Here is a 70,776-nt window from a genome sequence, read left to right as displayed (position 1 = left end):
AGAAATGCCACCGTTGGGAGGGGGAGGGAAGTCAGTTACAGGAGGTTACCAGACAAGCACAATAAAAGGCAGATTTAAGTCCTTGCCTTTGGCATTGATTAATAGTTTCTAGAGAGAAGATCATCTCGTTTCTTCTTCCTGGTACAGAGAGGGAGGCACCTTTACAGATAGAGATTTACCTTACAAATGTAAATGTGTCCTAACAAAGGGCAAGTTCCATTCCTCCTTCCCTGTCCCAGTTTATCAAAAGCAATCAGCCTCAAATAATCCTGATGCCAAAGAGATATATCTTGGGGTGGCCAATTCCAGGTCCCCACAGCTCCAAATTCTACAATGACCCCCTTCAAACCTTGACTGCTCCCAGGCTGGGTAGACAGTACAGCTGTGTGACTTAAAGCAACTTACTTGGCGTCTCTGGTCTTCTCCATGAGAGTGAGGAAGACAGCATCTCTCCAGTACTCATTGACATACTTCCCAACTGGCCTAGCATTGTCTGGACATCCACCATTGGAGTTTCCCTCAGACTCTACATCTCCGAAGGGCTTTGTGCTAATGAAAGTACCCCTTGAACGTTGAGAGGTGTTAATAAGCACCTGCATTATACATTCCGGGAAATTGCTAAGGATATCGCTATTCTAGAGAGATGAAAAGACCCGGCTTGTGGGCCTCACCAAGCTTGATGGCGCGGCTGGTGGAGGTGGAAAGGCAGGTAAGTTTCTTCAGGCTGCGAGGGGGCTGCCGGTGGACGGTGCCCGGGAGGACATGTTCCGAGAGGCACGGAGCACAGGGAGATGTTCTGGTCTAGGTGTTCCCTGACTCCGTCAGGACACGATGAGACTCCCCACCTCGGCTCCTGGAGAAGCTCAGCCTCTCGACCTTTCGGTTCTGCAGAGGCGTCGCCCCCGCCCCGGGTGGGCAAGAGGGACCAGGGAAGACCCTGGCCACTTCTGCCTCTGCCCGAAGGTCGGCAGTTCTAATACACAGTGTTTGTTAGCTCGTTCATAATGCCATATTTGCATATTCAACATTTAGGGAGGTGTCTTCACTTCCAGAAATGGAAAACGGAAGCTGAAGTTTGTGCCTGCTGCTCCTGGTGCCGGGGTCACCTCACTGCGGGGACCCTACAGACAGTGTGTGTTCACCTGCGTTTACGAGGGAACCCATGTTGGTACCCGCGACTTATTTATCAGTGGATGGCTCACTGAGGAAATGTTGCAAAGCTACAATCAATCCGTCACAGCCTGTCCTTAGAGATGATGCTTCAGAGCCACTTTGAAAGGAAACAAAATTCAAAGGCTAATAGAAGGTGGCGTTTTTCAAACTGGGTTCCTTAGAGCACTGGGGTTCTCCGCGTTGCCCCAGAGGTGGCCGTGGAGGTCAGAGAGGAAGAAGAGTGGGGGAGCTCCAGGCCCCTTATCCTCGGGCAAAACCGGAACAACTGCCCATCTTATTTTATACAGCAGGGCTCCCTCACCATTTTAGTAGAAAAAGAAACTGTGTGGTTCTAACAAAGGTTGAAAGCCACTAGTCTAAGGTGTCATTTTTCCTTATGAGCTTCTTCCAAATTTAATCTTTCAAGTAGAATACACTTTTTTTTTTGAGGAAGATTAGCCCTGAGCTAACATCTGCCACCAATCCTCCTCTTTCTGCTGAGGAAGACTGGCCCTGAGCTAACATCCGTGCCCATCTTCCTCTACTTTATATGTGGGACGCCTACCACACCATGGCGTGCCAAGCGGTGTCATGTCCGCGCCTGGGATCCGAACCAGTGATCCCTGGGCCGCCGAAGCAGAACATGCGCACTTAACCGCTGTGCCACTGGGCCAGCCCCTAGAATATACTTTTTTGATGCTCTTAAATGATAGCTTGAAGGAACAGAAAAGACGATTAGTAACAATCTCAAATAAAATTTAGGATAATGACCATGTTTTAAATAAACTCTAATCTGAGCGGTTTAGCCAAACCGTTTCTATTTTTTAAACTCATTCTCTCTATTTTCCTATCTTGATTCAGACATTAGTTAGTTAGTGTTTTACCATTTTTAGAAGTTAGTTTTTCCCTAGCTTTACTGAGATATAATTGGCAGACAACATTGTGTAAATTTGGGTACAACGTGTTGATTGATACGTGTATATACTGCAAAATGATACCGTCACAGCATTAACTAACTCCTGCATTCCATCACATAATTACTGGGTTTTTTTTCGTGGTGAGAACATTTAAGATCTACTGTTAGCAGCTTTCGAGGATATCATACGGTATTATTAGCTGTAATCACCATGCTGTACGCCAGGTCCCCAGAACTTGTTAATCTAATAAGTGGAAGTTTGTGCCCTCTGACCAGTATCCCCTCATCTCCCCCTCCCTTCAGCCCCCGGCCCCCCAGCCCCTGGTAGCTGCCATCTACTCGGTTTTTCTGAGTGTGGCTTTTTTCGGTTCCATATATGAGTGATTCCATACGGTATTTGTCTTTCTCTGTCTGACTTATTTCACTTAGCATAATGCCCTCAAGTCTCATCCAAGTTGTTGAAAATGGTGGGATTCCCTTCTTTCTCATGGCTGTTCCGTTGTGTGTACACCACATCTAGGAGCTCGCTTTAAGCTCCTTCTCTTTGCTCTTGAATTCCTATGAGGAGCCACACTTTTGGGGCTCGCACCAACCCTGGGGATGCTTCCCGCCGGCCGCGGCACCCGTCCTTCCACGGGCTCAGCTCTGCCCTGCCCCCCGCTTCGACACTTTCTCCCTCAGAACGCTCCCCAAGCCCTTCTCTCCTCCCCGCGACCCCAGGAGGGAAGGCAACCCTTGGAGCCAAGGGGTCAGAACAAACGTGGCCTTTACTTTGTCCATCCTTTTCTCTCCTGACAGGCAGGGGGATGGGCAGTAGCTTCATTCGCTCCTCCTGGCATCGCCGGTGGTTTTGCTCCCAGCGCCAATAGCTTTCACGTTGCACACTCTTGTGTGGGGTGCCTCCATCCACAGGAAACAGGGCAGAGTTTCGAAGGAAACAGGAATCCCTGCCCGTTAGGCTAAGGGAAGGGTCTTCAATCCTCCTATGCCAAGAATGGGATTGAAATCCTTACCTCGGGGTCATTCTGAGGGTTTAATCAGATACGGGATTGCAAGGGGGCGTTGAGGACACAACTGAAACACCTTCCCAGCGGCACCTGTCCACACTGGTGGCTTTTGTTCGCTGCTTGCTCCCGAGGTACCGCAGGCTTCCTGATCACCATTCCCGGGTCCTTTCCCAGGACTGCCTGAAGGCCCCCATTCGCTTCCTGAAGGCCCTGAAAACCGAGGGGGCGGATCCTCCGGGTTGTAATCTGGGGAGACAACGTTGGGAAAGGTTTCTGACCTCTGTCACCCAGACCTTGGTGGCAGATCAGGTGTCCCCGGGTCGGGGCCCAGCCTGATTTACGCAGTTGTCCTTCCAGCAGAACCAAAACCTCCCGTTCCTCTCCCGGAAGTTCGTGACGACTTGTGTGTTGAAACATCTCATCGTCCACTCCTACTGGTGGGGTGCCGTCGAGAACAGTGCTTTCACACCCTGGATGTCTGGAGGAAGGACAGGAGGTGCCTCAGCCCTGACATCATACCTGAGAGATTCAAGAAGACGGGCTGCCAACCCCTGTTTCTGGGCGCTTTTAAAGATTTTTTAAATTTTTAAACTTTTCCCTTTTTTTCTCCCCAAAGCCCCCCAGTACATAGTTCTGTATTTTAGTTGTGGGTCCTCTGGTTGTGGCATGTGGGACGCTGCCTCAACGTGGCCTGATGAGCGGTGCCATGTCCGCGCCCAGGATCCGAACCTGTGAAACGCTGGGCCGCCGAAGCAGAGGGCGCTAACTTAACCACTCGGCCACAGGGCCGGCCTCCCTGGCCGCCTTTAGGGAGGCTGCCTACCTAGAAAACAAATTTTGGGTGCAGAAAATTCACCCCTCACAAGAGACGCTGAGACTCTCGCTCGCTCAGCTTCCTGAGGCCATCCTGGGGAGCGGTGAGAATGACATCCTCCACGATGACACTTGCTCTCTGAGAAGCACTTGGAGGACCAGGGAGTCCTCATGACGTGGTTCTATGTGGAGTATGGCTTTCCTGGGCCTATAACGTTATTTGATAAGAAGCTTTCTCTTTCCCATGCTCCCTGAAAATGGTGAATGCTGTGGTCCGTTATATAAAGAGCGTATGGTGACCCTGGGGCCCTGAGTAGGGCATGGAAAATGCGGACTACCAGCTGAGCCCTTTGTGAACCCTATTTCATTGATTAGGGAGATGCTAAGCCAAGGCCTGGCCTACGTGGGGAGGACGAGAAGTCAGCTAGGAACAGTCTTGCTCAGTATTTAAGAGAATCCAAACTGTGCCTCTTTCCTTCCAGCGCCAACAACGTTCAATTCTGGATCTAGCAACATTCTCTAACATTCTCATTCAGGAGAAATAAATATCAAAGGGAGAAAAAAGTGCCTTTAAACATTTCTCAAGGCCCTAACACACAAGGTCTGTGGGGGTGAAGGCCAACAGCTGGTCGTACTGTCCATGGTGAGTCTATACCGTGATGCCAAAGCATTGCTTGGGGCCGTGGTTCCTGTTGGAGGAGGGGGCACCTAATTGTCCCTGGGGTCAAAGGTCACCAGCCAATTCCAACAGACTGGTTCCAGGTTGGTTCCAGCTGGCCTGAGAAATGCTGTTGCAATGGAACTCTCCTGTTGATATAGCCACCCTTGGGCTGGACTAGGGGGAGGTTTCAGAGGAGATTAAGGGAAAGGGAGACGGGAGAAGAGGCAAGAGGGAGGTGATGAGGAAAATGGTGGGCTCTGGGGGGCTGTGAGCTTTGTTGAACTCAAGTCTACAATCCGAATTTCGAAGTCAGATCACTGGCTACCCAGAGGCAGGCAGGTTCTCAGAGGCAGGGCTGTCTTGGGAACCTCCGGATGCCATCTGGGTTGTGGAAACAGCGTTCCCTAGGGGAGTTTATATATTGTTCCCACGTTTACAAAGAACTCGCCCTGCCTTAGACGGCACCGCTTTCCCTGCTCCCAGGGAAAGGGGAGGGAGTCTTTGCACTGCACGCTGGGGGCAGTCCGCATCAGATTTAGCATTGGGCCCCTGTTTGCTTGATGCATCTGTAATAGCCCTGGGCCTTACTGCTGTCTAGCCCCACCAAGTGCTAAAGTTTGAGCCTCTCCCTTCTCTGCAGCCATAAGCTCTCTTGGTACCAAGGACCTCACCTATGATGGATGGAGGAAGGGTCTTACAGGCGTCTTGGATCCTTGAAAGGGGAGCAGGTTTCTATACGAGCAGACTGGACGGGGCTCCTGGGGGCGTGGGCATGGGCAGGCATCATGATCCATGAGTTTTATGCAAGCAGCTTTGATGGGAGAGTGTGTCAATTGCTGTGTAACAATAATACTGTGAATTTAGTGGCTTAAAACAACACACATTTATTACTTCATAGTTTCTGTGGGTCAGGAGTTGGAACAGCTTAGCTGCAGTCAAGGTGTTGGGGCTGTGGTCTCACCTGAGCCTTTACTGGGGCAGGGTCTACTTCCAGGCTCAGTCCAGTGGTTGGCAGAATTCAATTCCTTGAGGTTGTAGACTGAAGGCTTCAGTTTCTTGCTAGCTGTTGGCCAGAAGCCACCCTTAGCTTCTAGAGGCCACTCACAGTTTCTTGCCACATGAGGTTTCCCAAATGACTGCTTGCTCCCGTAAAGCAAGTAAGGGAGAGACGGAGTCCAGCAAGATGGCCACCAGAGTCTAAAGTAATGTGATCACAAACATGTAATCATGTATATGCTGTCACTTTTGCCACAATTCATTAATTAGAAGCAAATCACAGGTCTTCCCCACACAAAGGAATCATACAAGCATGTGAACACCAGGGTATGGAGATCATGGGGGCCGCTGTGGAATCTGTCCACCACAAAAGGTCTCACCAGCGGGTGATGGGAAGAACAGTCAATGCAATTTCTCTGCCTAAGAAATACGGTATGGTCTACAGCCATTGGCTTGACCTTCTGGAGCAAGTGACAGATGGTTCCAGGCTGTATCTTGAGATTCTTCCCCATGGGGTCCCTCAGCAGAGGTCCTCTCATTTCTCTCCAGTCCTAACTCTTCCTGCTCCCACCACATCACCATCATCTGGTCTTCCCAGGAGGGAGTAATCTGGACCTGCTTCTAATCCCTTCCCACTCTATTTATGTGATAAACTCTATGCCCTTGTATTAGACAGGGTCCAATGTAGAGAAAGAAATCACACCAGTAGTCTTCTTTTTTCTCGTGCAAGTCTTTATTAGCCTCAAGTACAATAAAATCTTCTTAGGATGTTTTCTGCCTTCAAGGACCTACCTAAAACTTACATCCCAGAACATTTAAAGGAAATTGTGGATACACGCAAAAGATCCAGACAGCTATAAGTATCGCAATGGAAGAGTTGATAAGTAAAAAGTCAGGATCACTGACTTTTTTAAGGGCTGGGCAAAGACATAGGACCCTTCTAGTCTAACCCCATCATTTTGCAATTGGGGAACAGATGCTCCAAGAGTGAGATGATTCACCCAAGGTCACACGGGGATGTGCAAGGTGTGAACGGGGGCGCGACAAGAGTGTCTGAAAAATCGGGCAAAGGACAGCTCACTCAAGACTTTGTGGGCCATATCAAGGAATTTAGAGTTCAACTTAAAGCCTTTGGGAAACTATTTAATGTTTTTCATCAGGGAAGCAATATAACTCAATTTATATTTTAGAAAAATTGTCCTGGAGGAAGTTGGGAAACATGTTGCAAAGGACCGAATGGTGAGTTAAAATGCTATCACAACCTTCCCATCCCCTCCTTACTCCCCGAAAAAGCAAAAATGAAAACAAAAGAACTAAAAAAAAAAAAAAAAAAAGAAAAAGAAAAAACAATCCATTAGAATGGAACAAGGGGTGGAGGAATGGATTGGTAACAGCGGCTGTAGGGACCGAGAAGAGAGAACGGATTTGCAATTTATCAAGGAGATAGAGGGGGCCTCAAGAGCAGTGTGTGACCAGATTGGATGGAGGCAGAGGGGGAGGAAGGTGTCAAAGGGTGAGCATCGTGTGTGGCCGGAAATGGTCAGGCACGTGGACCCTGGAGCCAGACAGCGAGTGACTTAACCTTGCTGGATCTGGAGAGCATGTCGTCTAGGATGCTTTAGTGAGACATACGTGAAGTGGAGGGCAGGAGATAAACCCCCAGCCAAGGGACAGTCATCTCAGCGAAGTTTCTGGGTAAGATGAGGACAAGTTGCTGCGCTTGTAACATGTACCCTGAAAAATGCACAACGCTCGTTAGGCTTTTTGGGTTTGTGGAGGCAACATACCTGGCTACAAAATCCCGCCCAGCCTAGCCGCCTGTTTTGAGTGGGGACCAGAGCGAGAGAAGGCTCTGCAGTGAGTTCAGGCTGGAGAAGCAGCTGCTCTGTTGCTTGGAGCCCCTCCTGCCTACCACCAGCCAGCCAGTGCGTTGGTTGGAAGCACTGTCAACTTGTGCCCTACAACTGATGTAGGTCCCACTCAGAGGACCCCAAAATTGCAAGCTGTACTTTCTTCCCAGGGGCACCACGTGTGCCCCTGGAACTGTACTTTTTGTATGGAAGCCACGTGTGAACTCGCTTCCCTCCCCAAAATACAGTGACTTGTATCTCCTAAGAGGGGAAGCCTTGAATGAGGTCTTCGGGGGTTCAGGGAAACATCACCTTCGCCCTGAAATGCGTCTGGGTCAGCCCCAACTCACCGCCCAGGCTTGTCGTAGATGATCAAACTACCTGAGATTTCCTCCCTGTGGGCCAAGGCAGAGTTTGCACAATAGTAACACAGCCTGCTGTGCCTGGATTGATGCTTCAGGCCCAAGAGTAAAACCAATACAAAACTTAAAGAGAAAGCACCTGTCTTTCTGAGATAAACCCTGACGGTTTATCAAAGTTGTTCACCTGGCCAGATCTGCTGCACGTTAGCCCGATCCTGCTGCTTGGGGTCCTCTAGAAAACCTGCACTGTAATTGATGATTTCCTGGAGGCTCAGCGTGGTCAAGACTGAGAGTTAAAAACTGCAGAGAGACTTGTCGTCGGGAGGCCCCCACACTTCTGTGAGTTCTGCCTCTGGGAGCTCTGCCAGGCCCTCACAGTGAGTCTTGGAGAAAGATCCCCTCATGCTTCTGGGAGGGGGAGGGGAGAAGGAACCATTTTGAAAGGAACCAGAGCATGCCGTTCCTCACAACTCCTGCCCTCAGGAGAATCTATTTTGCCAGAGTCTAATTTGCCGAGGTTTTTATCAGCCTAACATACCTGGGGGAAGGGAAATACCCAACTCCAGCCCTCTCTAGCCATCTTGTCCCACCTAATGGGGCAGAGGGACTGGGAAGCCCTGATGATGTTCAGAGTCCAGAGGCACAGGTTGACCCAAAGACTGAGACCTCATGAGAGGTCCCTTAAATGCTTCCCCTCCCCCCACACCTTACCACTGCATTACTAAGGGCCTATTTACTGCAGTTCCTTTCACCCAATACTTCATGTCCACCTTTCACCAAAAATTACAAGGCATACTGAAAGACAGAAGACACAGTTTGAAGAGCCTGGACAAGCGTCAGAACCAGAGTCAGATAAGGCAAGGAAGCTGGAATGAGCAGAGCAGAAATTTTAAAAAACCATGAATAATATGCTAATGGCTTCAATGGAGGAAGTAGACAACATACAAGAACAGATGGATGATGCAAACAGAGAGATGGGAATTCTAAGACAGAATGTAAAGGAAATGCTAAAGATCAAAAACACCATAACAGAAAGGGAAAATGACTTTGATGGGCTTGCTAGTAGACTGGACACAGGAAAGCATCTCTGAGCTTGAGGGTGTGACACCAGAAATGTCCAAAACTGAAAAGCAAAGGAAAACAAGACTGAAAAAAAAGACAGAATATCTAAGAACTGTGGGGAAAAGATAAAAGGAGTAACATATGTGTAATGGGAATACCAGAAGGAGAAGAAAGAGAGAAAAAGCCAGAAGCAATATTTGAAGCAATAATGACTAAAAATTTCTCCCAAATCACATCAGACACCAAACCACAGATCCTGGAAGCTCAGAGAATACCAAGCAGGATAAATACCCCCAAACCTACACCTAAACATATCATATTCAAACTTCAGAAAATCAAAGATCAAGAAAAAATCTTGAAAAAAAAAAAGGAAAAAATGCTTTACCTATAGAGGAGCAAAGATAAGAATTACATCTGATTTCTCTTCAGAAACCACGTAAGCAAGAGGAGGGGGGGTGAAATATTTAAAGTATTAAGAGAAAAAACTCCATCAACCTATCAACCTAGAATTCTGTGCCTTGCAACATTATCCTTCAAAGGTGAAGGAGAAATAAAGACTTTCTCTGACAAAGAAAAATTGAGGGAATCTGTTGCCAGTTGACCTGCCTTGTAAGAAATATTAAAAGAACTTCTTTGGAGAGATGGAAAATGATACATGTCAGAAACTCAGATCTACATACAGAAAGGAAGAGCAGCGGAGAATGAATAGGTTAAGGTAAAATTAAACTATTATTTTCTTATTCTTAATTGATCTAGCAGAAACAGGTTGTTCAAAATAATAGCAACAATGTATTTGATTATGTATGTTTACATATAAGTGAAATGGATGACAGCAATATACTAGAGGGAGGAATTAGGAATATTTTGTTATTCTAAGGTACTTGCACATGAAACGTTCACCAAGATGGTCCACATTCTGGGCCATAAAACACACCTTAACAAGTTTAAAAGAGTAGAAATCATACAACGTCTGCTCTCAGACACGATGGAATTAAACTAGAAATCAAGAACAGAAAGAGAGTTGAAATCCCAAAATACTTGGAGATTAGACAATACACTTATAAAGAATATCTAAGAATTGTGGACAATTGTAAAAGGTGTAACGTATGTGTAATGAGAATACCAGAAGGAGAAGAAAGAGAGAAAGGAAAAGAAGCAACATTTGAAGCCATAATGACTACAAATTTTCCTAAATAACACATGGGTCAAAGAAGAAACTCAAGAGAAATTTAAAAACATTTTGAACTAAATACAAATGGCAATACAACTTATCAAAATTATGGGATGCACTGAAAACAGTGTTTATAGGGAAATTTATAGCAATGAATACACATATTAGAAAAGAAGAGAAATCTAAAATCAATAATCTAAGCTTCTACCTTAGGAAACTAGAAAAAGAAAAGTGAATTAAATCCAAATAAGGAGAAGAAAAGAAATAATAAAAATTAGAGAAGAAATCAATACAGAAAATCAACAAAACTAAAAACTGGTTCTTTGAAATGATCAATAAAATGAGGAAGTCCATAGCCAGGTTAACTAAGGAAAAAAAGAGATAAGACACAAATTACTAATATCAGAAATGGAAGGGAAAACATCACTATGTATTTCATGGGCACTAAAAGGAAAATAAAGGAATATTAAGAACAACTGTACACTAATAAATTTGATAAACTGGATGAAATGAGCAAATTCCTTTACAGACACAAGCTGCTGAAACTCACACAACAAGAAACAGACAATCTGAATAGGCCTCTATCTATTAACTAAATTGAATTAATAACCTTTCAAAATAGAAAGCACCAGGCTCAAATAGGTTCACTGGTAAATTATACCAAATATTTAACTAAGAAATTCTACCAATTCACTACAATGTCTTCTAGAAGATAGAAGCAGAAGGAATACTCCCTAACTTATTCTATGAGGCAGCATTATCCTAATACCAAAAACAGATAAAGACATTACAAGAAAAGAAAACTACAGGCTATTATCTCTCGTGAAGATAGATGCAAAAACCCTCAACAAAATATTAGCAAATTGAATCCAACAATCTATAAGAAGAATTATACACCATAATCAAGTGGGATTTTTTGCTAGGTATGAAAGGTTGGTTCAACATTCAAAAATCAATTAACGTAATCCATCACATTAACAGGCTAAAGAAGAAAAATCACTTGATCACAGTGGTAGATGTAGAAAAAGCATTTGACAAAATCCAATATCCATTCACGATAAAAGCTCAGCGAACTAGAAATGGAGGGAACTTCCTCAACTTGATAAAGAATGTCTACAAAAAACCTACAGCTAATGTACTTAATGGTGAGAACCTTGAAGCTTTCCCACTAAGATCAGGGACAAGGCAAGGATATCCCCCACATTTTAACATTGTGCTGGAAGTCCTGGCTAATGTGATAAGACAAGAAAAGGAAATAAAAGGTATACAGATTGGGGAGGAAGAAACAGAACTGTCTTTATTCGCAGATGACCTGACCATCCACATAGAAAATCCAAAAATACTGACAAAAATCTCCTGGAACTAAGAAGGGATTATAGCAAGGTTGCAGGATACAAGATTAATATGCAGAAGTCAATTGTTTTCCTACATACCAGCAATGAACAAGAGGAATTTGTAATTAAAAACACATTACAGTTCACATTACCACCCCTAAACCCCTAAACAAATACTTAGATATAAATCTAACAAAATATGCACAAAATCTATATGAGGAAAACTTCCAAACTCTGACGAAAGATATCAAAGAAGAACTAAATAAATGGAGAGAGATTTCATATTTGTGAATAGAAAGACTCACTATCTTCAAGACATCAGTTATTTTCAACTTCATCTATAGATTCGAGCACGGTCCCAATCAAAATGCTAGCAAGTTATTTTGCGGCAGCCAACAAGCTGAATCTGAAGTTTACATGAAGAGATGAAAGACCCAGAATAGCCATCTCAGGATTGAAGGAGCAAAACGAAGTCAGAGGACTGAGACTACCCAACTTCAAGACTTACTGTAAAGCTACAGTAATTATGATAATGTGGCATCAGCAAGAGAGTAGACAAATAGATCAATGGAACAGAATATGGAACCCAGAAATAGACCCACATAAATATAGTCAACCGGTCTTTGATAAAGGAGCAAATACAGTGGAGAAAAGGTAATCCTTTCAACAAATGGTGCTGGAAAAACTGGACATCCACGTGCAAAAAAAATATGAGCCTAGACACAGACCTTATACCCTTTATAAGAATTAACTCAAAATGGGTCATAGACTAAACGTAAAGTACAAAACTCCTAGGAGAGAACATAGGAGGAAGTCTGGGTGACCATGGGTATGGTGAGGACTCTTCAAATATGTCGCCAAAGACGCAATCCATGAAAGAAATAATTGATGAGCTGGACTTCATTAAAAGTAAAAGCTTCTGTGAAAGACAATGTCAAGGTAATGAGAAGCCAAGCCACAGACTGCAAGAAAATATTTACAAAAGACACATCTGATAAAGGACTGCTATCCGAAATCTACAAAGAACTCTTAAAACTCAATGATTTGCCAATTAAAAAATGGGCATAAGACCTGAAGAGACACTTCCTCAAACAAGATATACAGATGACAAGTAAGCACGTGAAAAGATGTTCAATAGGATACATCATTAGGGAAATGCAGATCAAAACAACAAGGAGATGTCACTACATACCTGTTAGATCAGCCAAAATCCAAAACACTGACAACACCAAATGCTGACAAGGATGTGGAGCAACAGGCACTCTCATCCATTGCTGGTGGGAATGCAAAATAGTACAGCGCCTTTGGAAGACAGTTGGGCAATTTCTTACAAAATTAAACATACTCTTACCATGTGATCCAGTGGTTGTGTTCCTTCGTATTCGCACAAATGAATGGAAAGCTTATGTCCACATCAAGACCAGCCCACAATTTTTATGGCAGGTTTATTCATATGCCAGTCTTGGACGTGACCAACATGTCTTTCATTAGGGGAATGGATAAATAAACTGGTCCATCCAGACAACAGAATATTACTCAGCACTAAACGAAAGGAGCTATCAAGCCACGAAGAGACATGGAGGAAGCTTAAATACATATTACTAGGTGAAAGAAGACAACCTGGAGAAAGCTACATACAAGAACTCTCGTATATGCATACAAGAATCGTGCGATTCCAACTATATGACATTCTGGACAAGGCTGAACTGTGGAGACAGTAAAAGAACAAGTGGCTGCCCAGGGTTGCAGGGGGAGAAGGAAGAATAGGTACTCTGTGATAAAACAAGGGTGGACACACGTCATTACACATTTGTCAAAACCCTTAGAACTTGCAACACCGAGAGTGAACCCTAATGTGAACTATGGACTTTGGGCAATCAGGACATAGGCCCCTTGGTTGTAACACACGTCCCACTCTGGCGTGGGGTGTTGATCGTGGGGGAGATTTGCATGTGTAGGAGGAGATACTAGGGAACTCTCTGCTTAATTTTGCTAAAACTTCTCTAAAAAATAAAGTTTATTCATTAAAAAAATAATGGGAAAAGGTCAGGCAAGTGTGCATCCTTATAAAAGATTCAGGTTCCCTGTGGTCAGCGTTCCTCAGCTGCCATGCAGCCGTGCTGTGTGCACACTGTCCTCCTGGGCTTCTCTCTGTCCTTCCCATGGGACTACAGAGGCAAGGAGAACCAACGCTCACACGGAATTCATTGTTTGTGTGCTGTAAGTAGTAAAATCTTTGAGCAAAATAGTTCCTGTTTTCTGAAGGATGCTTGAAGCTGGAGTGGGCTAACCTGGTAGTTGGCAAGAACTACTCATGCCGGGGGCTGTGTTTACGTGCTCCAATGAACATGCTGTGCTGAGAGGGCAGCTGCGATTGGAGTCACTGCGTGAGTAAGTTTAGGATCATCCACAGTCATGCTCCAAGATCATCTGATTTCTGCTCATTCCAAACTGGTGAGTTAAATTGGGATGCGGCCAGTGCCTCTTTGGCGGCTCTTCCGGTGGCCGCATCCTCTGCAGTTCCCTGTGAGACGCAGCCCTGCCTCCAGCTTACTATCTCGGTGGGGAGGGGGCATCCAGGGTCTTCCACGCAGCCCTTCCTACCCCCTGACCCTCTTCTCTTTGGTCAGAGAGCTGACGTGGGAACTGCTGGTTTGCGAGGACAACTATTGCAGTTAGAAATTCAGGGACTAGGGACTTAAGAAATGCGAGCATCTCCGGACCAGTGGGCCACTGTGAGCTGGACTGAGGCGAGACTGTCACCTGACCCAGTAAGGCCCGCTTTGGCTGGAGGAGCCATGGTAGCATTGTCGGTCCACGTGGAGAGCAGCAGGGTCAGTCAGGAGGCAGAGGGAGCCGGGGACTGTGGGCAAGCGCCCTCCTTGTGGTTTCCATGGGAAGGCACAGGCGAGGCGGGGGAAGCAGACTTACGATTGGCCAGTTTGAATAATTTCAGTGGCTCCAGGGCCTGGGGGCTGCCTCTAGTTGCCTGACACCTGGCCCTGGGTGATTAGGGCAGGTGGCTGGTGGCTGGAGTTTGACAGCTGGATGGAGCAGGTGCTTGTGGGCGTGGCTTCTGGACCTGCAGTTTTGCATTGGAAAGCACATTCCGGGCCAGTTGCTTACTATCTCTAGGAAGAGGCTGAGCCGAGGAGGGCAGTCCCCTCTGGGGCAGCAGGGCCCCAGATATCAGAGCATCAGAACATAGGAAATAAAAAACATGGCGACTGCAAGGAGTGACTATGAAGCTGATTCCTCAACCTGAGAAGCTCAGGCCAGTGACTACGGACAGGACTGGGGAGAACGGGCTGGGCTGAATGCTTCACACCCCGGGATTTGTTCTTCCTCACCCTGGCTGAAAGTGGCACTCAGGCCAGCTCTCTCATCTCTGATTTTACTGCTGAGAGAAGAGCCACAGGCCACCTGATGTGACTTTTGCAAGTTTCCCCTGTCTCCCAGGAACATGGCCAGGACTTGGGTTCATCACCCAGAAGGGCCCCCTGCAGCCCATGTCCTGAGCAGGAGGGAGTCATTCAGCATGCCCTCCCCAGGGCCGGGGGCCAGGGCTCCACTCCTGCAGGCACAGGGCTTCCCCAGGTAGGAAGCTGACATCTTACGTGGGGCATTTTGAATTTGGCAAGGCCTCTGCCTACAGGAGGTGACAGGCCCTGAGCTACCTGGTAAATTATAAGGTGCTGGGTGTGTGGGGAGAGAGTTTCACTAAGTCTCTTTGGGGACAGTGTCTCCTCAGCTCGCCGTCAAGGAACAAGAGCGCCGGGAATACCCTACTGCGGACCCCCTCACCGCTCGGTGCATCTTGGGCCTGGGGGCCAGCATGTGGGCTCTCGGTGGGCACATCCCTCCTGCCATCAGCCACGCAGAGAAGTTTCGGCCCCTGCACGGCATCTTCCTGCTGACAATACCAGGGGTAAAGTTTTGCTTGTTAATAACTTTGTCTGGCTAAGGGAGTGAGAACCTCAGATCAGACAAGAGGGGCCTGGGGAGGGTGTGTGCACAGGCCCACATGGTAATAACAGGACTAGCTAACGTTTACTGAGCGCTAATTATGTGCCAGGCACTGGGCCGAGGGCTTGTTAAAGGCAAGTCAATGGCCAGTACAGTGGCTATCAGAGTGAGCTCCGAATTTATTTACTTGCCAGGCAAGGGAGCGGTCAGCCGTGAAGAAAGTCTGGAGCAGTTTAATGATGGGAAAGAACTGGGGGTTTTATATGCTAGAAATTGGGGAGGAGAGTCCATAGCGGTCCAATGAGTGTGTAAGTCTAGCCTCAGTTGGTTAAAGCATGTCTTATCGGGATCGGCCCATGGCCGAGTGGTTAAGTTTGTGCACTCTACTTTGGTGGCCCAGAGTTCACAGGTTCGGATCCCGTGTGCAGACCTACACACTGCTCATCAAGCCATGGCAGCGTCCCACATAGAAGAACTAGAATGATCTACAACTAGGATGTACAACTATGTGCTGGGGCTTTGGGAAGAGAAAACAAATAGGAAGATTGGCAACAGATGTTACCTCAGGGCCAATCTTCCTCACCAAAAAACAAAACAAAACAAAACAAAATGAAAACATGTCCTATTGCCGGTTGGTCAGGAAAGAGCCTTCAGTGTGGGAGGAGAGAGTCTGGCATGCTGCCAGAGCTCAGAGTCCACGGTTGTCCATCAGCTTTGGATGGCTAGAACCAGCGGTCATGAAACACGGCACTGGATTCTAATATCTCCCAGGCAAGCGTTACCGTCAGTGGGAAGGCTATCTTTCATGGTGTGGAGGAGGAAAATCATGCTTCCTCTATTCCTTAGGTTCTGCATCTGGGCCTGGAAATTCAACTGACAAAAGGCACATTAATAGGAGAAAAGGCATGCAAATTCAATTTGATATTCATATTTTTACGTGGCTTGGGGGACTTCCCAGAAAGAAGTGAAAGCTCTAAAGAAGTGGTTAGGCCTGAGAGCTCATCTACCATTTTGACAAAGCGTGATAAATTTGTAGAGACGTGACAAGCCAGAGGAAAAGGGGTCTAGGCTTTTAGGGGCTGCGAACTGTGGGAAGGCAAGCGTAAGGGGGAAGCGAATGGAAGACAAGGGCTATTTTTGGAAGGTTTGTTACGTGGATTCCTCTTGGGGCTGGTCAGAGTCTGGAGTCGCCTACTTCTGCCCTTCTGAGTGGGGGAGAAATCTTCCCGAAGGGAAACTTATGTCCTGCTTTTAGGCGAATGAGGGAGAGCACAGGGCTTCTTCTGGGTCACTGTGTCTCAATCGTCTTCAGGTCACAGTAATCCTGATGCCAAACTAGCATATTTCGGGGTGTGGCATCTTCTGATCCCCTACACTAGTATTTGTACATTTAATCTCACTTAATTCCCTGAGGCCGGTAGTATTATCCTCCCTCTTTGGCAGATTAAGCAACTCGTCTGAAGTCAGCAGCTAGTTAGGTGTGGAGCCAGGATTTGAACGCGTTCTGGCTGCGGAACACGCGGTGAGGAGCATCATGGTAAACCGCCTTCTTATGCCAAACTGCGGGCCAAGTAGGATCCGTGTGGTAGAGGGGCCACGTGACGTGGATCGTGTTAAAAGTCACGTGCTGTGTGGTAGGTCAGAGGCCGCACCATGTAGCGCAGTGGTTCTCAACGGGGGCGGGGGGGAGGTGGGGTGTGATTTTGGCCCCCAGGGGGCATATGGCTGTGTCTGGAGACATTTTTGGTTGTCACTACTGGGGAGGTGTTACTGGCATCTGTGAGCAGAGGCCAGGGATGCTGCTCAGCGCCCTGCAGTGCACAGGACGATCCCCCAAGAAAGAGCGATCCGATTGCAAATGCCAGTGGCACCCAGGCTGCGAAGCCCAGGGGAATAGAAAGAAACCCTACGGGTTTTGTTTTGGGGTCGGGCAGACCAGCTGGGTTCAAGTCCCCTTTCTACTGGATGCCCTGAGACTCAGCTTGCCCAGCAGAAAAAACGGCAGGAAATGGGGACCATGCCCACCTGGGAAGTTCATTATAGAAACAGAAGGAAATGAAATGATATAAATGGCGTGCACACTGCAGCTGTGCACAAGTTGACACTGCCTGACTCCTTGGTCTAGGGTGATGGCTCACAAAGGCTGTTGTGAGGGATAAATGAGCAAAAACGGTCCATCTAAGAGAGAAGAAGAGATGCCAACCTAGTTACAGAAAGTGAAGACACATTTAAACATTTGTTAATTCCCATATTCAAATTTTGACTTAAGTGTTGAGGCCGCCGGGTCAAACGGAGAGATTGCTGAATCAGCCGGCCGAACCCTAAATCTGCCCGTAGCTAGCTGGGCTAGGAGAGTCAGAACAAGTTTCTTAACCTCTCTGGACCTTGGTGTTCTCACCTATAAAATGGGTTCCCTTTCAGTTTTTTAATTCTCTGACTCTGATAAAACCAAAGCTGGACCTGATTTCATTTTGCTGTTGACTTTCTGGGCTGTCTGACGTGTCCTTTTTGGGGGGTTGGTGGCACGTTTGTGTTCACCACCCCATGCGTTTAGATTCATCTCATTAGTCTTCCATTCGGTCACCATTGTTTGGGTACCTGTTCTCTGCCGGGCGCCCTGCTGAATGGAGGGCGTGGGGGGAAGGTGGCCTAGAAACAAGTTGCAGGAAGGCCGAGGCCTCACCAGCCCGATCCTGGGCGAGGCTCAGGAAATCCTGTCCTCAGGACAATTGGCAAAGAAAACAACAAAAATGGGTCATTTTCCGGGATTTTCAAATATATATAAAGATGCACATCTCTTGAGCTAAGGACAGCACTGTGTCTAGTCCTCACAAATTTTCCAGGGGAGGAATAGAGAGGTGTGGAATTATGCATCCGACAGGCACAGATGGAGCCCATGTTCCGGGCCCGGCCTGCCACAGGGTTCTGGGGGCACTGCGGGCCATGGAAAGGACGTTAGTCTCCCGCGGCGCTTCCCTGCCGGTGGGGGGAGATGGACGCGCAGCGGACAGTGAAGCAGACAGTGTGCTGGGCGGACAGGGTGCTCTGGAGAAGAAAAGGCAGGCAGGGGTGGGAAATACCTGGTCTGGGAGGGGTCATGGTGAGCATGGGGCAGCCTTGATGAGACGTGGCACTTCAAGCAATTGCTGAAGGAGATGTGGGAGGGAGGCACACGGGCATCTTGGGGAAAGAGTGGTCCCAAGGGCGTGTGTGTTTGGGGAACAGCAAGGAGGCCAGCGTGGCTAGGACAGAGTGAGCAGGGGAGGGAGTGGCGTCAGAGAGGGCTATGGGGTGGTGAACCGTGTGGGACCCTGAGGACGGTCTAAAGTCTTTGGTATTTCCTTGAATGAGATGGCAAGCCGTGTGGAGGGTCCACAGGTACACACACGCCAACTGGAGGCTACTCCCCCTGCACCGCCTTTGAGCAGATGACCCTGTTTAGAGAATAACTGATCGAGCTCCCTAATTCAGTCCGTGCCACGGCTGGTAACAGAGCTAACCAACTAATTTCTGTGGGACATTTGTGGCTGCCAGGTTCCAGTTTGCACCTGTTGCATCTTCAGGATTCAAGTTACCGTTACCATGGGCTTACGTGTGGCCTCGTATCCTTGAGAATTGCCTTTGTGACATCTAGAGAGGGTAGCGCCAAGTTCTTGCCGGCACATGGCAGATGTTCAAGAAGTTGTGGGAAAGGCAACTAGCCTTGACAGAGGGCGTTCTATGCTAATTTCCAAAACCAAATCATTTAATGCAGCTAGAAATCCTGCCAGGTACATTGGATCATTGCCACTTGGTTGATGAAGTAAATGAGATGACAGGTGTCATTGATCACGCGAAAGTCACACAGCTTCAGGCAGAAGTGAGCATTGAATACAGGTCTTTCCGGTTGCGAAGTCTGTGCTACAAGAGGCCAAAGACAATGGCAAATTCTGGGTCATCCATTTGGCTCTGTTGTAGAGGAAGGCACCCGTGAAGAAGCGTGCCTAGGGTCCACAGAGGTCATCGTGGGGACTGTGGCCTTCCACAAATGTTTCTTGAGTAAATGGATAAAGAACGAAATGAAGACACCAAAGTATCTTGGAGATAAGGTCCTGGCTGGTCAGAAGGGAGTTGAGAGCCGGCACAGAATCAAGAGGAAATTCTTTCCCATAAGAAGGAATCTCCTCCCTTTCCTTCTTCGTCATATCCACCTTACCTCTTAGAGCTTTAGGAGTAGCTTCTGATAATCAATCACCCACTGAAGAGGAAAACCAACTCAGAGTGCATCCAGAATGGTGGCTTTGTCTGTGCAAAAACCTCCCCTGAAGCAGGCAGCAAGGCTGGATGGTACCAGCCGGCTGAACAGAATTGCTTTGTCCCCAAACCCATCGAGTGGTCCCTCTCTCTCTCTTCCCCCATTTCAAACAGGGGCATATTTTTGAGAAGTTGGGACAATACCCGTGAGGCTGTTCCAGCTCAAGGTGGTGTCCCCCAGCCCCAGTGAGCCCAGGCTCTTCTACCCCAGAGGGGGTGGGGTATTTGGGAGCCCAGGCAAGGTGCTGCCCTTACCCATCTTCGTAAAGGAAGAGCCTCATTTGCTGGCACATAGTAGGTACTCAACAAGAATTGGTCAGATGAATGAAAGAATGAATGATCGCCATCTTCCCTAGCCTAGCCTTTTTACTGTCTATTGAATCCATTCTAGGAGGGCCTTAATGGAACTAGGCCATCTAGAATTATTTATCAACAGGCCCCAAAGTCTTTATCTGCAATTTCAATATCCAGACAGGTGGGAAAACTGAGAATTTTCTCATGACTCGTCTGGCAGCCAAATCTGACCCCAGCTCATGCATTGGCACTCTTGGATTTAAATCGCAGTGCTTACTGCCCTGATTTATTGCCCGTGTGTGAGTGTCCGTAGGTTTGCTGCAGAAACATGAATGTGTGCAGTACTGGAAGGACGTTCCCCTGCCCCGTGCCGGGATGATGGGTACTATACAGTTTACGCATCACTTATATTCTCTTGTTATAGCTATGAAATAATCAAAACATATAGGAAATCACAATGAGATATCACCACACCTCCATCAGGATGGCTTGGATGAAAAATAGTGATAACATCAAATGTTGTCAAGGATGCGGAGAAACTGGATCAGTCATTGCTGGTAGACATGTAAAATGGTACAGCCACTCTGGACTATGCAATAATAGAGGTCTTCAAAAATACGTGGTCTTCAGTATACAGCTGTCAAAAGCTGGACTTGCTGAACAGAGTCAGCGTTTGATGATCTTGCCTTTTGGACCTTTCTACCCCCCGCCGTCCCTACCAGCAATTAGCATAGTTTCTTTTAAATTCGCAACAGCTCATTAACCTTTATTCTAAAAACCAAGCTCCAAGCAACTCCAGCAAAGGGCTAGGTCTTAGGAGCAGCATCGTCTCCCTTTTCCAGGTGCTGGTTCCCCATCAGTCCCTTTTAGAACTATTGTGGGTCTGCTGTAAATTCTACTCCCTCATTCACAAACGCATGGAGCCCATTGTAGTTGCGAAATGTCTTCTGCAAGGGAACGGCTGGACCAGGTTCTGCCCAGACCCTTATGCAAGAAGCTCGGAGATAGAAAATCGATACAAGCCTCGACGTGAGACTGAAACCGTTTATTTTTGCCCTCTTTTCAACCATACCACAAATATTTACGGAGCGCCTGCAGCGCGTCAGGCACTGTCCCGGCTCTGGCATTTAGGGCTGCGTAAAAGTAGACTGGGTCTGTTGATTATCCTTTGTCTTCCAGACATTTATCAGGAAGTTTTGCCCGTGGCTCCAGGTGTCCTCGGGAGAGTCACCCGCTTCCTGTTGTGGAGATCAACAGCAATGGTTTCCTGGCCACCTGCAGGTCCTGTTTACTGGAAGTCTGCCCTCCCCGACTTTGCTCCCTCTATCCTGCCAGCAGTTTTCCAATTCCCTATGTTAAATGTCTACCCACTTCGGGAAGAAAGGCTGTGTGGCAGAAAGGCCCTATGAGGTCATCAATCTCCATCTCATTTTCGTCCTAGGCATGTGGCAGGCTGGCGTTTCCCAGGGTCCCAGCGTTAGGTAAATGCGTGCTGGCCCATGGGATGTATTTCTGGGCCCGGCCCTTAGTTCTCCTCCCTGCCTTCCTCTGTGAGCATCCTCTTCCTCCACCCCCTGGCAAGGTTCAGAGAGTGCAGAGGAGGGTGGAGCAGTGTGAGGTCCCAGGGGATGGCAGACCATTAGACGGAAGGAAAATGGGTCCCATGATCACCACACGGTCTGGCTGTTCACCAAACACTTGAACGTCTGTGTTGTAAGGGGGAAATAAACGTTTATTCGATCAAGACGTGGGATGTGGGGATCATCTGTAATGGCAGCTAGCATCACTCACCCTAACTAATACATTCAGGAAATCAAAAAGGGTTCAGTATTTATTCTTGTGTAAACCCTCCTTCTGCTTGTGCTTTTGTATGATTTCCAGGTGAGTAAGGGAAACAAATAGCAAACTTACACTGCCGTGTTCATGCCGTAACTTCTGCACCTGGATTTTCCTGTCATACGAAAGGTTTAATGTTTATGTACCTGAGTGGTAACAGACTTTCCACTTCCTCTCATATAGTCGATCTATTTGTATTTTCCACTTTGCTGAAATTCACATGTTTATATTTTGACACGGAAATCCTCCGTTTTCTTTTTTTTGGTTTCCTAGATTGGGACCCGAGCTAACATCTCTTGCCAATCCTTTTTTTTCTTTTTCTTCTTCTTCTCCTCCTCCCCAAAGCCCCCTAGGCTATAGTTGTATGTTCCAGTTGTAGGTCCTTCCGGCTGTGCCATGTGGGATGCCTCCTCAACGTGGCCTGATGAGCAATGCCACGTCCACGCCCAGGATCCAGACCAGTGAGACCCTGGGCCGCTGAAGCAGAGCACGAGAACTTAACTGCTTGGCCCCTCCATTTTCAAAATTATTGCCATACCGTTTCATGTACTCTAAAAGGATCTTTCTAAGCATGATAAGAGAATAAAGGACAGATTTCACCGCATAAAATTAGAAACAGAAAAACATCATAAACAAAGTTAAAAGGCAAACAACTAGAGAAACATAGCCTCACAAATAGTTTTGAAGTCAATGCAAAAAGATAAACAAAAATGGGGGCTGGCCCGGTGGCGTAGCGGTTAAGTGGCACGTTCTGCTTGGGCGGCCCAGGGGTCGCTGGTTGGGATCCTGGTGCGGACATGGCACCGCTTGGCAAGCCATGCTGTGATAAGCGTCCCACATATAAAGTGGAGGAAGGTGGGCACGGATGTTAGCTCAGGGCCAGTCTTCCTCAGCAAAAAGAGGAGGATTGGTGGCAGATGTTAGCTCAGGGCTAATCTTCCTCAAAAAATAAAAAAGATAAAAACAGAAAAATACAAAAAGAGTGTGAACACACAAAATAAATTCACATGAATTCACAAGAGAAGAAACTCAACCAATTAAACATGAAAAATATTCTACTTCATTGGATTTAAAGAAATGCAAGCTAAAACAAGACCAAGACATCATTTAAAGAAGACACAAAAGCTGGCCAAATTCAACATTCATAATGATAATATTCAGTGTTGGTGAGAGTACTGGAAACAACATTTTTAGGGTCTAGTTTGGGTAGGAGTGTAAATTGATAGAATTTTTCTAAGGGTAACTTGTTAATATGTATCAAAAGCTGAAGATATTTTTGTTTCACCTATCAATTCTGCATTTAGAGACTTATTCCACAGAAATAATTGAGAATCATGAAAAGAATTAGGGAAAACCAGAGGCAATGTAGATGTCTGACAATGGAGGATTGGTTAACTTCACGATAGCAGGTACAAACCACAGAAAAACGAAATATTCCATAATCACTGACGATTACATCATCAAATTACATTTATTGACATGGAAAATTATTGAGGGGAGAGAACAGGTTCCGAAGGGCGTATCTCATATGCTCCCATTTAAACATGCACACGCACACTCACACGAACACACACACACACTCACAGACCCTGTGTTGGATCCAGGTTTTGTGGGGCTACTGCAACTTTGAGGGTTTTCTTCAAGAAAAGAAATGCAAAATTATGGATACAATTTAGGTTCCAGTGTGAATCTATGTTAGGATGAGAAGGGAAATCATAGCAAACTACAAATTTTTGAAAGCTGTATATACCACAAACACCACAAAACTCCCGAAGTCTTATGTGATGCCTGGCACCGCTCTGTCCTGGAGGTGAGGGACCCTGAAGCTTAAGCTCCGCTAGCATGGGACAAAAGTCAGGATGGCAACATACCAAAATGAACACACGTGACGTGTAATTACAAAAATAAAGGCTACTTTAAAAATCAGTAGGTCTCAGCAGTTGGTAGACTTCTTTTCCGTTGTCATAAAATAAATCTTACCCCAGCACAGATTTGTAACCCAGCTACCCGTTACGCAACGGGGTGAGGGTTCCCGCGAGTCTGTCACTGTTTGGTCTGTGGGAGCCAGACAGGAGGCAGGATGACCATGCACAGTGAGGAGAGCTGTCTTTGTTGCTGGCAATGTTGGCATTGCTCAAGAGAAGAGGCCCTGGAAGACCCTTCCTCGCATAACAGCTCCACCCCCAACCTCTGCTTAGGAGTTTCGTGACCTAGGGAAAGCCACTTACCCTCACCCAGGCTGAGCTTCCTTCCCCGGGGACGAGGATGGGATCTCCCTAAGGGACTGAAGGAGGACTAACATGCTAACACACCCAGAGGGTTTGGCTCAGCATCTGGCACAGAGGAAGGATCTCAGCTTCCTCTGCAGGTGCAGAAACTCAGAGCGGAGAGAGGGCAAGTAACTGCGCAGTGTCGCGGCGCTGGTCTGGGGGAAGAGCCGGCAAAGCGCCCAGGTGTCCACCAGTCTGCGTTCTCTCGCTGCCCCTCCCAGACTGGTGGCAGGGATGCCCAGCTCGTGCACCAGAGTCAGTGGCTTTACTGGGAGGGAGTCCTGTGTCGCGTAGTCAGAGTATAAGCACAAGGACATAAGCAAGAGGGATCAAGAATTGAACTAAATTTAGACTCTGGGGTGTGGAAGCCCTTCCAAGGCTTCGGGCTGCCGTGGCGGCGATGCGAACCAGGAGGGGCTGGCTGCCGTAACAGACAGCCCTGCGGCTCAGTAGCTTCACACGACAGACCTGCACACCTTGATCACGCAGCATCGGACAGAGGCTCCTGGCTGGTCCCCTCCTGGGCAGCTCACCTCCCAGAGTGACTCAGGGATCAGACCCTGGCATGGTGGGGCTGGCTGTCTGTTGCTCCTGATCAGAACGCTGGCCTTTGGCAGAGCCAGAATTCAAATCCATGTCTCACTGACTCAGGGTTTTCAGCCTCAGTGCTATTGGCATGTCAGACCAGGTGACTCTCTGTTGTGGGGCCGTCCTGTGCATTGCAGGATGTGTAGCAACATCCCTGGCCTCTACCCACCAGATGTACTAGCCCCTGGCCCTCACCAAGTTGTAACAACCAGAAATGCAGAAATGTCTCCAGACGTTGCCAGATGTCTCCTGGGGGTAAAATCTTCCTGCCTGAGAACCACTACTCTGGCCCCGGAGTGGATGGCAGACATCATTATGACCATGCACGTAGGACTCCTTTGTTGGGGAAGGTTCCAAACCCTGGCATCGATCTCTAACCTAATCTGGAAAGGTAGGTGAGCTCCATTTTCCTGCTTTACGATGAGAAGGACAAAGCCTGTTCATTCATTCTTTCTCTCAATAGACAATGGCTGAGCACTGACTGAATACCTAACCCTGATGTGGCCTCTGGGGATAAAGCAGAGAACACAAAAATTTCCATCCTCCCAGAGACCTGCGGTAGGGGAGGAGTCAAGCCCAGCTGATGTCTGAGGGAAGAATGTTGGCAGACAACAGCCAGTGCAAAGGCCCTGGGGCCTCCTCGGAAGGCTAAGGAGCAGCAAGTGTGGCCAGAGTGGAACTAGGGGCAGTGATGAGGTCAGAGGGCAGTTGGAAGGAATAGTGTGTGGGATGTCTGTGGTGACTTACCCAAGACCATTTCTAGTAGCAGTGCCAGGATGCCAGCTCGAAATTCGAAGCTCCCATTTCTAGCTAGGTCAGGTTGCATCAGCCATTTTTTCCTCTGCATGGGCGCTGTCTAGAGTCCTCACCTGAGCCTGTGACTCACCTGGGCTGGGCCAATGCTTGTGGGAGTTGAGGAGGGCAGGCTGTGATATGTAAGTGGAGGTCTGTGGGCCTTGAACTGTGTCCTAAGTGGCCTGTGCTGAGCACGGCCTTCTCTCAGCCTCTTCCGTGGTGGAAGCAGCACGATGGTGCTCCCTCTGCTGCTCCTGGTCCTCCCTGGGGCAGCCTGCGTGTTCTCCCTGGGGGTCGGGCTGTGGGTCGTCTGCAGCCAGCTCCTCACTGCCGACATCCCTGCGGCGGTCGGCCACCCGCTGAAGCTGTGGGTCCTGCACTGCCTCCTCGAGCTGTTGATGACATGGGTGAGTTTTGCGTTTGATTTGTGCCCTCGTCCTAGGGCTAAGGAGGGAGTTGGGAAAGCACATGCTGGAAGTTTCTAGTTCAACTAACATTAATATCGTAGCGGTGGTGGCTGACAGTATATTCTCAAACCTGAAAAATCATATTAGGTCCCCCATGGTTCTCAACCTCTTCCCGGTGCTTCTCAAGCTGGATTGGGCTAATGGACACAAAATTCAAAGAATTTCTTTCTCAGTTAACAGGAAAAAAGGGAGGCCGGCCCCCGCTCCCCGCGCCCTGCCTCCCGGCTTACTGTCTTCACAGCGTTCCCCACTTTGTGAAGCTGTGAAGATAGGAATGAATTTTTCTGGATTTGGGGCCCCCAATACTAGCTACCTGCTAGCTAGAAAAAGCCAACGACAAAATAAAGAGACACATAGCAAGTTAGTACGTTAGTTCAGATGAGAAAACTACAGAATGGGACTTTAAATATTTATATATATTGTTGCTTTTGAGAGACGGAAAACCGTTTATGGAATATAGTCAGATTCTCCTCGTCGTTCTTGGGGTGTGTCATTTAATAAAATAGTGTAAATAGATCATGGTGAGAATCATGTGGTGGTTGACCATAACGTGTTTTTTTTAAAGATTGGGCCTGAGCTAAAATCTGTTGCCAATCTTCTTCTTTTCTTGTTTTTTTTGTTTCTTCTTCTCCGCAAAGCCTTCCAGTAGATAGTTGTATACTCTAATTGTAGGTCGTTCTGGCTCTGCTGTGTGGGATGCCGCCTCAGCGTGGCTTGAGGAACAGAGCTAGGTCTGTGCCCAGGATCCGAACCGGCAAAACCCTGGGCTGCCAAAGTGGTTAAGCAGGACTTAACCCCTTGGCCACAGGGCCGGCCCCGTGCATAAGGTTTAGCTACACTTTTCCAGAGGGCTGACAGAAATCAAATATGGAAAATATGTTTCTTTTCTTTCTTTCTTTCTTTTTTTTTTTTTCCTGAGGAAGGTTGTCCCTGAGCTAATATCTGTGCCAGTCTGCTTCTATTTTGTATGTGGGACACCACCACAGTGTGGCTTCATGAGTGGCGTGTAGGTCCGCACCTGGGATCTGACCGCACGAACCCCAGAACCCCAAAGAAGACAGTATGAATTTAACCACGACGCCATCAGGCCAGCCCCTGTCATCCTACGTATTTTATTTGATATATTCAAAACATTCTGCGACAAGGTCCATAGGCTTCATGAAAAGCCAGAATGGCCTTGGCACAGAAAAGGGTTAGGAACCACTGGGGAGAGAGTGCCCTGGGGAGAGCCCACTTTATTTGTTTGTTTTTATTTTTTATTATGCTGACTTTCAGACATATCTCAAAGGGGACAGAAAGGTATAAAAAAGGCCCCCATGTACCCCCTACAGCTTCCAGGATGACTGACTCCAGCCAGTCTTGTATCTGAGCCCCCGTCTTTTCCCTCATTCCTACTTTCTTATGAATCAGATCCTGGACACTGTATTTCTTTACCTAAAAATATTTCAATAGGTGTCTCTAAAAGATAGGAGCCGCCTCCTATCCCTTTTAAAAAAATATGTGGTTATCGTGTCTTAAAAATGGCAACAAAGTCTTGGGCCGGCCATGTTGGCTAGAGGGGGTCCCAGGGGGCCGCCCTGGGAAGAGCTGTCCAGTCCAGGCTGAGGTGGGAGGAGTTCCAGATAGAGGGACTCGAGGGGTAGCCAGGAGCTTGGTTTGTAGGGTTGGGGTGCCCGGGATCCAGGGAGAGAGGACAGAGAGAGGCCAATGCTGCGGCAGCGGGGGCCCGGACGGGGCAGGTTTTCTGCAGGTGTGTGGGGGGCACAGAGGGAGTCGAGAGCTGAGCTGTGGTCCAGCCCACCCTCTGTCCCTCTGCAGGGGACACGTGTGGCCGGAGGACCCCAGCGCAGCACACGCTGAAGCTCTTCCCGCCACCTTTTCTCTTCTCTCGCCGACAGGGGAGGATTTTTGAGAAGCTGAGAATCTGTTCTATGCCGGAATTTGTCCGTTTCGTGCATGATCTGCAGCCGCTAAAGAAGGACCCGGATGTCAGGGTCACCGACCTCCGCTACGGGACCATCCCTGTGAGGCTGTACCAGCCCAAGGCATCCTCCTGCACCCTCAGGCGCGGCATCGTGTTCTACCACGGCGGCGGCGGCATCCTGGGGAGCTTGAGTGAGAGTCCTTCCCTCGGACCTCCCAAACTCGGCGGGACAGCCCCAGAGCCGAGCTGGCGGACGCCCTCCCGGCCGGGGCGGTGCTCCATCCCTCCCGGGGCCGAGGAGCTGCTCTTACAATGGGAGCAGCAGGGCGGTTAGAGGTCCCAGGTCATTCAGGACGTAGAGATATGGAAGGCGCTGATCTTCTTCTGGAAGGAAAGAGATATATATACAGATAGATGGAATATGTCTACATATGTGTGCATCTGTGTGTTATCTATGTATATATACACACATATGAAATTCACATAGCACCAAATGAATCAAAGTGTGCAATTCAGTGGCATTTAGTTCATTCACAATATTGTGCAGCCGCCCCCTCTGTTTGGTTGAGAATAAGGATTTTTTTAAAAGTGAAAATAACGAAAACACATTCTTTTGTTTCATATCTGGTATTGCCTGGGACAAATTCTGGTACATGCAGACAGGAGGACCAAAGATTAGAGGAAAATGAGTGAGAGAAAAAACTCAAAATGGAGACAATTTTATCATCTTGATTTTTCTCTCCTGTGAATTAGGGGAAAAGCCACCTTTCTGGTGCTTTCTAACCCGTGGAATGCCAGGGTCCCATTGCAGCAGGCTTTGAGAATAAGGGAGTTAGTGCAACTGTGGGGCTGTTTGGTCTGCCTAACGAGGGGTAGTAACAGCCAATATTTATTAATGTGAGTCTTTCCATGACAGGCACCGTGGAAGCCCTCTGTGTGCACTGTCTCATTGAAACCCCCATCAGCCCTATTATTACCGTTGCCCCCATCTTACAGGCGAGGAAGTCAAGCCTCGGGGAGGTGAAAGGACTTGGCTGCACAACTTCAGCTCCAGCTGAAAGGGGCCAAGTTGGGATTTGAACTCGAGTCGGAGGCCAGAGCTCACATCCTGAGCAACTGCGCTCTATGGCCAAACAGCTTCTCAGATATTTCGGATGAACTGTAGACTGGGTTGGTGGCGGTGGCGGTGGGGCATTTTAGAGAAAGCTGTTCAGCCAGCACCGCGGAGGAGAAATAGCGAGAAGGTAGAGAGGCAGGCCGCTTGACAGCCCGGAGAAAACCTGCCAAATTTAGTGTGAATCCACCGGAGAGGTCTGTCTGTCGGGGTGGTCAGCGAGAAGGGGGCAGCTGATGGCGGCTGTGCGGGAAGCCCACCTGCCGTCCTAGTGAGTGTGAAAAACCTTTCATCTTCCAGACACTCACCATAGCATATGCTGTCATTTGTCCAAGGAGAGTGACGCCGTGCTTCTGGCAGTTGGGTGAGTAAAGGGAGGATGAGGGTCAGGAAGCCAGGAGCACTGGAGGACCGGGCTGGGAGGCAGGACTCAGCGGCCAGCAGGGAGTTGGTGGGACCTCAGGAGCAGGGCATGGCCTGTGAGAAGCCAGCAAGGAGGAGAGGAAGGGAGATGGGGAGACAGACAGAGGCAGAGGACAGGCGCTCCTTCCTGCAGGGAGCCCTCGGGTATGTTCAAATGTGGGCGTTTCTTTTTTTTTTTGAGTTCATAATAGTTTACATCAATGTGAAATTTCAGTTGTACATTATTTCTTGAGTGTCACCACATAAGTGCTCCCCTTCACCCCCTGTGCCCACCCACCCCCCCTTCCCCTGGTAACCACTGAACGGTTTTCTTTGTCCAAGTACTTTACTTGTTTCTATTCCACATATGAGTGAAATCACCTGGTGTTTCTCTTTCTCAGACTGGCTTATTTTGCTTAGGATAATTCCCTCCAGGTTCATCCATGTTGTTGCAAATGGGATGAATTTGTCTTTTTTCTAACTGAGTAGTATTCCATTGTGTATGTATACCACATCTTCTTTATCCAATCATCGGTGGATGGGCACTTGGGTTGCTTCCATGTCTTGGCTATTGTGAATAGTGCTGCAATGAGCATAGGGGTGCATATGTGACTTTGGATTGTTGATTTCAAGTTGTTTGGGTAGATACCCAGTAGTGGGATAGCTGGGTCATAGGTAGTTCTATTTTTAGTGTTTTGAGGAATCTCCATACTGTTTTCCATAGTGGCTGCAGCAGTTTGCATTCCCACCTGCAGTGTGTGAGGGTTCCCTTCTCTCCACACCCTCTCCAACATTTGTTATTTTTAGTCTTAGTGATTATAGCCATTTTAACAGGCGTAAGGTGGTATCTTAGTGTGGTTTGATTTGCATTTCCCTGATGATTAGTGATGTTGAACATCTTTTCATGTGTTTATTGGCCACCTGTATATTTTCTTTGGAAAAATGTCTGTCCGTCTCCTCTGCCCATTGTTTGATCGGGTTGTCTGCTTTCTTATTGTTCGTTTGTGTGAGTACCTTCTATATTATGGAGATTAACCCTTTGTCTGATATATGATTTGCAAATATTTTCTCCCATTTGGTGGGTTGTCTCTTTGTTTTGATCCTAGTTTCTTTTGCCTTGCAGAAGCTCTTTAGTCTGATGAATTCCCACTTGTTTATTTTTTCTTTTGTTTCCCTTGTCTGAGAGGACATAGTATTTGAAAAGATCCTTTTTAGTTCGATGTCAAAGAGTGTATTACCAATATTATCTTCCAGTAGTTTTATAGTTTCAGCACGTACCTTCAAGTCTTTGATCCATTTTGAGTTTGTTTTTGTGTGTGGCATGAGATAATGGTCTATTTTCATTCTTTTGCATGTGGCTGTCCAGTTTTCCCAACACCATTTATTGAAGAGACTGTCTTTTCTCCATTGTATGTTCTTGGCACCTTTGTCGAAGATTAGCTGTCGTAGATGTGTGGTTTTATGTCCGGGCTTTCAGTTCTGTTCCATTGATCTGTGTGCCTATTTTTGCCCCTGTACCATGCCGTTTTGGTCACTATGGCTTTGTAGTACGTTTTGAAGTCAGGGATGGTGATGCCTCCAGGTTTGTTCTTTTTTCTCAGGATTGCCTTAACAATTCTGGGTCTTTGGTTGCCCCATATGAATTTTAGGATTCTTTGCTCTATTTCCCTGAAGAATGTCATTGGGATTCTGATTGGGATTGCATTGAATCTGTAGATTGCTTTGGGTAGTATGGACATTTTAACTATGTTTATTCTTCCAAACCGCGTGCATGGAATGTCTTTCCATCTCTTTACGTCATTATCAATTTTTCTCAGTAATATCTTATAGTTTTCATTGTATAAGTCCTTCACTTCCTTGGTTAAACTTATTCCTAGGTACATTATTTTTTTTGTTGCGATTGTAAATGGAATTGTATTCTTGAGTTCTCTTTCTGTAAGTTCGTTACTGGAGTATAGAAAAGCAACTGACTTTTGTAAGTTGACTCTGTACCCTGCCACGTTACTGTAGTTGTTAATTATTTCTATTAGTTTTCCAATGGATTTTTGGGAATTTTCTTTATATAAGATCATGTCATCTTCAAACAGCGAGAGTTTCACTTCCTCACTCCCTATTTGGATTCCTTTTATTCCTTTCTCTTGCCTAATTGCTCTGGCCAAACCCTCCAGTACTGTGTTGAATAAGAGTGGTGACAGTGGGCATCCTTGTCTTATTTCTGTTCTCAGCGGGATGGCGTTCAGTTTTTGCCCATTGAGTATGATGTTGGCTGTGGGTTTGTCATATATGGCCCTTATTGTGCTGAGGTAATTTCCTTCCATCCCCATTTTGTTAAGAGCTTTTATCATAAATGACTGTTGGATCTTGTCAAATGCTTTCTCTTTGTCTATTGAGATGATCATGTGGTTTTTATTCCTCAATTTGTTGATGTAGTGTATCACGTTGGTTGATTTGTGGATGTTGAACCACCCCTGTGTCCTTGGTATGAATGCCACTTGATCGTGATGTATCATCCTTTTGATGAATTACTGAATTCAGGTTGCCAAAATTTTGTTGAGAATTTTTGCATCTATGTTCATCAGCGATATTGGCCTGTAGTTTTCCTTTTTTGTGCTGTCCTTGTCAGGCTTTGGTATCAGAGTGATGTTGACCTCACAGAATGTGTTAGGAAGTGTTCCATCCTCCCTAATTTTTTGGAATAGCTTGAAAAGGATAGGTATTAAAACCTCTCTGAAAGTTTGGTAGAATTCCTCAGGAAAGCCACCTGGTCCTGGGGTTTTATTCTTTGGGATGCTTTTGATTGCTGTTTCAATCTCTTTCCTTGTGATTGGTCTATTCAGATAGTCTGTTTCTTCTTGATTCAGCTTTGGGAGGTTGTAAGAGTCTAAGAATTTATCCATTCCTCTAGATTATCCATTTTGTTAGCATATAGTTTTTCGTAGTATTCTCTTATAATCTGTGGTATTTCTGTGGAGTCTGTTGTTATTTCTCCTCTTGCATTTCTGATTTTGGTTATTTGAGCTTTCTCTCTTTTTTTCTTTGTAAGTCTGGCTAGGGGTTTGTCAATTGTATTTATCTTCTCAAAGAACCAGCTCTTTGTTTCATTGATCCTTTCTACTGCCTTTTTTGTTTCAATAACATTTATTTCTGCTCTGATTTTTATTATTTCTCTCCTTCTGCTGACTTTGGTCTTTGTTTGTTCTTCTTTTTCTAATTCAGTTAGGTGTAATTTGAGATCATTTATTTGGGATTTTTCTTGTTTGTTAAAGTGTGCCTGTATTGCAATGAATTTCCCTCTTAATATGGCTTTTGCTGCCTCCCATATGAGTTGGTATGGCATCTTACCATTTTCATACGTCTCCAGATATTTTTTGCTTTCTCCTTTAATTTCTTCAATGATCCATGGCTTGTTCAATAGCGTGTTGTTTAGTCTCCACATCTTTGTCCCTTTCTCAGCATTTTTCTTGTAGTTAATTTCTAGCTTTATAACATTGTGATTGGAAAAGATGCTTGTTATTATTTCAATTTTCTTAAATTTATAGAGGTTTGCCTTGTTTCCCAACATATGGTCTATCCTTGAGAATGTTCTGTGCGCACTTGAGAAGAATGTGTATTCTGCTGTTTTTGGATGGAGAGTTCTATATATGTCTATTAAGTCCAGCTGGTTTAGCTTTTCATTTAATTCCACTGTTTCCTTGTTGATTTTCTGTCTGGATGATCTGTCAAATGATGTGAGTGGGGTGTTGAGGTCCCCTACTCTTATTGTGTTATTTTTGATATCTTTTCCTAGGTTTGTTAATAGTTGCTTTATGAGCTTTGGTGCTCCTGTGTTGGGTGCATAGATATTTATAAGCATTATTTCTTCTTGATGGAGTGTCCCTTTGATCATTCTATACTGCCCCTCTCTGTCTCTCTTTGCTTGTCTTATCTTGAAGTCTACTTTGTCTGATATAAGTATTGTGACACCTGTTTTCCTTTGTTTGCCATTAGCTTGGAGTATCGTCTTCCACCCCTTCACTCTGAGCCTGTGTTTGTCATTGGAGCTGAGATGTGTTTCCTGGAGGCAACAAATTGTTAGATCTTGTTCTTTAATCCACCTCGCCACTCTGTGTCTTTTTATTGGAGAATTCAATCCTTTTACATTGAGGGTGATTATTGATGTATGAGGGCTTAATGCTGTCATTCTGTCACTTGTTTTCTGGTTTTCTTGCATTTCCTTTCTTTCTCGTCCTGTGTATTTTGGTCTACCCATTGACTTATGTGGTTTTTTATGATGTGTTTCTTTGTTTTCTCCTTATTTATTTTTTGTGTCTCTGTTCTGCTTTTTAGGTTAGTGGTTACCCTGAGGTTTGTATTCAGAATCTTGTGTATAACATAGTCCATTTTCTGATGGCCTCTTATTTCCTTAATCTAAACTGATTCGGTCCCTTTCCTCCTCCCCTCCTAAGTTGTTTTTCTCATATCTTGTTCCAACCTGTGTTGTGAGTTTGTGGTTAAAGTGAGAAGACTGTCTTTGTTTTTGGTGTTTTCCTTCTGTTTAGCCTAATGCTATAGTTGAGTATTTCCTATCCTATTCTGAGGCTACCTATTTGTCTCCTTACTCTGTGTTTTGTGGCCCCTTTATCCTTTTTCTTCTTTGTTCAGATATGAGGGCCTTCTTGAGGATTTTTTGTAGGTGGGGGTCTTGTGGCTATGAAGTCCCTTAGCTTTTGTTTGTCTGGGAAAGATTTAATTTCTCCCTCATATTTGAAGGATATTTTTGCTGGATAGAGTACTCTTGGCTGAAGATTTTTATCTTTTAAAGATTTGAATATGTTACTCCATTCTCTCCTAGCTTGTAAGGTTTCTGCAGAGAAATCCACTGAAAGTCTGATAGGGATTCCTTTGCAGGTTATTTTCTTCTCCCTTGCTGCCCTAAGTATTCTTTCTTTGTCATTCATTTTTGCCACTTTTACTACTATATGCCTTACAATAGGTCTTTTTACATTGACAAATCTAGGAGATCTGGAAACTTCCTCCTCACGTATTTCCCTCTCATTCCCTAGATTTGGGCAGTTCTCTGCTATTGTTTCTTTGAACACGCTTTTCACTCCATTTTCCTTCTCTTTCCTTCTCTTCACCTTCTTGAATACCTATAATTCTTATGTTGCATTTCCTCATTGAGTCAGATATTTCTTGGAGACTTTCTTCATTTCTTTTTAGTCTTAGTTCTCGCTCCTCCTCTGTCTGGAGCATTTCAACATGTCTATCTTTGATTATGCTGATTCACTCCTCTCTGATGTCCACTTGAGCATACAGGGAATGTGTATTTTGTTTTGTCTCTTCCATTGTGTCTTTCATCTCTAATATTTCCAATTGATTCTTCTTTATAGTTTCAATCTCTTTCGTGAAATAGCTCCTGAACTTGTTGAATTGCTTCTCTATATTCTCTTTTACTTCATTGAGTTTTTTGATGATAGCTATTTTGAGTTCATTGTCCTTTAGTTTACGTATTTCTGTGTCCTCAGGACTGAGTTTGGGTGCTTGTCATTCTCTCTGTGGTCTGGAGATTTGATGTAGTGCCTGATGTTGGAAGGACAGGTCTTTCCCATTCTGGTATTATTCGGTTGTAGTTACAGCCTGTCGCCACTCAATGGAGGTCAAGAGCCGCATATTCTGAGCCCTCTACCTTCAGCTGAGATGGCGGGTAAAGATCGGGGGAGGGGTGCTTTCTCCTGCGTGCAGTCCTGGGTTTCCAGATCAGCTCTTGCTATCTGGTCTCCTTGGGTTTTGGCTTGATGAGGTTCCCCCACACAAAAGCTCTTGGCCTGTTAGAAGGCTTCTCTCTAGGCTGCAAGGGCCCTATGGAGTCCTGGGTGACCCCACAGATGCTCGACCCCTCTCCCACTCCTTCCCTCATGGATCCTCCTGCAGCAGCAACTGCAGTCTTTAAGGGAGGGAGCAAAGTTCTCTCTTACCCTGTTCCAGCTCCTCCAAGTGGGGCTCCAGGCTCTCTACTGTCTGTTGTGTGGCTGCGTGTCTCTCCGAGGATTTTTGTGCTGTTAGGGTATTTTCTGTTGGAATATGGTTGCTCCTTTTTGTCATATGTTGGAGGGGAGAGAGTCCTGTGCCAGCTCATTCCACCATGACACTGATGTCACTCTCTCCAAGTGTGGGAATTTTTTGCATTGCATCCTCTGGAAGCTGGATGGGGGGTGGTCTTTCTTAAGCAGCTCAGGTGCAGAGTTTCACAACCCAAGTGCTTCTGGGCAGATTTCTCTTTGTAGGCAGATACAGCCCTGAGTGTTCCAGACACTCAGCACCTCCTTCCACTAAATGCCCTCGATGCTCTGTGCTGTGACCAGGACAACTGCAAACACTGCCGCATCATTTCCAAGTGTGCCCGAGAGGGAGGTCCACCCTGCTGAGATTCGCCAAAGGAAGTGAGAAAAATTCACAAGCTGCTCTCTCTCCTAACTGACCCCAGGGAGTCATCCACCTGATCTGGAACCTCAAGAGGTCTTGGTGGACGTGAAGCAGGAGAGACCTGGGGCAGCCCCCGCCCTGGGCCCCCATGTCAGGCAAACTGAACACATATGAGGAGCAGTCACTGTAGTGGTGTGGCCTCGTCCTCCCGCCCTGCTGCCTGACACATCAGCACCCGGGGCAGTTCCCCCTGATTAAGCTTTTTGGGCAGTCTCATTTAAAAGCACATGCCGTAAAAAAATACCAATTGCCAATGTCTCGCGGAAGACAAATTTTCTTTCTTGTGACAAATTGCTTTCTTGTGGCACAGCTAGTTGAGTAGCTAAGGGAGAGAGACCTGGAGAAATGCCTCACTGTACAATTTTCGGCTCCAAATCCATTTCTGCAGTGGGATGGAAATCTTATTCTGATTGTGGGCCACTATACGCCTTACTGTTCTGCTTGTGCTGAGCCAAGAGATCCTCTGTAGAATATACTAGCAAATCTCTGCAAGAAAGTTATTTTATGAATCCAAGGGAGACAAGGTTTTGGACTTGAAAACATTGCTGTCCCGGCATGAATCCAGGGTAGCTTAGAATAAGACGCATCAGAATGGAAATGGCTGGCAGCATTTCCCTAGAGTATTTCTTTTATTTTTTTTAAGTTTTTAAAATTGGAGGCCAACATTTAAAATGGTGAAATTTCGAGTCAGCCCTGACAGCCTAGTGGGTAAGTATGCTCCACTTTGGCGGCCCAGGTTCAGTGCCCGGTTGTGGAATCATACCGCTCATCCATCAGTAGCCATGCTTGGGTGGCAGCTCACATAGAAGGACTTACAACTAGAATATACAGCTATGTACTGGAGCTTTAGGGAGGGGAGAAAAAAAGAGGAAGATTGGCAAGAGATGTTAGCTCAGGGCAAATCTTTCCCAGCCAAAAAACAAAATGGTGAACTTTCTCACAAAACTCAGTGTCAAAAGTTTGGAGAAAACCAGAAGTAAGACCAATGAGTCATTGAAGTAGTAATTAGTAAAAGTTTATTGTGCACACATCAAAAAGACAGTTTGCAAACTGGGAGCAATCAAAGCCAAACATGGAATGAGGTCAGGGTTACTTTGCTATAAAGCAGCTTGCCTCGTGTGGGGGCCAAGACTGCTTGTTCTTCATGGGGATCGGTCACAATATTAGAATTTTATTAAATGAATGTGGGGGGGTGTCAGTGGTTACCTCGTATCAATTTTGGGCAATCATTTGAATTTCACTTATGATTTTCAGAGGCGTAAGCAAGAAGGGACCCAGGTCGAGTGAGCCTTGCTTGTCTTGCAAAACAAGATAAGCTTTGTTTGCATAACTAAACTGGTTTTGTCTGCTCATGGAATTTTCAAGTCTGGTCTCAGTTTGTGTTTGATTTCAACTCTGGATTTCTGGAATCTCTCGAAAAATGGTAAGGTCTAGCAATGCCAGGCTGGCGTACTGGCATGGCTGCAGCCCGAGCACAGAGCAAAGGTCTAGAGTGGGCGTGGCTGATCATGAGGCTGCCCGTGTGTGGTGTCTGTGGGCCCCTGGTGGCACTGAAGTCTACGAGATCTTCCCACGCCACCTGGGTGCTGGGCGGGATTAAGGAGAATCTAAACCCAGGCCAGCCTGGAGTTTCTCAAGAATGGATCCTACACACGGGGAACAAGTGTGAGTCAGGTAGGGTCAGAAAGCTGGGGCTCCTGTTGGTGATACCTAAGTCGTTGACCAGTAGGTGAGTGATAGGGCTCTATGGTCACAGCCTGACCCCCAAGTTGGCATTGAGTTGGGGGAATAGCAGCTACCACTTGCTGAGCCGATGCGCCAGGCACTGAGGGCTTTGTGTCTATGGCCTCATTTAAGCCTCACGCCTTAACCGCACCTGCTCAGGCTTCAGAAAAGGAAGTTAGTGGAAGAAATTAGGGCTAAAGGATGCTAGACACAGTTGTTTTTGGCTCTGCTGGGGTGAGGAGTACAAACTGTGTCCCTTGATTCTTTCAGATACCGCAAGTTGCCCCAGCATAAGTCTCCAGTGCCGGTAAGAGACTGCCTTGCAGCCACCATCCGCTTCCTGAAGTCTCTGAAGACGTACGGGGTGGACCCAGCCCGGGTGGTGGTCTGTGGCGAGAGTGCAGGGGGGGCAGCAGCAGCAATCATTTGTCAGAATCTTGTGGACAGTCCCGATCTCCCCAAGATCCGTGCACAGATCCTGATCTACCCCCCTGTCCAGTGCCTGGATTTCCAATCCCCCTCCTACCAGCAGAACAAGAATATCCCGCTGCTCAGTCTGAGTTTCCTCTTCTACTGTTTGTGTAGTTACCTGGACATCAGCCCCTCCTGGAAAAGCACTGTCTTGAAAGGGGCCCACTTGCCTGCCGAGGTCTGGGAAAAGTACAGAAAGTGGATAGGGGTAGAGAACATACCTGAGAGGTTTAAGAAGAGAGGCTATCGGTGGATGCCCCGTGAGCCCCTGAATGAAGATGCCTATCAGGAGGCCAAGTTCATGCTGGATTTAGCAAACTCGCCGCTGCTTGCAGAAGATGAAGTGGTGTCTCGACTCCCCGAAGCTTGCATCGTGAGTTGTGAGTATGACCTTCTCCGGGACCATTCGCTGTTGTACAAGAAGAGGCTGGAAGACCTGAGAGTCCCAGTGACTTGGCACCACATGGAGGATGGTTTTCATGGAGTGTTTACCACCTTTGATATGGGCTTCTTGTCTTTTCCCTGCTCCTCGAGGATTATGAACGCTGTGGTCCATTTTCTAAAGGGGTTGTGACCATCTTTCCTTCTGGCTGCAGTTACAGGAGTGTGGGTTCTGCCATCATCTGGTTCCCCACGGGGCTTTATGTTGCTGACGTAGTGAGCTGAGTGGGGGTCGGGAGAGTGTCGAGTTTGCTATCTCCTTCTTGCTCTAGATTCTAGAATCGCAGAATGCATGTTTCTGATGTCTAATGGGAGACAGATTTGGGGGGAAGGGAGTGGCTCTCTGTCCATGTCCACCGTTAGGAAAATCTGAGCTGACAAGCTGCAGTGGCCATTTGCAACAGTGAATGAGCATGTAAGGGCTGCCCACGGCCTCCCGAGGGACAGTTCAGACTGCCCTTGCGAGTCCAGGCTGTGGTATACGGGAGTGCCCGCTTGACTGGCCTTGGAAGAGCCCAGGGCCGGCGTGTGCAATCTCATGGGCCTTTTCCAGTCTGGCTAGAGGGAAGTACTCTGAGGTTCTAGACTGCGGGGTGGAGGTGAAGAAACTGGCTTCCCCGCTCTGGGTACAAGGTGACACTTTCCCTGCTGTTCCTCAGCCTCTGAGCTCAGTCTTGATAGCCAGGCTGGAAGAGTTAGGACAGAATCAATAGCTTTTTCATGGTGGTTGGCATGCTGAGCAGACCAGAGCCGCCTGACTCAGGGAGCTGTGGAGCTCTTCGGGTCAAATTTAGGCTTCCAACCGAGGGCCTGGAAGCAAATTTAGAAGCGTCAGAAGAGAAGAGTTGGGAGGAAAGCTGAGTTCCAAGTCAGAGACCCATGAAGACTGAGTCTGACAAACTCAACTGTGTCCACAGTGGGAAAGGAAGAGAGGGCCAAAGAGACTGAAGATGTGTTAGTGAGAGCTATTTATGTTTTAAGACACAGAATCAACTCAAATTGACCTAAATCAAAAAGAGAATGTATTGGCCACTGTAGCTACAAATTCCCAGCATAAAGCAGACAGAGTTTGATCCAGGACCTCAGCGTGACCAGCTGCCTTGCCATCTTTCCTCGCTCTGTGCTCCTCTGTGTGCACCTCACTTTCACCTCTGCAGATGATGGCCTGAGCAGCTCCATGCTTACGTTCTCTCAGAGTTAAGCCCATTATTATGGACTTGTTCCCTTCTCAGCATTTCCAGCAGAAATTGCATTGTAACTTGATGGTTCTATGGACTTTCTGAGTCGTGTGTCCAGTTGCCATAACCAAGGGAATAGAATGTCCTGACTGACCAGGCCAAGTCCCATGCCACCCTTGGAGTGGAGGGTGCTTGCCCAGAATGTGGGGGAGGGAGTACTTCCCTCACATCAGTGCTTACGCTGCTGCAGGAGACACCACCAATGCTTACTCCACTGCGTGGCCATCGCACGTCCTCCAGCACAGAAGCCAGGTTGAATCCTGAGTCACGGTACTTGGAAGTGGCAAGAGATGTCAAGGACTGCTGGGCAAGTTGACCACCTGCCCCTTAGGAATAAAAATTCCTTTGAAAGGAATGGCCCAGCCTTCCATGCTGGTCCCACCTGGTCTTCAGGAGGGTCTGCTCCTGGACGGCCAGCAGCTTTTATAGGCCAAGACGCAAGTCCACTGCACAAAGGGCCCACGTGCCCTTAACTGGCTTTCAGTTGAATGCTCGCGCGGAAACGTAGGACAGAGAGGAATCCTGGAGGGTGGCTTCTTGATCCGTTCACAGTAGACCGCCAGGTGGCTCTGTTGGAGAAATAGAAACAGCTCAGTGAAAGCGCAGAGTTTGGTGGCCACTCAGCCCTTGGGGAGGATTGGAGGCTGAGGAGCACGGTCCCTTCTGAGATAGGCCTCTGAGTTGAGTCTGGGGAGGCTCCCTTCCTGGAGCGTGGCTTTGGTGTTTCATCCCTGACTCTGGAGATGGGTGGAGGGATGTGAGCTGACCTTCTGGAAAGCTGAGTGATCAGCTCTTCTACTGTAGGGTGGCAAGGTGGGTAATTCACTGGAGGACCGTGCCCAGTGGAGATGAGCGGGTGACACGTTAGGGGCAGGAAACACCTCTGGATGGGTTCATTTCTTTTTTTTTTTTTTTTTTTTTAAGATTTTATTTTTTTCTTTTTCTCCCCAAAGCCCCCCGGTACATAGTTGTGCATTCTTCGTTGTGGGTTCTTCTAGTTGTGGCATGTGGGACGCTGCCTCAGCGTGGTCTGATGAGCAGTGCCATGTCCGCGCCCAGGATTCGAACTAACGAAACACTGGGCCGCCTGCTGCGGAGTGCGCAAACTTAACCACTCGGCCACGGGGCCAGCCCCTGGATGGGTTCATTTCTAAGGCTGCTTCCTTCTGCAGATTGTGGGAGAGATGAAGCACTTTCACCTTCACTGGCTGGTTGGGTTGGTTGATTTGGGGACCAAGTCCTCCACTCCTCTCCTTTGCCGCCTCATCACTCTTGTTCCTGCAACTCATTCTTGGGGCTCAGGGAATGGAAAAAGCATAGGAATGAATGTTCACTGAGAGCCAACTACAGGCCAGGCACTGTACTTGGCTGTATGAATTTGCCACCTTGTGTGTTCTTCACATGAATTCCGCAACGTGGGTATTCTCATTTTACAGATGAGGAAATTGAGGCCCAGAGAGATTAATAACAACACTCATTTCTTGTCTCTTTCCACTCAGGCTCAGGCCCAGCAGATTGCATAGCTCGTCCACGTGGTTGGCCAGGTGCTGTGCACTGCAACCTTGATCTGTTTCACAACAGCCTGTTTCTGCCATGCGCCTGGCCCATTAGCCCATAATTGCAGCTGTTTTCTTTCCTGTGATTCAGGATTAAAATGAAAGACACACCTTAGCCACATGACCTTATCTGAGTCGCTGACATCCAGCTAGGTGCCAGCTGCTGTCTGATCTGAATCAGATGGATGGAATCAAGGATTTCTGCTATCGGGTTTTCTTTGCTTTCTTGACTGTCATTTGCGTTCTCTAGTTCTGAATGACTTTAGGATTGGTCACTGTAGGCCCCTCCTGGGATGCACAGCTGCTGGGCCCGACTAACACCACTCAGGGGAGATGGACACCCACACACGTTTAAGCCCAGACACTCTGGGAATATTTACTCAGTAAATTCCCGGGACTTCCCTGGTAAGATCTGCCGGTTAGATCAGGGCAAGTGCCATCTGATAAAGGACAACAAGTTGCATCTCAAACTGCTTTCTTTGGTCAGTAGGCCATTGAGGACAAGTTTTTAGGGGGAAGTTGCAAAAGTGGCAAATTTGTCTAGGCTGGTCTTCGCCCTGCATCCTTTTGGTGTTTCTCTCAGCTCCTCCTTCCCCCTCCCTGCTCAGGACCTCCCTGCCTTTCTGACCCCAAGCTTTGTCTCCCTCTCCCCCTGCACTCTCTGCTCCAGAGTGACCACGTGCTCTCTCCTCTTAACCCTGGGCTGGTGTGGGCTCCTATAGGTCAGGCTCTGCTGCAATGACAGAGCCCCACAGTCTCAGTGGCTCATGACCGCAGAGGTCTATTTCTCGCTCACGCTCCACGTTCCACGGCCCTCGCAGGCCGCTACAGCTCTGCTCCCCGTACGTCTACTCTGGAATCCAGGCCAAGAAAACAGCCTCTATTTGCATGACCTCCAGTCTCTTGTGGCAGAGGGAGAAGGACACGGCGAGTCACACACTGGCTCCCCAAGCTTCTGCTCGGAAGTGGTGCTCATTGCTTCTGCTCACCTGTCTTTGGCGAGAGCGAATCACATGGCCAAGCCCGACACTGATGGGCCAGAGATGAAGAACCCTCTCCAGAGAGGGGCAGCAGCCCTTTGTGGACAATATTACCGCTTAGCACACTCTCAATCATAGTATTTCCATTTCCATTCTACCTTTTAAAAAATTAATCTTAAATTATATGTGATCCACAAATATATTCTCCTTTTAAACAAAACCTTAAAATACTAGAGATAAGACTGAAATCCCTTCGGACCACACTCCCTGAACTCTGTTCCCTTTTAGCTGGATGTTTCCACTGTTACTTTCTTTTTTTGGGGGTGGCGGGATGTGAGGTCTTCCAAACCTTAAAGCCTGTTTCTATGCTTTTATATACGAATATGTATCCATAGAAAATATGGAGTATTATTTTCTGGGATGACTTTGCTGTATGTTGATACATAAAAGATATTATTCTATACATGTTGTGCTACTTGAATCTTTTCTTTTCTTTTTTTGCTGAGGAAGATTCTCCCTGAGCTAACATCCATTGTCAATCTTCCCCTTTTTTCTGCTTGAGGAAGATTACCCTGAGCTAACATCTGTGCCAATCTTCCTCTACTTAGTAAGTGGGTTGCCGCCATGGCATGGCTGATGAGCAGTGTAGGTCCGTGCCCGGGATCTGAACCTGCGAACCGGGCCACTGAAGTGGAGCACGTGAACTTAACCACTATGTCACTGGGCTGGGCCCCCTACTTGAGTTTTTTCACTCAATCACATATCTTAGAATTCTAGCCTAGTAAACTATGTAGATTTATCTGACTCTTTTTAGCTCCTGTGCACTATTCCGTGGGATGGTTATATTACAGTTCTTACCCGTTCCCTAGGGGTGGACATATTTGGTCTTGTTCCCGTTTTGCTTAGACGTACAAATCCGTGGTGAACATTTCTACACACCCCTTCTGCATGTGTGATTCTCTGTGATGGATTCAAGAAGGAGGACTGTTGGCTGGACACATTTTCAACGTTGATGGATGCTTCCCAAATGCCTGTCCCATTCCCTTTTTATCCCAGCAGATCTCAGCTGAGAGGGAAAGAGTGGAAACCACCAATCCCAAAAGCAATTTGTAACCGCTAACCTCAAAGGCAAAAAGAAGATTGGTTGGCTTGACGATGGGTGGGGGGCACTGAGTTGGTGTGGCGTGTCTAGATTATAAAAGGAAGGTTCCTTCACTGAAACGAACCTCTACAAAGGTCAGTTGAGGAGTCAAGGAGGCTGCAATATTGTTGGTTTGTTGCCTTTCACATCCTTACCTCTAGCTAACCAAGCGAAGGATGCCAGAGTCAGTAGATTGGCTCCTCATCCCACAGGGCTGCGAAGGCTTGGAACAGCCCAGCCCCAACCTTGCAACTGGTTGTCTTGCAAATTGTTGCACCAGGTTGAATCAAACAAGGCAATGCCTGGGATTCCATTTCAAAGTGTTTCTATTCATAGGAAAACCCCTCAGGGTCCCCCTCCAGGACCCTGAAACTACTCCCTGCTTACGGAGGACGTGTGTCATCGACGTGTGTCATCGCTAAAGGACAGGACAGTTTTAAGTTGAAGAGACACATCCTGGGTTCGTTGCTGCTGCATTCACAGGGCCCCTCGCAGGAGGCAGAGTGACGAAGGACGTGTGGCCTGGAGCTGATCAGGGGCTCAACATTCACTGCACATCCTGGTCGCTCCATTTTCTTGCCTTGACAGGGGGATAACCTTATCTAGAGCACGGGGTTGTTGATGGAGAGCATGCTGAGTTGGTGTCAGTCATGCTTAGGTGTCTGCTGGGCCTCAGGCACGCCTGTGGTTCTTCACACTCACAGCAAAGCCCTTGGCGGGGACAACAAGTTGCTTTTGTGCTCTGGAATCCTCTATTCAAAGAGATTCTAGAATTTCTCTCCTTGGGATATCTCTCTGCCCCAGTTTCCCAGATATTCTCCTCCAATATAGGGAAAGGAATGGATTTTGTTACTGAAATAAACTTGGTTTTGGACCAAAGGGAGGAGAGGATTGAACATTTCTTGACCCCTTCTATGTGACAGGTATTTTGTGAAGTGCTTTCTAGGTGACATCTCACTGAATCCTCATAATCTTATGAAGTACATGACGTTTACTCCCAGTTCATAGATCAGGAACTCAAGGTTGACTTTGGCCAAGTTCCTTGGCCTGGTGAGGGTGGAACTGAAAGTAGAAGTTAAGCGTGTCTGAGTTCCAAGTCCACCACCCACCACCGTTGGGCTCTCTGTGCAATAACCCGAAGCTGGTTGGCCACGTTCAAGAAGTGTTTCTAGGCCATGCTGGCCCAGGAGGGGAGAAGTCAACTCATCATTCACCCCTCAGGTCCCATCTTAGGCACCACCTTCTCGGGAGAGCCTCCTAACCCCCAGTAGGGTTGGGCCCTTCTCCCGGGGGTTCGCGGAGCTCACTGCTGTTCCTCCAGCGAGGTCCTGAGCACACAGTGTTGTGATTACACTGTGACCCCTGAACTGGATTACAGTGATTTCCAATTTCTAACGTCCACGGGTGATTGCCAAAGCAAATGGCAATTGTCTCTGGAGGAAGATAATAGCATCCCAGACCTTCCATTTGTCGACAAAAATAATCCATAACTAATCTATAAATGAAAATTTGGGAGAGTTTATTCTGAGCTAAAATCTGAGGACCATGGCCCGGGGCCTTTCTTCCCGAAGGAAGAAAGGGCACCGAAGAAGTGGGGCACACAGAGTGGTTATATATCCCCAAAGAGGATGTTTCACATAGGATTGAAATGTCCCTCTTACAATAGTCACAAGATTGCCCTGTCGGCACAGCGTTTGATGGACACAGCAGGTAGTGGGTGTGCTATTTTGGGCTGGTTGGTCACAGGTGAGCGCAGCAATCAGTTCCTAGCCTAAGGAAAGATGCTTATCCTTAAAGAAATGCTAATGTAGGGGAAGTTGCACCTTTATCTTAAGGCCATTTGTTCTTGCCATAGGAAATGTTTAAAGCAGGTATACAATGCGTGTTCCATGGCCACAGTCAGGCCCTTTTGGGAAAAACAAAGTCAGGCCGAATTAGGTTTACACCAAATGGCTTCCTCATGTACTCCAATATATCCTATTGCTTGCCATTTCTATTTGTCACACAATTTTTGCAAATAATGTAAATAGCAGGCCCATAAGAATAGAAGAGCTGGCAACAAGAACCCACAGAAACAACAGTTAAACAACAAAAAAGGAGCCACAGACTGTGAAACAGCTCGGCTCACTATGTCAAAGGAGACAAAATTGAATCAAATATATTTATAAACCTACAATATAATATATAAATGTATAGATTTAGAAATCTGGAAATTTGAAAACTTGGAAGGCAAAAGGTGGTGATCTGAAAACTCAGAGGTAAAATAATTAGGAACTGTAAAAAGTGACATGAAGCGTATGCATACACATATGTGAAGCAAACAGACATTTTAGAACTGAAAAGTGCAAGAAATCAAATAAAAATTCAACGGATGGGTTTAACTTCACTTGAGAGAGAATATGTGAACTGGGCTGTGGGCCAGAGGACACTCTTCAGAATGCAGCACGAAGAGACAAAAGGATAAAAAATCCAGAACAGGGGCCAGGAGGCTCTGAGGATTCAGGGAGAAGCCACAGCAAATATGTACCAGTGTCCCAGAAAGAAAGAGGGAAGGAAGGAGGCAGAAGCCATACGTGAACACGGAACGGTGGGGAACTTTCTGAAACAACTGCAAGATGAACTGTCAAAAAGTATTTCATATCGTTTTGTCTTTTCACATCTTTTTAATATCTTTTGGGCAAAATCTCTAAAGTATAAATTATTTACACAATAGAGGTGATCAGCAATCCACATTTTGGCTCTTTGAAAAGACTGAAACAATTGATAAATATCTGGCGAGACTAATAAAGAAAAAAAAGAAAAAGCACAAATAGTAGATACCAGGAGTAAGAAGGGACTTCAGTGCAGATGCCAGAGAAATTAAAAAGATGATGAGAGAACATATGAGCAACGTGTGCCCCACAGTTGAAAATTTAGATGCAATGTGTAAATTCCCAGAAAAATACCACTTACCAATCTGACACAAAAGGAAGGAGAGCATCTGATTAGTTTTGTAACTAATGAAAGATACTGAATCTAAAATGAAGACAAGCCCAGAAATAACATTAATTTTGCGTAAACTGACCCAGAGAATATAAAAAGCGGGCATGCTCTTTCTGGGAGGCTGGCTTAGTAATAAACTTGCACAAGGACAGTGGAAATGGAAATTATAGGTTATGCAAATCTCATTCATGGATACAGAGGCAAAAAAATTTCTAAAAAATATTTAACAGGGGGCCAGCCCAGTGGCAGTTAAGTTCACAAGTTCCGCTTCAGTGGCCCCAGGTTCACTGGTTTGGATCCCGGGTGCGGACCTATGCACCGCTTGGCAGCCATGCTGTGGCAGGTGTCCCACATATAATGTCGAGGAAGATGGGCACGGATGTTAGCTCAGGGCCAGTCTTCCTCAGCAAAAAGAGGAGGATTGGCAGCAGGTGTTCGCTCAGGGCCAATCTTCCTCAAAAATAAAAAGAAAAAAGAAAAAGAAAAAAAATACTTAGCAAACTGAATTCAGCAATAGACAAAAAGGATACTATATCATGACCAAGTTGGGTTTATACAGGAAATGCAAGGGCAGTTTAACACTGCAGAATTAATCTATATTGATGAATTTATCACATTAATAGATTCAATGAGAGAAACTGTGACTATCTTGATAGATGCAAAAACTTAAACATTCATTTATGAAAAAACTCTCAGCAAATCTAAAATGGGAGGAAACTTCTTTAATCCAATAAACAACATCTACAAAAAATACGTGTTGCAAACATCATGTTTCACGGTGAAACATGAAACTTTTCTCCTTTGATATCAGGAATAGGCTAAGAGTTATTCACTATCCTTCTTATTCAACATTGTATTGGTGGGCCCTGCTGATGCACAAAGACAAGCCCAGAACCAAGGAGGATTAAAAAGGAGGAAATGAAATAGTTATTACTTGCAGAGGCTAGGCTCCTGCATGTGGATTCTCAAGGAAACTATGGAGAAATTATTAGAATTAATAAGAATTAACAAGGTTGATGGCTATAAAGTTACTGTTTTTAAAAAATCAATTGCATTTTTTTTTTAAGATTGGCACCTGAGCTAACAACTGTTCCCAATCTTCTTTTTTTCATCTGCTTTTTCTTCTCCAAAGCCCCCCAGTACATAGTTGTATATTTTTAGTTGTGGGTCCTTCTAGTTGTGGCATGTGGGACGCCACCTCAGCATGGCCTGATGAGCGGTGCCATGTCTGCGCCCAGGATCCAAACTGGTGAAACCCTGGGCCGCCGATTGGGAGCGTGAACTTAACCACTCGGCCACGGGGCCAGCCCCTCAATTGCATTTTAATATGTATGCAAGAATCAGTCAGAAAAGGAAATAAAAAATAATCCATTTAAGCAGCATAGAATATAAAATACACAGGAACAGACAGTACTGAGAGACTGAAAAGACAACTCACCGAATGAGAGACAGTGTTTGTGAACCTTATGTTTGGTAAGGAGTTAATATCCAGAATACAAAAAGAATTCCTACAACTCAACCACAAACAAAACCAAACAACCCAATTAAAAATGGGCAAAGGACTTGACGTTTCTCTAAAGAAGATTTACAAATGGCCAATAAGCATGTGAATAGATGCTCAACACTGGGGCCACCGGGTGGCGGTGGCGTCTGGGTTGAGTTCCGGGCTCCACTTGGGCAGCCCAGGGGTCGCTGGTTTGGATCCCGGCACAGACATGGGCATTGCTTGTCAAGCCATGCTGTGGCAGGCGTCCCACGTATGAAGTAGAGGAAGATGGCACGGATGCTAGCTCAGGGCCAAAGCAATCTTCGTAAGCAAAAAGAGGAGGATTGACAGCAGATGTTGGTTCTGGGCTAATCTTCCTCAAAAAAAAAAAAAAAGATGCTCAACGTCATTAGCCATTAGGGATGCGCAAATCAGAGCCACAATGAGATATCACCTCACATCCATTAGGATGGGCTACTATGAGAAATGAAAAATAGCAATTGTCGGCAAAGATATGGAGAAATGAGAGCCCTTGTGCATTGCTGGTGGGAATGTAAAATGGTGTGGACACGGTGGAAAACAGTTTCGTGGTGCCAATTCCACTCTTAGGTGTATATTCAAAAGATCAGAAGGGGAAACTCAGATACGTGTGTACCAATGGTCATAGCGTTATTCACAGCAGCTAAAAGGTGGAAAGCACCCAAATGTCTGTCAACAGGTGATGGACAGACAAAGTGTGGTATATACACACAATGGGATATTATTATTCAGCCATTAATCATCCTGAAAAAGCAGTTTCAGAATGAAATTTTGACACATGGCACAACATGGACAAACCTTGAAAACACTAGGCGAAGTGTCATAAGCCAGATACAAAAAGACAAATATAATATCCACTTATATGAGGTCCCTAAAACAGGTAAATTCATAGAGATAGAAAATAGAAGAGAGGTTTCCAGGGCCTAAGGAAAGAAGGAATGGGGACCTATTGCTTAATGAGTACAGAGTTTCTGCTGGGGCTGATGAAAAATTCTTCGGTGTGGAGTAACACAAACACTCATACACCAGTGACTGAGGGATGTAAACTGATACATTGAAAAAGAGTTTGATGTTATCCAGCGAAGCTGAGGACTCCCATAGCCTACGACCCAGCAATCGTCGGTGTATATCCTAGAGCAAAGGTTTTCAAGGCGAGATCCACAGACCGCCGGAGCTCTCCAAGCTCCTTTGAGGGAGTCTGCAAGGTCAAAACCATTTTCTTAATAATACTAAGCTATTACTGGCCCTTTGTTACAGTGTTGACATTTGCACTGATGGTGCAAAAGCAATGGGGGGTAAAACTGCTGGTTGCTGTGCGTGAGTCAAGACCGTGCAGTTAAATGTAGCAGTAGCTGTTGTATTCTCCATCGCCACACGCTCGCAGGAAAGAAAATGCTAGTTTCACTGAACAGCGACCCTGATGAAGAAGTAAACATTATTAACTTTATTAACTCTTGGCCTTCGATCAGATGTCTCTTTAACAGGCTGTGATGAAACAGGAAGGGGATGTGGTAACGCTCTGCTGTTGCAAACCCAAGAGCAACAGTTCCCTTGAGAAAGAGTGCTGTGTGCACCGCTGTGTGAGTTGTGAGCAGAATTACTGAGCTTTTTTAAAAAATGAAACACCATTTTTAGTTGAAAAAATGACTGGCGGACAAACCATGATTGTTCCAATTGGAATATGTGGCAGATGTTTTGTTGAAAATGAGTGAAGTCTGTCACTTCAAGGATAACCATGGACAGTAGTCGTTGCCGATGACAAAACTTTGAGCATTCGAACTAAAGTCAGGATTTTGGAAAACTCACATTCACTCCTGTGAGCTCATTGACTTCCTAACACTTCAACGCTTTTCTGGTGTGATCAGTGGCGATATTAGCAAATGTGATTTTTTTGATATTGTGTAATGAAATATGTCAACTTTTGGAAGATATGCACAACGCAGGATACCAATATTTTCCAAATGACCACCATGATGTTACAAACCGTGAAGAGACAAAAGATCTATTGAAAGCACAGATCAGTCAGTGGGTTTTAACGTAACAGCTCAAAGAGCTCACTGAATAGTTTGAGAGTCCACATTGCAACTAACCTTTAAGAAGCTACCACTTGCTGGGTTGTGGTGTGGGATCAAAGAATATCCACATCCGGCTGCAGAGGCTGTTACAATGCTTCTCTCTCTTGTAAGTGCACATCTTTGTGAGATTGGATTTTCTCCTTTAAACAGAACAACACACCACCTTAGGTCGCATGCAGGAGCAGTGTGAGCATCCAGTTTCTGCTATTAGGCCGGACACTAATGAGATTTGTAAAAACATAAAAACTCTTCTCACTACATTTGTTATTTTGGAAATAGAGTTGATTTCCATAAAAACTTAAATTAGGTTAACATGCAATAAGTTACATGCAATGAGTTTGCTATTCTAAAATATTAAAATATTAATTAGTTTAAATTTATATTTAATTAATTAAAATTTGTTTGGAAAATAGAATTATATTTCATAAAAATTGAATTATGTTATGCAATGAGCTTATTTTGCAATTATTAAATATTAATAAATATATGAATATGGATATAATTCATATTAATAAGTAAATTTTAAAATTTTTTCACTTTTAATTTCTAATATGATAAATATTGATGAATATGACCTGTGGCATGCTAATAAGTTGGCTCTCTAAAAAAAACGAAACAAACACCCTGATATGGAGCATTTGCCAATTCTGTGGTGTGACTATTCTTGCAATGACTGGTTCCAATCTGCCAGTGTGACTTGAAAGAAGGTGATGTTGGGAGGAGATGAGCAAAACTGGCTCTCATGAGCTGGTACGACCTGGCTCCAGGACCACTAACATAATCCACATTTTGAAAAGCCCTTTGGGTCTTCAATAATTTTTAAGAAACTGAAAAGTTTGAGAACTACTGCCCTGGAGAAATGGCTATATGTGGGTGGGCACCAGGAGACATGGACCGTGTAGGAAAAGTCCTAGCAACTATGGCTTCATGTAACATGAGTGAATCTTAAAAACAGCAACTATTTTGAGGAAAAGTAACCAGACTGAAATGAATACATGCTATAGGATTCCATTTATACAAAGTCCATCAACAAGCAGAACTGAGCACTAGTGTTTAAGAACGCACAGCCTTTGGTGCTGAGAATATACAGAGAAGTAAGAAAGTGGTTAGAAGTCAGGTTGAAGGGAAAAGACCGAAGTGGGGCACTCCTGGGGTGCTGGCAGTGTTCTACTTCTTGACCTACGTGCTGGCTTTGTGGGGGTTTGCTTCACTGGAATTCATTTGTCTGTATGTTATTTATTTTTAATATACTTTTTCATGTTTGTGTTGCATTTTACAATAAAAAGTTTTTTTCAGAATGGAATTATACAGAACACGTGGATCCCCTGCTCTTTGATTGGAAGGCCAGCCCCTCTTCTTGGCTCCAGCCCTGCTTGGACTGTGGTCCTTGCCAAATAGAGATTTGCTCTGCCCTGTGGTGCATCTTCCATGTTCTTTCCCTGCCACATGGTTAGTTTCAAGATGGAATATACCGTTTCCTGAAGTTGGTCTATTTTTGTTTAAAGGCCACTGGAAAACTCTTTCTCTGAATTGCCTGTTTGCAATCGACTGTCTTCATTAGAGGCAAGCAGGACCGCACGGTTCTGCTCCTGAACTTCACCGTGGGTCCAGGCATCTCCCTATGTCAGCATTCTTTAACGGCTACAGAGTATTTCATTACATGGATGTGCCACAATTTATTGAAGCAGCCCTCTGTTGATAGATATTTAGGTGGGTCCTGATGTTTTTTGTTTAATGAATAAACAAGGTAATGGCCTTTATCCCATTGGACTGAGCTCTGTGGGGATGGGACCCTGGTCCACTCACTGATGCATTGCAGCCCCAGCTCAGTGCCCAAGACATAGCAAGTGCTCAGTAAAATGATTGTGGAATGAATGAATGAAGACTAACCACATGAGGCCTATTGTATCCGTTCAAGCCTTGGTGGAAGCCCAAGGCAAAGAGGCAGCCAGGCAGTGAGTGGAACCCAGTGCTCTAGGCCTGGATCAGAGTGGATTCAAATCCCAGCTCTCGCACGTGTGACTTTAAACAGCTACTTAATCTCTCTTTGCCTCAGTGTCCTCATCTGTAAAATGGGTACAATAATGGCACCTGCTTCAAAGGGCTGCTGTGAGGATTAAATGACTGAGTACATGCAAAGAATGTCTCTGCATGGGCCTGGCACATCAGTACTTGTTAAGTAGCAGTAGAACGCCAGCATCTCGACTCACCCTAGTTGTAAAAATGCAGCAAGGATGATGTCTCTCATGGGTGACAACACGGAGACCAGGTCCTTCCAGCCCTTGCTTCTGTGGTGGTAGTGGTCGGTTTGATTTGCCTCTGTGGGGTCAACTTTGCTCCTGAAGAATCAGCTGCTCCCTGCAGGAGAATATTTATACTCAGAGTCTATCACCATGGAGACAGTCAACAGTAGGGAATCCAAGATCACGTCCCCTCTTCCTGGACACTGAAAGAGGACTCTCTGGGCCTTTTTATTGTGTGAAGTTGGCAGGGTGTCATCTTACTACTCACTCAGAAGGGTGGCTGGGAAGGAAAAAAAGGCATCCCAAACTTAGCAACTGCGTAACATCTCCTTATCCCCGAAACCTTAAACTGTGTCAAGTCAAAGAAACTCTGGGCCAATCCTTACCATGCAGCTGTTGACTGCAGTAAGTCCGCAGTCACTCTCGACTCCAAGCTGGAAGATCGAGACCAAGTATTCAACCAGAGTGCTCATTGGAAACTGGGTGGAAGAGAGGAGGAAGGTAAGGAGAGAGAGAAGGTGGACGGAGGGGCTCAGAGGGAAGAGCGGCAGGGAGAGGTAGGAGCGAGGTCATTACTACTTCTAAACCACGGGCCATAGATGATTGCACGTTAAGAACGTGGCATCAGGATCTCTGTGTTCTACATAGGGGAGCCACATTCAAGCCTTCACCAAGGTCCCCACTATATCTTGAAAACACAATAGCAGAAGCGCCAATATAGCTGTGCCTTGCAGTACGGTTTTCAGCAGAGTGTTTCTAGGCATCTGATGTTCCCTGCCCGTAATTCCTCTACACCTTGTTTTGGAGAATGTCTGCTCTCCCTGGCCTGCCCTCCCCAGAATGTGCTAGCTACCAAGGCAGACTTGACATTCCCTGCACTGATGTCCAGGAGTGAGCTGCTGCTCCTTGGCCCCCGTTCCACAGCCTTGCCCTGTCTGTGCATTTCAGTTTTTACTTTCAAAACAGAACCAGTGGGCGCTTAATATTCCCATGCTCTTTAAAAGCCATCACGAAATATCTGCCTGTTGTGGCCTACTTGGAACTGAATGTCTTCATTTGTGGTGATCAAGACTGAGCCACTTAACTTTCTGCAGAAACACCTAGACAGCCTCATGTCTGCTTGGGAAAAGGGCAAGGAAAAGAGGGTGATATAGAACTGGTAGCTTTGATGTAAATGTGGGGACAGTTGGTGGTGACTTCTGAGAACTGGAATAGGCAGTTTTCATGGAGGACATTAGCATTTTACAGCTCTTCTGGCCCAATAGGCCTTGTGGCCATTGTTAGCTCTAAGTGTAGCTGGCCTGGTTTAGGGAGCAGGTGTGTTTGAGGGAAGTTCCAAGGGCAAGAAGGACAGGCTGAGCGATCCCTCCAGGCTCCTGTGGGCGAGGCAGCACCCAGGGATGTTATGGACCCGTTCTATATCAAGAGGAGATGGCATAGAGAGAGCGAAGTTGGAGTGATACCAGAAAGATGTCAGACTAAGAAGCTCCAGGTCCTTGTTCTCTCAGAAACACTTAAAAAAAATAACTAGCTAAAATAACCGTACAGGAGCTCTGTAAACAGTCAAAGGTCTACAGCAACCAATTTAGAAAAAGCCACATTCAAAATGGTAGGAATTCCATGGTATTTTTACTCACCCTTTTCCCGTTCCTTCCTCAGCACAGCATGGGGCATTGTGGGGGAAGCAGTGGCCCAGCTTCCACTTCCCTCCCTGGAAACTAGAAGGAATGGAGCAATATTCTAACCTGTCTGGGGGCTGCCTGAGGGATTGGCCTCTGTTTTGTCCAGCTCAGAGCTCAGATGGGGAAAAGCAGCAGAGTCCACATTTCAAGCTTGGCAAAGCTGTGGAAAGCAGCAGTGATCACAGCCAGTGAAGCAGCCAGGGGACCTGCAAATGTCCGGGGGAAGAGATTCCAGGTAGAGGAACACGACAGAACATCTATGGCCCTAAGAGGAAGCAGGGGAGAGACACTTTGGAAAATGAAGGCATTTTAAAGTAGCCATGTATACTGAGGAAATAAAAAGGCACACACACACACACACAAACAGGCCCAGGCAAGATGCGTGCTCAGAAAAGTCCTGAGAAGAACTGAAGCCTTCACGCTAGGCTGGTTCCAAGGCTTCAATCATGCCTTGCTTGTTAGTGGAGATTTTCCCTCAGGTGGAGCCCGTCTGCAGAGACTAGGAGAGGTGGCTGTTTTTCCAAAAGCCCAATTTTCAACATCCACAAAAATCACAAAGCATACAAAAAAACAGGAAAACAGCCCACTCAGAGGAAGAAAATAAACCAGTAAGAATGGTTCCTGAAGGAACACAGGCATCGGAAATACTAGACAAAAACTCTAAAACAGCTATCTTAAATATGCTCAAAGAGCGAAAGGAAAATGCGGACAAAGACCTAAAGGAAATCAGGAAAATGATCTATGAACAAAATAAGAATATCAATAAAAGACAGGAATTATTAAAAGGAATCAAATGGAAGTTATGGAGCTGAAAAATACAATAATTAAGTTGAAAGAACGCACTAGAGGTGTTGAACAGTGGACTTGAATAGGCAGAAAAAAGAATCAGAGAACCTGAAGACAGATCTCTTGAAATTGTTGAGTCTGAGTAGCAAAAAAAAAAGGGAATGGAGTCTAAGGACTAGTGGGGCACCATCAAGCAGGCCAATATACACATTGTGGGAGAAAAGAGACAGCCAAAGGGGCAGAGAGATCTTCTGAAGAAACAATGGTTGAAAACATCCCAAATTTTTAAAAAAGACACAGATCTACAAATTGGAGAAGCTCAACGAATTATAAGTAGGATGAATCCAAAGAGACCCACACAGAGGGCATTATAATCAAACTATTGAAAGTCAAAGACAAAGAGAGAATCTTGAAAGAAGCAAGAGAAAAATGAGTCATCACATACAAAGGAGCCTTTATAAGATTATCAGTAGATTCCTCAGCAGAAACCTTGCCAACCAGAAGGCAGTATGATGATTTATTTAAAGTGCTTAAACCAAAACAAAAACTATCAACTGAGAATAATATAGCCTGAAAAACTGTCCTTTAAAAGTGAAGGAGACCTTAAGACATCCCCAGATAAACAAAAGCTGAGGGAATTCTTTGCCACTAGACCCACCCTACAAGAAATGCTAAGAGGAGTCCTTGAGGCTGAAATGGAGCAGTGCTAGACAGTAACTGGAAGCCGTACAAAAATATGAAGACCTCTGGTAAATGTAAACACATAGGCAAATATAAAAACCACGATTATTGTAAGTTTGGTTTATAACTCTGCTATTTTCTACAGGGTTTAAAAAACAAATGCATAAAAATAATTATAAATCCATGTAAATGGGTACACAATATACCAAGATGTCAGTTGTGACGTCAATAACATGAAATGGGAGGGGGCAGAGCTGTAAAGAAGTAGGGTTTTCATATTTATGAGTTAAGTCAATTTAAAATAGATTGCTTTAACTTTAGGATGCTATATATAATCCCCGTGATAACTACAAAGAAAATATCTCCAGAATATACACAAAAGGAAATGAGGAGGAAATAAAAACGTGTCACTGGAAAAAATCAACTAAACATGAAGAAAGGCAGTAATGGAGAAAATGAGGGATAAAAAAAACCCTGTAAGACATTCACAAAACAAATGACAAAATAGCAAAACTAAGTCCTCCCCTAACAATAATTAATTTAAACATAACTAGACTAAACTCTCAATCAAAAGATGCAGATTGGCAGAATGGAGGAGAAAACCCAGGACCCAACTATATGGCATCTATGACGCTGTCTTCAGATCTAAGGACATGCATAGGTTGAAAGTGAAAGAACAGAAAAAGATATCCCATGCAAATAGTAACCAAAAGAGAGCAGGGTGGCTACACCAGTATCATAAAAAATACACTTTGGGTCAAAAACTGTTACAAGAGTCAAAGAAGAATAGAATATACTGAAGAAAGTGTCATGAAGAAATAGAAAATCCTAATAGACCTAGAATTAGTAAGGAAAACTTCCCCCAAATAGAAGACTATGATTAGAAGCCTCCACTGGTGAATTCGACTTAGCATTTAGCTAGCTTAACATAATAAAGCCCGTTTACGGAAAGCCCACCGCTAACGTCATGCTCCATGGTAAAAGACCAAAAGCTTTTCCTCTAAGATCGGGAACAAGACAAGTATGCTAGGTTTTGCCACGTAGTATTGAAAGCTCTGGCCAGAGCAATTAAGCAAGAAAAGGAAATAAAAGGCATAGAAATTGAAAAGGAAAAAGGAAAATTATCTCTGTAGATGACATGATCTTACATGTACCAAACCCTAAAGACTACACACACACACACACACACACACACACACAAACTGTTAAAACTAATAAACAAGTTCAGCAAAACAGCAGGATACAAAATCAACACGCAGGGCTGGCCCCGTGGTGGAGTGGTTAAGTTCTCGGGCTCCACTGTGGCCGCCCAGGGTTTCCCCGCTTTGCATCCTGGGCGCGGACATGGCACCGCTCATCAGGCCACATTGAGGTGTCGTCCCACATGCCACAACTAGAAAGACCCACAACTAAGATATACAACTATGTACTGGGGGGATTTGGGGAGATAAAGCAGGAAAAAAAAACAACATGCAAAAATCAGTTGCATTTCTATACACTAACAATGAACAATCTAAAAATGAAATTAAGAAAACAGTTCTATTTACAATAGCATAAAAAACCAACAAAATACTTAAGAATAAACTTAAGCAAGGAGGCAAAAGACAGATTGAAAACTACAAAACATTGTTGAAAGAAATGAAAGAAGACACCAATGAATGACAAGATATCCTGTGTTCATGGATTGGAAGATTTAATACTGTTAAGACATCAATACCATCCAAAACTATCTACAGGTTCAATGCAAACCCTGTGATGATTTTTGCAGAAATTTAAAAAATCCACCCTAAAATACATTAAGAATCTCAAGAGACTCTGAATAGTCCAAACAATCTTGAAAAGAACAACCAAGTTGGAGGACTCACATTCTCTGATTTCAAAACTTATTACAAAGCTACAGTAATCAAAATAATGGGATACTGGCATAAAAGCACATAAAACCAATGGACTAGAATAAAGAGCCCGGAAATAAACCCTCACATATCTGGTGAAATGATTTCAACAAGGATGTCAAGACCATCCAATGAAGAAAGGACTGTCTTTCAACAAACAGTGTTGGGAAAACTGTCTATCCACAGGCAAAGAATGAAGTTGGGGGGGCTGGCCCCGTGGCCGAGTGGTTAAGTTCGCGCGCTCCGCTGCAGGCGGCCCAGTGTTTCGTTGGTTCGAATCCTGGGCATGGACATGGCACTGCTCATGAGACCACGCTGAGGCAGCGTCCCACATGCGACAACTAGAAGGACCCACAACGAAGAATATACAACTATGTACCGGGGGGCTTTGGCGAGAAAAAGGAAAAAATAAAATCTTTAAAAAAAAAAAAAAAAAAAAGAATGAAGTTGGACCCTTACCTTACACCATATACAAACATAAATTCAAAATGGACCAGAGACTGAGATATAAGACAGAAAACTATCAAACTCTTAGAAGAAAACATAAGAAAGAAACTTCATGACATTGAATATGGCGATGATTTTGAGACTGAGAACGAATGGGTTAAAATTTTCTCTAGATTCGAGCAAGAAAAAAAAGAAGAAGAAAGAAAAAAATGGAGAGAAACTGCTACCTACAGCCGTGCATGCACATACGCAGCTACTAACAACCGACCGCTGCTTAAGACTGACCAGGTCTCTCTTGCTGTTCCTCCTTAGTACATGATGAGTGAGTTGGTTTTCCAGAAAGTTAAAGTCCAGATGGTCAAGGAAAAAAGAGGTTCAGTCTCACGAGACAAAACACAGGCCGAAGATGACACCAAAGATCCAAGATAAACCTCACGCGAAGGCACCAGGCTTTCCTTGTGACAATCTGGATGATTCGGAGATTGGCTTTGCTATGTGCTGGATAAACAAACCCAAGTTTGTGTTTGATTTCAATTTCCGGGATATGACATCAAAAACATAGGCAACAAAATTCAAAATTTTATGTGCCAAAGAATACTACCAACAGGGTAAAAAGTTAACTCGTGGAATGAGAGAAAATGTTTGCAAATCTTACATGTATAAAAGATTAGGATCCAGAATATGTAAAGAATTCCTATAACTCAACAACAACAAACAACCCAATTATAAATGGGAAAAGAACTTGAACAGACATTTCTCCAAAGAAGACATACAAATGGCCAATAAACATCTGAAAAGATGCTCAACGTCACTAACAATTAGGGAAAAGCAGACTAAAACCATAATGAGACACCACTTCACGCCCATTAGGATGGCTTTTACCAAAAAACCAGAAAACAAGAAGTGTTGGTGAGGATATAGAGAAATTGGAACCTCTGTGCATTGTTAGTGAGAATGTAAAATGGTACAGCCACTGTGTGGCAGCATGGCAGTTCCTCGAAAATGCAACCATGTGACCCAGCTATTACTCTTCTGGGTACATCCCCAAAAGAACTGAAAGCAGGATCTTGATGGGAGAGATTTGTGCGTCTATGTTCACAGCAGTATTGTTTACAGTAGCCAAAATGTAGAAATAATCCAACAGTGGATGAATGGGTGAGCAAAATTGCCGTATCCATACAACGGGATATTATTCAGCCTTTAAAAAGGAAGAAAAGTCGGACAGATGCTGCAATGTAGGTGAACCTTGAAAACACGATGCTAAGTGAAATAAGCCAGTCACAAAAAGACAAATACTGTATGCTTGCACTTAGGAGAGTTACCCAGAGTAGTCAAATTCGTAGAGACACAAAGTAAACCGTGGTTACCAGGCGCTAAGGGGGTGGGGGTGGGGAGAATGGGCTGTTGCTTAATGGGTCCCGAGTTTCAGTGTGAAATGATGAAAAAGTTCTGGAGATGAATGGTGGTGGTGGTCGTGCAACGATGTGAACATACCCAATGCCACTGAACGGTACACTTAAAAATGGCGAAAATGGTAAATTTTGTTATGCATATTTTACCACAATAAATTTTTAAAAAATCGACCAGAAAACATAACATAATTGGGAAAAAAGAGAGTGGGGTTGGGAAGAGCGAGGAACGAAGAAGAAAGAGAAGGGGGGAGGCAAGCAGAGGGGAGGAGCGGGAGAGAGAACATGAGGGAGGGAACAGGTGTCGCCCGTGACAAGTGGTCAGGTGACGCCAGAACAGCTTTCCCGAGGGGTTGCAGATGGTGGGGTGCCGAGCCCCTGAGCACACTCCCTTCCCAGCGCTGGAAGGGAGGGGGCGAAATGAAGCCTGAGCTGTGCAGCAGGCCCCGGAGTCCGCGTTTCCCTATTTTCTGCCCAGCTTCCTACGGCCCAAACTTGCAGCTGAAGTTTGAGAAGGGGCGTCGCGCAAGTTCTCCTGAATATTTGGTCTTTTGCAGTTCACCAAAGCCACGGAGAAAACACCCCAGTGCATTTACAGAAAAGAGTACGTGCCCTTCCCGGGCCACAGACCGGACCAGATCTCCAGGTGGTACGGCAAGAGGAGAATTGAGGTAAGAGGGATGGGCCCCACACTCCGCTGGGCCCCTCCCACCGCTCAGGAGACACGGCCAGCAAGCTTCCTCCGGGCCCAGCTCCCTCTTGGGAGCACAGGAGGACTCGCCTTAACACCCTCCCAGCAGTGGGGCTGCCGATAGCATTCACCCTTGTTTACTGAAGAGTGCTCCATCCGTGTAATCTCAAGCTGGTGGTGCTCCGCTCACCTGGGATCCCAGAACATTCCTGGATCATTTCCCCCATTCTTCCGTACTCTTCCAACAGGAAACAGGCAAAGGATGTAGGAAACAAACAAAAAAAAGTGGGTATCGAATTAAGGTGAATAGAGTTGGGAATCATATAAGGGACTCCAAAAGAAGGGTTGCTGATGTTTGGACGGTGTTTTGTGTCATCTATGCCTTGCTTCCTATTCTTTTGGGAAGTCAAGGGCCGTTCAGCACTCTGTCCCTCGTGGAGCGCCTGTCCGTGCATCTCGTTGTGTCCCAGGCCCCCAGAGCAGGGAGCAGGGCACTGCAACTCAGGACACGCCCCCACACCCAAGACCAGGCATCCGAGACATTTACTAACTTAGGCGAGAGTGTGCCAGAGGCTCAGAGACGCTGGCCCTTCCAGGAACAGGAGGGAGAGCCTCCTCCTGCCTCAGCCCCTGTCGGTGGTGTCCGCCAGGCTTGCCCTGGGGGAACAAGCGTGCAGGTGCTCAGCCACCGGGTGCACAGCTATGCCCTGCCCCCACCACGCTCTGGATGTCCCCCAGGTTGCTTCTTTTGCCAGCTCGCTGCTCATGGGGGTGACTTCTATGCCCCTCACTCCCACCCTACCTAACCCTACATCTGCCTAAACTCAGGGTGGGGGCAGGGAGGCACAGAATGAGGGGTGGAATCGGTCGGAATGGGAGCATTTCAGAGCTGGAAGGGACTCAAGAGATTGTTCGGCTTGCGCCCTCATTTTCAGAGAAAGGGTGCCCAGGGTGGTGAGTGTCAGGTCCGAAGCGGTGTAGCTTGCTGCTAAGGGACTGAGCAGGGGGCTGCTGTGAAAATCAAGCACGGAATCTCCTCAGATCCCTTGTCATCATCTCCTAGAGTTGACGCTTTGTTTTCTGCATTTGGGGATCCATGTCAGGATAAACAGAGCCAGATTTTCAGTTCTGTGCTGGCATTCCTGGTCCACGCTGGCATCTCTGGACCACACTGGCATCTCTGGACCACACTGGCATCCTTGGACTATGCTGATGCTCTGGGGCTGCCGAGCTTCCCATTAGTGTGCACTGAAGACCCAAATGCATTTTAATATAAGAAAGTCGAATTAGAGCCTATGATCTGGGGCTCCCGGCCCCCGCCATCAATGTACGTGAGGCACTTAGCCTAGTTCTCGATACACTTTGGGTGCCCTTTCCTAAAGACTTTTGGACCCGTTACAAACCCCGATGAAGGGATAGCCACACATTCCACATGCGTATAGTCTGGTTCACATTGAGACCCCTCCCTCCAACACGCACAAAATAGAAGGAGGCAATGGAATATTTGTTCCTAAGGACTCTCTTCACATGGCCTGTTGTGTGCCATGGACCCTGGACACGGCACCACGTGCACACGACTGCTTCAACTGTCCGGTCTTCTGTGCGCCTCCTCCTGGCCCTCCTCCCACAGCACAGCTTCCCCTTCCGTCTCCATCCCCACCCCACTCCTCTCCCTTCTCAGGCAGATGCTGCATCTGCTCTTCAAACTGACGGTGGAGAGATGGGGTTACCCTCCTCCAGGGAGGACCCCTTCCTGCGCTTTTTCCCTCAGCAGGTGTATTAATCACATTTTGTATTTTCTGTATCTTATGAAGCTTTGATCTCCTAGGGGCCTTGCTAATCCTGGAGAGACCGCCGCCCCCAGGGCTAGCTGATTCCTAGAGAGTAAGCATCTTGCCTGCATCACACCTCGCAGACGTACCCATCCGTCCGGAGCCCATACCCCAACCCCCTCCTTTGTCTGAGGCCCCCACAGCACGCCAGCACCCCCCGCCCCAAATCCCTCCAGGGCCTGGCACCAGCCGCCGGACACCCTCTAGCCTGGAGCCTGCTGCTGAAATTATTCAAACTACGCTGTCCTAAACTTCTCACATTTGTCTACTCTCCCTTGCCCACACCTTCCCTCGGGAACCACAGGGAAGGCCCTGGGTCATGCTCTCTCCCTGCGACTTCTGCCTCCTGGCCGACCTGCTGCTTCTCCGTGTGGCCCTGTGCGGTGTGGCCTGTCCCCTCCTCTTGGGAATTGTAAGTCATAAACTGCTCTCTCAAAGGCAGTTGTCTCTATGTCTGTCACCTTACCCTACCTGCTGAAAACAAAAATCCTGAGCACATAATCAAGACAGCTGGGCTGCACCCCACGCCAAGAGAAACAGCACGAACGTCCCTCTCAGCCCCTCTCCTTTCTCTACCGTGAAGCCTCCTCAGCGCTTCCTTTGCTTGATGGGAACCCCTCCATCTTGCTTTCCCTGGCATTGGAAATGTACTCCGGGTACCTGGTGATGTGGATCTCGGAAACCCCTGCTTAATGTCTGTGCCCATCCCCCCTGACTCCCTCTGGCATTGTGATCTGACTTATTTATGGAGCCATCCCTTGAAATATTGGGTGTAGCCAGCATTTCCACACCACGGCAGACACAGACCTCCCTGTCTGTTCCAGACAAGAGGACGGGCATGGAAATCCACATTATCCTCCCCTGTAAATCAGCGCAGGCCCCCAGGATTCCCTTCCAGGGTCAAGAGGATTTTCTTAGGAACAGCGCTGATTCAGGCAAATGTCCCTGAGTAAGGAGAACATAGCTTTCTTCTCCTGTAAATAATTCCCCACCAAAGAAATCGCTCCCTGGGTTTCCAGACGAGGGAGCCGTAAATCCTTTGCAAGAGAAGGCGATTTATGGAGCGTTCCGACTCTTCCCATAGTAACGGATTGAAATACAAGGTGCATACATCAGGCTTGGTATTCAGCATGTTTCACTTGCCATGGAAATAGGCGCTTGGATGGATGAGACTCGAGACAAATCGAAGGGTGTAGTTTCAGATCCCAAAGGAGCAACAAGGTGGCTCTGACTCTTTCTATTCACTCGGTGTCCCCACTTTCATTTTAATGTGTCCCCATTGCTCATTCTATGGATGAATTGGCTTGGCATAGGCGGGGCACCACTCAGACAGGGAACTGACTGCAGCTAAGCTGGGACGTGTGTTTGAAGGTGAGCTGTGTCAGGGTGGGAGAGACAAGCGTGTCTCCCGTTTGCTGGCCTCGAGGGCTCAGGCAGCCACGTTCGCCACCAGCCCTTGGAGGCCCCCTCTCCATCAGCACCCAGATCTCCATGGCGGGCAGCCTCCGTCTCCATCCATGGCCAGGTGGATGCCTTGCTCTGATGGGTAACATGCCCACTGTGTCTGTCCTTCCAGGGGCTCCCGTACAAACACCTGATCACCCACCACCAAGAGCCCTCGCACTGCCATCTGATCAGCACGTACGATGACCATTACAACCGGCATAATTATAACCCGGGCCTGCCCCCACGCCGCACCTGGAATGGACACAAGTTGCTGTGGCTCCCAGAGAAAGCCGACTTCCCCCTTCTCGGTATTTTTATAATTCAGGATCTCCCCCTGTATTGGGCTGTAAGGGGTCCACAGCTGCACAGGCTGAGGGAGGGCCCTCACGGGCCACCCCAGCTCCAGGACAGCATTGGAATGAGAGGGTGGACAGAGAGTCCTATTTACCCCCAGGGCTGCTGCCTGCCCTCTGCCCTTGACGGGGTAATGTCGGCTGGCTGATGAAGCCCTCACCTGGGCACCACGGCTGCATGTTTACCTGGAGCACAGGTGGCGGGGAGTGACGCCCCTGCACACTCAGATCAGCCATTCATTCATAAACAGGGACTGATGACTTCCCAGGTGCCAGGCCCTGCGGTAGCACTTGGGGACACAGCAGTGACAAACTTGGAAGAATTCCTGCCCCCACGGAGTTGACATTCCAGTGGGGAGACAGAAAAGACACTGTTAATTCATAAGATAACATAAGATCTAGTAAATAAGGGAAGTTTGGCCCAGGCTATGTGCTATGAGGAAAAGAGGTAATGGGCAGAAAGCCAGGCGGGTGTTTGTGACTTTCCTTTGGGTGGAACCAGGAGAGATGGTCTTTCCTGAGCAGAGAGTTGAGAAGGAGGGAGCCATGCAGGGGCTGGGGGGAAGAGCATCCCAGGGAGAGAATAGCAAGTGAAAAAGCTCCAAGGCAGGAGCAGAGGGAGACCATGCAGGGGTTCTCAGGCCACAATAAGGAGCGTGGACTGTGTCCTTCCTGCAGCAACAAGACTCAGAAGGATTTCTTCGGAGAGTGTCTTGCTCTGAGTTACATTTCAAGCTACCCCATCCTTTGCAGCCGTCTTTTTGCAGTCCTAGCCTTTGAGGCAAAGGGACACAGGCCGGAGAGTGAGCTGCTTGTCACAGACCAGTCCTTCTGCCAGGCTGCTCCCTGAGGTGGCTCCCACAAGCCCACGTGGCTCCCTTCCCTGCTGGGGCGGGAGCGTCACCCAGCCAGCCAGGCTGTGGCGCTGACTTTTCCACGCCTCTGCAGCAGAGTCTGCTCCCTCCTGAGTACACAGGGAGCCCCACGCTGAGGCCCTCTTCCCTCGGGGGCACTGCCAGCCCGGTCCTCGTACAGCAGGATGGGAAACCCTCCAGGGCCCCCGTTGTCCTGGCCGCCGGGCAGGCCTCCTCCTCTGAGCCCTGGTTTCTTTTGCAGCTCCCCCTACGAACTACGGACTCCACGAGCGGCTGAAGCAGAGATGGCTCAAACCCGTGGCTGGCCCGAGGGAGCCTGTTTACATCTCCTCCTACCCCAGACCACCTTTGTGTGCCTTGTCACAGCGGGAGCATGCCATCCCGGTCCCCCCCCCTCGCCTGCACCCTGTCCCACACTTCTGAGAACTGTCACCCCACCAGCAGTGCAGGCAGAACCAACTGGAGAGCCCCCGCACCATCGGACCCGCCAGAGAGCAGGCGGCTGCAGATACACCCAGAGCTTTTAATCCGGCCCATCAGAGAGGCCCTTAGAATCATGATGTGTGTTTTATGGTTCCCAGCCCTCCTCCAAACCCACAGCTTCCTTTCTTTCCCATGCCACAATTAAAGCTCTTTGGCATGGTGGAGTGCCGTGTATGTACAGAAGACAGACCTCATTTCACATGAGGGGAAACTGAGGCAGAGAGGTAACATGACTCCTTCAAGTTCTTACAACCTGGTACACAGCCTCCAGGAGTGTCTGATCCAATGGGAAAAACGGACCCAACTACGAGACCCACCTTGAAAACTCCAGGGAATGGTCAGTGTGGTTACGGGCAGGGCAGCACTCAGGAGCCACGGTGCCCAGGCTTCTGAAGCTGCGGGCGGGGAGGAGGCGAGGACACACGGCATCTCCCCTCCGCCTCCAAGCCCTGGGATCCTCTTGGGAGCTTGGGGACGGGGCATTTTTCAGTGAGTGTGTTGGAATGAGGGTGGACCCTTGACACTTGGGCGCTGTCCTGGCCCAGGGGCTTGGCGCTGACCTCGCCCAGGACGAGTCCCTGAGGCACGTTCCACCACTCGACGTGGAGACCAGCCTCGGGCCGAGAACAACACCCATTCTCGCCAACTCCTAGAACTGGACAATTCCAGCAGGTCTTTCTTTGAACGGCCCTTCTGCGCCTCGCACCTCTGCCTGAATTGCTCGCAGTCACTCCTGGAGGCACAGGGCTCTGTGTAGACTTGTGCTTTGTAATCACTGGCTGGATGAATGAATGAATGTTGTCTCTTTGGGGGCTCCTCTCTACCCCGCTCCTTACGTTCCACTCTCTTTCTGCACTGGGAGTCTCCATCCAGCTGTGCCCCATGAACCCCTGCTCCAAGGTGGACCTTGTGTCCAGGCCCCAACCCACCCTGACACCTGAAGACCCCTTCTTCTTTCCAGAGCTCAGCTTCTCCCGTTTCTGACTCAGAGCGAGCCCCCTCGATTCCTTCTGCCATCTTCAGAGAGGAAATCCCCTTCCTGCCTCTCCATTCTTTCCAGCCCGGCCCTCCATCCCCGCCAGAGGTACCAACGTGGCTGTGTGGTTCTGCCAGCCCACCTCGCGTGTTCTGCCACTAAAAACAAACAAACAACAGCTGTTTTCCTGCTTTGCAGAAAAATTAATGGGTAGAACTATTCTTCCATGAGTCTTTTCCTTACATTTTGGGCACCAGCAAATAATCAAGAAAAAAAAGCAAGAAAAACAATCAAGTTAATATTTATTGTGGGTTGAGCAGGTACCACAAGCCAGGATCTGGACCTAAAGGGAATCATCTCATTGACTCTTCAGCACCATCATCCACAGTAGGGGCCCCGAGAGGGGGGATTGTAAATGTCGTTGCCGTTTTACAGACGGGGGAAGGCAATAGAGATGAGCTGACCGGCCCGAGGTCACGAGTCCTACAGCCGGGATTTGAGCCCAGGCAGGCTGGTCACAGAGCAGGCACGCTTAGCCTCGTGCAAAACTGCCTCCTCAAAGAAATGCCGGCAGACACCCTGGGGACCAGCTGGGCACGTCTGGGTCTGCTGCACTCAAGGGCACACTTGTGTGGCTGGAGGTGATTTTATACCGCAAACTAATCCAATTCAACATGGGGGACTTCCGGGTTAGTGCCATCCCTTTCAAGGGTGCCTGCTGACCCAACGCCTCCTGTTTCAGATTCCTTTGGCACCGACACTAGTGCGTTCACACATTTCTCCAAGAGTCTGTGCGAGGATGCTGTCTTCTCTACTCTGCTCAAAGTGCCGTGAAGTCAGAGCCTGGCACGCTCCACGTGCTGCAAAATGTTTGCTGAATGAATGACTGACAGGAAGAATGGGGGAAGAGAGGAAGGTTGTGCTAGAAGAGCTCCAAGTGGCAGCTGTGGGTGGAGCAAGCTGGTCTTCCTCACACCTCCAACAGCCAGCCGTTCATTCCACAGATGTCCACGGAGCATGATCGAGCCCGGCCCTGGCCTCACGGAGCCTACAGGCCAGAAGAGGAGAGGGACCTTAAACCAATACTCGTGGGACAGAGAGATGTTGGGGGCCAGGCTTACAGAACTCGGGCCTTGGGGGCCGGTGGGCCATGAGGGAGATTGGTGGGGTGTGCTGAAGTACAGAGGGGTCATGGGAGCAATGACGGGGCATGGAGACATCATCTAGTCAGGGAGGGCTTCCCTGAGGAAGGGGCATTTGGGCTGAGGCCAGAACGCTGAGGGGGACTAGCCAGGTCCAGGACCGGTGGGGAGGGAGGAGAGGGTGTCGGCCACAGGAGCAGCACGCGTGCGCCTCTGAGTCGGGAAGGAGTTTGGCAGGTTTGTTAAAGGCCCAGAAAGGCGGTGTTTTCTCTTCCTTTTGCTGCTGCAATAAATGCCATGAACTCAGTGGCCCAGAGCGACACCAGTTTATTCTCTTACAGCTCGGGAGAGGTCCACAGTGCGTCCCCAGGGCTACGACCCTTCTGGAGGCTCTAGTTTTCTTGCCTTTCCAGCTTCTGGGGAGACTTCCTTCACTCACGGCCCCTCCTCCGTTTCCAGAGCCGCCAGCTCAGCATCTTCTTTCCTCTCTGTCTCCCCCTCCCAGGGACCTTTCGGTCACAGTGGATAGTCTAGGATCATCCCCATCTCAAAATCCTCAATCACGTCTGCAAAGTTCCTTTTGAATGGAAACTAACATATTCACAGGTCCCGGGGACGAGGATGGGGACGTTCGGGGGCATGTTATTCACCTGGAGCCTGGATGCAAGGAGTTCTCTGCGCTCAACACGCGTTCCATCACTCAGCCCCAATCCATCTCGTCCCTGCAGAGTTTCTGGATCAGTGGGGCTGGGGTTGGGCTGAGAAGCCACATTCTGACCGAGTTTCCAGGCGATGCTGATGCTGCTGGTCCAGGGAACATACTTTGGGAACCACTCCAGTAGGCTGAGCTACTCTTATTTTATTTGTGCAATTTCTTTAGAATAACAGAGTCTACAGTGAAAACAACGGAGCAAACATTTGGCCTGGATGCTCGCTAACGCGTCCTCCAGCCATAGCAGGCGCCGTGACTCCAGGATTTTATTACAAAGCACAAAGTGAGCAGTGCATTGCCAGGTGTGGGGACAGCAAAGTGTCATAGTCAAGAGCACTGACAAACGGACGTGCCTTAGAATTAAAGTTCCACCGCTCATGGGCTGTGTGACCTTGAAGAAGTTACCGTCCCTCTCTGAATCTCTTTCTATTGAATGGGTACAATGACAATCTCTAACCCAGATGAAAACACTGAGCCCAGAGTTTGGTACAGACTAAATCCTGCATGAATGGTGGCGGCTGTTGGACATTCACAGACAGCGGGCATGATCAAGACAACACCAAAGCTACAGAGGACGACCCAGACCCGAGGCAGAGTCTACCCACGTGCCAGCCGTTCCCTCTCCCAAGACATGAGGACGATCTGACTGCGGGACCCAGCACCTTAGGGGTCAAGCCTGGGCACCCCGGAGCTCTGCCCGTTGGCTGGGACAGGCCTGCCCCCTGGTGGCCAATTGACACCCATGCACAGGTGGCCCCTGTTTCAGGTTCAGGTTCCTCTGTCATGGGCGCTAACTCTGGGGAGCAGATGTGAAAATCATCCAAAACCACACTTTCCCCCCAGCGATTTTTTTCTTTGTTTCTGGGAAACATCTGGAGGCTTGTGGTGAACTTGGTGTGCCGATGCCCGGAGAATTCATGCCTGAATTTGAAGGCCAAGCCTTATCGGTCTCTAAGCCCCAGTGGGGCTCACTTTGAGGTCCCAGCTCTGGCCAGACATTCGCTTGCCGGGCACCTCACTTCATGCCCCGGGCCTCGGGTTCTTCATCTGAGAAACGAGAGGACTCTGAGCTCCCTGGGGAGATTGGGGTGGAACCCTAGGTTCCCCAGTTGCTCCTGGATCCGGCTGGTGTGCTGGGGTGGTTGTTTCCTGGCCTTGAGCTCCCTCAGCCACTGGTGCAGGTGGAGCTCTGAACCCGGATCCCTAACTAGTACCTGGGGGTCTTCCCACCTCATGCCCCCTGGGGGAGTGGGAGAAAGGCCTCCTTCTCTGTCTGGTAGGAAACCCAAATGAAGGCGAAATTGCCCGGGATCTTTCTCCACAAGACACGAGCCCCACAGCCTCCAGGGCCAGACGGGGGATGAAGGAAGGGGCGCAGGCGGGGACCAGGGACACCTGGAAGGCACAGGACCCCAGTTCAGGAACAGCTGCCTCTCAGTTCATGCCGAGTGATGCCCTTTGGGGATGTAGGTTCAGTGTTGCTAGACCTTTCTTTATTCCCCTGAGGGATGTTGGAGAGTAAATTGTGATATAAAATCTGATTTTGACACTCCGGCCACAAATTTTATTTTTTAAAACATTGTCTCAAAACATGTCTGTGGGACACATTTGGCTTTGGGGACGCCACCCTGTGGCCTCTGAGACGGGAAAACAGTCTAGCATGGCATTCTGGCCTGACCCAGAACGGCCCTGATGAATCAGAAGAGAAACTGCCATCCTTCGCTCTTCCAGCCCTGAGATTGACCTTGGTTAGGGACCCGGCTCTGAAACTTGCTGGGGCTGGAATCCCCCTCATACCCCCACAACTCCGCACCACCAGGTGTAAAATCCCGAGTCCGTGAAGGCATTTGCAAACAGTCATTGACTGAGTATGTATGTGATTTTCCATGAATAGAATTATATCGCATATGCTGTTCTGTACTTTTTTCTTTCACTCAAAGATGTAATGGTCTGAATCCTAACACGGCCCACCGACTTCCTACTTTTTTTTTTATACCTGCTCCTTTCTCGTTCCTCCCAATCTCAGGAAGTCAAGTTCAAGCTCTAGAAGGCCCCCCGACTCCTCTCTTACCCTCACACTTCACCTTCACTCTAAGAGCGAGTCCTGCCGATTCCACCTCCAGGATATCCCCAAAGCTGTCCCCACGGCCACTCCAGCACAAGCCAGGATGCTCCACTGGGAGCAGCCAAGGGTCTCCCAGCTGGCATCTCTGCTTCCTTGTTAGCTCCCCCACAGAACATAATCCCACAGCAACCAGGGGGAGCTGGAAAACACACATCCAGTCATGTCACAGCCACACTCGCAAGCTTCCAGTGATGCCCTGGGATGCCCCTGCCCTGGTGTCACCTCCCACCTCCCCAGCCTCATCTCCCGCCTCCCCCTAGTTCAAGATGACACAGTCCTCACCTCCCTTCCCTGGACCCTGCGCGGCAGCCAATTCTGGGCCCACAGGGCCCCCTGGCGGCCACGCAAGCAAGGTAGTCTGGACAGTCAGACAAGGGATGAGGCCTGGAGGATGGTAGGAGAGCAAGGAGAGGATACCGGACTTGGAAAAGGCCTTGGCAGAGCCAAAGCTTAGGAGAAGACCAACAGTGTCGCTGTGAGAGAGGAAGATCTGATGGAGGCCCAGCTGGGATGGCGCCCGCTCGCTGGGTTGTGGAAATGGGGCTGGAACCGGAGAGCGGTTGGCATCAGGATGGGCCTGGAGCTCGTCTCCAGGGCCTCGCATCAGACCCACATCCATGTCTGTGCAGGAGAGGACGCTGGGCTGGTGTCTGGCTCAGTTATCAATGAACGTCCTGGGACCTGACCGAGTCACCTCCTTCCCCGAGAACGTCTCTTCCATCGGCGGAGACCTGGCGTGAGGGGCACCTGGAAAGAGATATGGCGTCAAAACACTACACAGGGTGTTCAGTGACTCTAACAGGAAAGGGGGGAATGGAGTTTTAGGGGCCAAGATGGGCCTAAGGATGACCTTGTAGCGTCCCAGCCCATGCCATGTGTCCACTTTTCCAAGGTGTGAAGAACCATGTCCTGGGAACAAGGGCGGGAGGAGTTCCAAGGTCGCCTCGATAATCATGCGCAGTGAGAAGGAGGGGAGCTGGGGTGGACCCAGTTACAGAGACTCGGGACGTGTGCTGTCCACTCGGAAGTTCAGGGGACGTCCTTCATTCCACTTTTCAAGGCCTCTGTGGCTTTTGTTGACTTGTTTTGGGCGGCGTTCCGGGAGGCAGTGTACGTGCCAAGCATAAACTGC

At 47.2% G+C, this 70,776-nt stretch overlaps 3 protein-coding genes across 3 annotated transcripts in view; all 3 read left to right on the top strand.

The window, feature by feature from the left end:
• The window catches only part of LOC124239595 (arylacetamide deacetylase-like 4), a 9,747-nt gene extending 5,560 nt beyond the window's left edge, over positions 1 to 4,187 (top strand). Inside the window, 5 exon segments of the mRNA XM_046661778.1 lie at positions 3,207 to 3,316; positions 3,466 to 3,628; positions 3,886 to 4,016; positions 4,019 to 4,117; positions 4,120 to 4,187. Of these exon segments, the coding sequence (XP_046517734.1) occupies positions 3,207 to 3,316; positions 3,466 to 3,628; positions 3,886 to 4,016; positions 4,019 to 4,117; positions 4,120 to 4,187 (571 nt within the window).
• A 21,365-nt stretch (positions 4,188 to 25,552) lies between these two features.
• Positions 25,553 to 40,500, top strand: LOC124239737 (arylacetamide deacetylase-like 3). The gene is made up of 4 exons (XM_046661947.1): positions 25,553 to 25,773; positions 27,732 to 27,948; positions 29,172 to 29,235; positions 37,731 to 40,500. The coding sequence occupies exons 1-4, from the start codon at positions 25,600 to 25,602 to the stop codon at positions 38,503 to 38,505; spliced, it is 1,230 nt and encodes a 409-aa protein (XP_046517903.1). The 5' UTR covers positions 25,553 to 25,599; the 3' UTR covers positions 38,506 to 40,500.
• Positions 40,501 to 52,499: 11,999 nt separating this feature from the next.
• On the top strand, positions 52,500 to 64,629 carry CFAP107 (cilia and flagella associated protein 107). Its single transcript, XM_046661777.1, has 4 exons — positions 52,500 to 52,613; positions 59,567 to 59,680; positions 63,109 to 63,286; positions 64,448 to 64,629. Exons 1-4 carry the CDS (start codon positions 52,500 to 52,502, stop codon positions 64,627 to 64,629), a joined length of 588 nt encoding a protein of 195 aa, XP_046517733.1.
• Positions 64,630 to 70,776: the final 6,147 nt, after the last annotated feature.

The sequence above is a fragment of the Equus quagga genome, chromosome 5, assembly GCF_021613505.1.
Source record: "Equus quagga isolate Etosha38 chromosome 5, UCLA_HA_Equagga_1.0, whole genome shotgun sequence".
Classification (NCBI taxonomy): domain Eukaryota; kingdom Metazoa; phylum Chordata; class Mammalia; order Perissodactyla; family Equidae; genus Equus; species Equus quagga.
Note: the sequence above shows the minus strand (reverse complement) of the source record. Positions and strands in the feature narration are given on the sequence as shown.

Excerpts from the sequence above, each read along its gene's own strand:
- LOC124239737 (XM_046661947.1), top strand. The coding sequence starts at position 25,600 with ATGGTGCTCCCTCTGCTGCTCCTGGTCCTCCCTGGGGCAGCCTGCGTG. Across the intron at positions 27,949-29,171 it reads CGGCATCCTGGGGAGCTTGA|ACACTCACCATAGCATATGC; the intron begins GTGAGAGTCCTT and ends TTCATCTTCCAG. Across the intron at positions 29,236-37,730 it reads GCCGTGCTTCTGGCAGTTGG|ATACCGCAAGTTGCCCCAGC; the intron begins GTGAGTAAAGGG and ends TGATTCTTTCAG.
- CFAP107 (XM_046661777.1), top strand. The coding sequence starts at position 52,500 with ATGCAGCTGTTGACTGCAGTAAGTCCGCAGTCACTCTCGACTCCAAGC. Across the intron at positions 52,614-59,566 it reads GGGTGGAAGAGAGGAGGAAG|TTCACCAAAGCCACGGAGAA; the intron begins GTAAGGAGAGAG and ends GGTCTTTTGCAG. Across the intron at positions 59,681-63,108 it reads ACGGCAAGAGGAGAATTGAG|GGGCTCCCGTACAAACACCT; the intron begins GTAAGAGGGATG and ends CTGTCCTTCCAG.